Raw genomic sequence first — 68,452 nt, 5'->3', positions numbered from 1 at the left:
TCTGAACCGGAGCTGCGTTCTCTTGTTGGACCTCGTCATGGTTTGTCCGTGAACAGACACCATGTTTGACCCCAAATAGCCCTGCACAATATACCGCAAATTTATCGTTATCGCGACATTAAGCTGTGCAATATGCATACCGCAAAAGACGGCGAAAATCGCAATAAATGGTTACCTTAAATGTGCTAAAACAATCTCATGGCAGCTTGAAATATTGAACAAATGAAATAAATCCCTTTATGCATTTAACCAATCGGAAGGACCCGTTTACATTGTTGATCAATCAGATGAGCCCTTTTATGTTTGATGTTTGCCTCCTATGTCGACGAGGGTCATTTGGAGTATAATTTTTAAACTATTGCAGTGAAATGGACATGATGTTTTTGGTTGTTTTGCTATTTGTTTATATACCGCAATTTATATCGTTATCGCAATATTAATCACCAATATCGCATATCGCGAGTTTTCCTCATATCGTGCAGCCCTAACCCCAAAGGTGTTCAGGTCATTACAGGTGGCTCCAGGAGTCATGGTCTACTTTGGAACTGATGAAAGAGGAACCTCTGGATTTGTTATTGCACAACATAAAACAGTGAGGAGTCTGAGAAAGATTTTGTTTTACTGAGAAAAACAGAAACTGGTTTTAAAGAATGAACCTGATAACTTGACGGTTGTAAAGTGGCTTATGAAAAAACTCAAACTCCGCCCCATTGGCCTCCAACTGTCTCTTAATATGTGATGAAATGTTCTTGGCTGTCACGAGATGAAGGCGTTCCCTACAGACATGGAACAAAGTTCTATGTGAGCCCCGCCCACTTTTAGTCTGATTTAAGGATGAGACTCAGCCTCAACCAGCAGAACTTCAGCTTCAGCTGCTCTGGTGAGTTTTCTTGATGTCCTGCTTTCATTTATTTGATTTTTTGTCATCAAACGTTCTTCTAGAATGTCTCCATTTCTTTCAAATGATGCCGTGGTCTTTGTCCTGTTTTAGTTCTTTAGAAAGTTCTTGGTTTTTGTGTATTTTCTACAGACAAATGTTAGGATCTTGGTGTGTTTTAGGCTATGAGTTGGTTAAGATTGTTGGATTTTCTAATCTTTTTCAGTCTGGTCCTGCTCCAGACCGTCTTCAGAGGAAACAACTTCTCCCAGAAGTAGGGATGAGTACCGTGCCCCGGTATTGAAGCAGCCCCGGGGCCACGTTCTTCAAGACCGCAGTATCGTTAAGATCTGACCTGAACGGTTCTGCTATCAGTACTGGAGAAGTTACTTTTTCTTTTTTGTGTGTCCCACAAGCGTTATCTGCCATATTTAACTCACCAAGTCAGTCAACTTTCCGTTAATCAATAATGATATTAATTTCGGTATTCTCGTTGAAGCGGAGAGCTCTGTCTGTCTATTTGTGTGCACGGGAGGCGGGGCTGTTGTTCAGACAGCACGCGCCGCGCGCGCACACACACAAGACAAGGCAGCGCACACACCGTCAGTGGCGATCTCGTAGGGGACACGTGAGCGCCCTAGACTAAGAACACCCGTTTCTGTGTAAAATTAATGAAGTTTGCATCAAGCAGCCCCGACCATCCTGTCACCTTCCTGCTACGATGACCGCATGTTGCGCTGTTTGTGTAGAACACGCTGGGGCGGCGCGTTCTACACAAAACAAACAGGTAGAGAGGCGGGGCTTAAATTCACCACTTATGATTCCAGACCCGTGAGACACTATCAGCTAATTCCTAATACTAATGACTAATGATAGTTGTCATCCGTAAAATTAATATAATTTATTGGATTAACTGGATTTAAACAAAAATAAATAAATAGAAAGGAGTCTGCATCAAAGTGAATTTGTTTCCATCATCTCACTCAATCCTAACTCTGGTGTTTGACAGACAGAAAAGTCTATTCAAGGTTGTGGAAAATGGACAAAAGATCAAAGGAAACATCACACTCATAAATAATAAAAATAATTAGATTAAATAATTAAATAAATATCCTGTCTGGAACATTCTCATGTATAAAGTAAATTTTGTTTGTCAAAAAACAGTGTTGTTGCATAATGAGGAAATAAAACACTTTAGATTAGATTAGATTAGATTAGATTCAACTTTATTGTCACTGCACATGTAGGTACAAGGCAGCGAAATGCAGTTAGCATCTAACCAGAAGTGCAATAAGCAGTAAGTACAGAATAAAGTTCTATAGTATGTACAATAACTATACAGGTTAGTATTATGGACAGAATTTACAGATATTAATACTATAAGCACGATATACAGATAGGTGTACTATGAATATACTATACAGATGGGCTATGTAAAAGGGTATGAACACTATAGGCAGAACTATGAACATAATTTACAGTATTGCAATGGACAGTAAAGTGCATAGAAAATATTACAATGTGCAGATGGATTATACAGTGTTCCTGGATGAACAGACAGTAGTGCAAGTAATAACAAGTTACTGTTTTTGCTTGTTGTGAATAAATAAATGATTCAGAGTGTTGAAGAGGGGGGAGGAGTCTATGGTGGTGTGTGGGGGGGTGTTTTAGGGGTGTCAGAGGGAAGAGTTCAGCAAGGAGACAGCTTTAGGGAAAAAGCTGTTCCTGAATCTTGTGGTCCTTGTCCGGAGGCTCCTGAAACGCCTCCCGGAGGGGAGGAGGTTAAACAGTCCGTGGTCAGGGTGAGAGGAGCCCTTGAGAATGCTGCGAGCTCGACGTAGACAGCATTTCCTCTGGATGTCCTCAAGAGCAGGAAGTGGTGTCCCTGTGATGCGCTGCGCAGTTTTCACCACCCTCTGCAGTGCCTTGCGGTCAGCCACTGAGCAGTTCCCATACCAGACTGAGATGCAACTCGTTAGGATGCTCTCGATCGCACACCGGTAAAAGTTCACCAGAATGTATGAAGACAGCTGGTTCTTCTTCAGTGTCCCGAGGAAGAAAAGGCGCTGGTGAGCCTTCTTGACCAGGCTGGAGGTGTTTGTGGCCCAGGACAGTTCCTCCGAGATGGTGGTTCCCAGGAACTTGAAGCTGGAAACACGTTCAACAACCATCCCGTTAATGTGGATGGGGTCATGAGTGCTTCCATTCTTCTTCCTGAAGTCCACAATGAGCTCCTTGGTCTTGTTGGTGTTGAGGAGCAGGTTATTGTCAGCGCACCATGTGGCCAGGTGCTGTACCTCTTCCCTGTAGGCAGTCTCATCGTTGTCACTGATGAGGCCAATCACCGTGGTGTCATCTGCAAACTTAATGATGGAGTTGGATCCATGCACGGGCTTGCAGTCGTGGGTGTAAAGGGGGTAGAGGAATATGCTCAGCACACAGCCCTGTGGTACGCCAGTATTAAGTGTGATGGTGGTGGAGTGGGTGTGACCTGACCGAACATGCTGAGGCCTGTTGGTCAGAAAGTCCATAATCCAGTTGCAGAGGGAGGTGTTGATTTCCAGGTCTCAAAGTTTTGTGGTCAGCTTGGAGGGAATGACGGTGTTAAATGCTGAGCTGAAGTCAACAAACAACATCCTAACATATGTGTTGTTATTGTCCAGGTGTGTGAGTGCAGAGTGCAGCACTGTGCATACTGCATCCTCTGTGCTCCTATTTCTGCGGTAGGCAAATTGGTGTGGGTCCAGTGTGGGTGGGAGGCAGTCTTTGAGGTGTGCTAGGACCAGTCGCTCGAAGCACTTCATAATGATGGGTGTGAGTGCCACGGGGCGATAGTCATTCAGGCACGTTGGGGAGGAGTGTTTCGGTACTGGCACAATGGATGTGGACTTAAAACATGTTGGCACAGTTGCCTGGGAGAGGGACAGGTTGAAAATGTCTGTGAAGACCCCTGCAAGCTGCTCTGCACATGCCCTAAGCACATGTCCAGGAATGCCATACGGGCCAGCAGCCTTGCGTGCGTTGGTCCGGCTCAGTGCAGTTTGGACATTTGAGGGGGTGAGTTTAAGGGGTTGGTGGTCTGCTGAGGGTGAGATTTTGGTGGCCGTCCCCTTGCTGTCGCTGTTGAAGCGAGCATAAAAGTCATTTAGCTCGTTAAGGAAGGAGACGTCCATGACTGTTGGTGTGCAGTTGCTTGACTTGTAGTCACTGATGATCTGGATGCCCTGCCACATGCGTCGGGGGTCAGAGTTGGAAAAGTGTTCCTCTACCTTCAGCTTGTAGCAGTACTTGGCCTTTTTGATGCCCCTTTTCAGGTTAGCCCTGGGTTTACTGTAGGCCTGAGCGTCGTCTGACCTGAAGGCAGCGTTGCGGTCTTTCAGCAGGAGTCGAACCTCCTTGTTCATCCATGGCTTCTGATTAGGGTACGTTGTTATCTGTTTTTCTGTTGTTACACTGTCAATGGTGGAGTTGATGTAATCCAGTACAGAGGAGGTGTAGATATCAATGTCCGTGTGAGAGCCACAGGCAGCCTGTGAAGCAAACATGCTCCAGTCAGTGTGTTGAAACCTGTCTTGAAGTACAGTGTCTGCTCCAGTTGGCCACACTTTGATGGTCTTCTCTGATGGCTTCACACGGTTGATGAGGGGTGAATACTTAGGGGTGAGAAACAAAGAAAGGTGATCAGACTGTCCGAGGTGGGTGAGGGGGTTCGCGATGTAAGCTCCATTGATATTTGTATAAACATGATCCAAAGTTTTGTCTCCTCTGGTGTGGCAGGAAACATGCTGGTGAAATTTGGGGAGTACTCTTTTTAATTTGCAGTGATTAAAATCACCCGCAACAATAAAAGCAGCCTCTGGGTGAGCAGTCTGTTGTTTACTAATGGCTGCATGAAGTTCGTTCAAAGCAAGCTTGGCATTAGCATCCGGTGCAATATAGACTGCAGTTATTATGGTGGAAGTGAACTCCCGTGGCAGATAAAAAGGTCTACATTTAACCATGAGAAACTCTAGGTTAGCTGAGCAGTGTTTTCCAACAATGACAGTGTCTGTACACCAAGCTTTGTTGACATAAATGCACAATCCACCACCTCTTGTCTTGCCGGAGTCATCTGCTGTTCTATCTGCCCGGAGCATGTAGCGTCCTGCTAGCTCAATAGCATTGTTGGGTACGTCGTTGTGTAGCCATGTTTCTGTGAAAACCATGACATTGCAGTCCATAAGTCTCTTACTGTGGGTGATGCGGAGTCGTAACTCGTCCATTTTGTTCACCAGTGACCGCACATTAGCGAGGAAGATGCTGGGTAAAGAGAGCCGGAGCGGTGTTAGCTTTAGCTTGGCTCTTACGCCTCCGCGCTTCCCCCGCCTTTGTTTACGATCCCGACGCCGCCTGCGAGCACTTCCGTCCGGCCGGGTAGAGTGCGAAGACTCGGTTGTTCTAGCGATCTCAGGGATGAGTCGAAGATTGGTGATAAAGCTGCTGGTAAAGTCCTCACCGATATCCAAAAGCTCGTGTCGAGTGTATGATGTTAAAGCAAAGCTGTTCAGTACGAACAGACCCGAAATGAGCAGGAATAATACTGCAAAATTGCAAAAACTGGAGAGACGCTGAGCCTCGCGATGCGTTCGCGCCGCCATCTCGGTTCACATCTCGGTTTATGTTCTTAATTTGTTATTTATTTGCTTATTTTTCGTCCTCATAAAGTATCGATAAGAGTACCGTTAAAATACCGGATCGATAAGCAGTATCGATAAGAGTAGTAGTAACGTTAAAATCTTAACGATACCCATCCCTACCCAGAAGTCTAAGGGAAGAAACTTTTGCTCCTTCTGCAACAAGCTCAGGTTTGTCAAATGGATCAAGTTTGAAAAAGTCATTTGGTTCTGCTGTGTTTTTATGATGAACAAAGCAAAATATCTGCTTCTTTATCTTCATTAACTGTCATTCTAAAAAATACATTTTTTTCTTATTTTAGACGTTTAGCTTCAAGTCAACGACAACATGCCGTACGTAGCACCGGTTGAAGTTGTTGGTGGACAAGGAGGAGCCCCGTTCAGTTTTGACGGTGCACAAAATGGAGCTGTGCTTTAACGTCTGGATGTGTGGGCCGGACCAACCCAAGTGACATGTATAAAGGTCCAGATGTCTGACGGCAATGAAAGGATGTTTGGGAGAGCCGGTGATAATCGTTTCTCTTTCATGTTTGAGGATGGAGAAAAATTTTCCTCTCTGACTCTTTGGCCCAACAATGCTGGAAATCGTTTGGGTGGCATTAAATTCACAACATCCAAGAACCGAAGTTTTGAGGCTTTTATGACGAGTGGAAAGCCTTCAATACCGCCGACAAAAGTAGATGTTGGCTCTGGAATGTGTTTTGGAGTTCAGGGCAGGTCAGGATATGAAATTGATGCATTTGGGTTCATGTTCATCAAAGTTTCTTAGTGAACCGGTTCTGGAGGGCTAGATGGTGAAACAACAACCTGTGTGGGTTCAGCTTCTTGATGAGGATAGAAATCAATGTGTTTGACAGAAATGATTTCACCTTCTAGCCTCCAGACAAAGACAACAGCTAATGATATCTGCTGTCATGAAAAGGGTTTGGTTCTTTGAAACAATCAGATGACATCTTTGAACAGATGTGTTCATGCTGCATCTGTGGCTGATGGGGACAATCACCTCTTTGATGGTTTCTCTTTGATTTCTTCATCTGGTTTGTGTTTTTTTCTTGGACTTTTACTGCAGTTTTCTGAATGTTTCCATCAGATTTTTGAATTTGCTGTCATTTTTCCTGCTGTACTGAGAAACTCCTGATGATTTTCCTGTTATTGTCACTGGAATCCAATGTTTCTGTTGTCCTCATCATCTCTTCTGGAAATGGCATTCTATCAGTAAATCTTGTTGGTGTGGACGCTGGAAAAAGCCCTTCAGTTCATGTCAAATCACTGTTTGTGCTCATCTAGTCTGTATGATTTGGAAAATAAAAACCTCAACCAAATCAGGAGTGCTATGAATTCTTAGACTGAACACAAATACATGTTGAAACATTTCTACCAGTTTGTGAGCATCCCTAAAGATGTAGGGGGTTAAGCCCCTCCCACAAGGAAGGTGACGGCAACACCAATGTCACGTCTGGATGATGCAGATGCCGACCAATCACAAGAGACGGCAGCTCAACAGCTCCAGAACAATAAGGAGGTCAACAGAGATGTCTTTCAAGAAAAGACAACCACGCACACACACACACACACACACACACACACACACACACAAACAACAAACACACACACACACACACAAACAACAAACACACACGGGTTGGTTTTTCCACCATTCTGGAGTTGCTGAAGGTGCAAGGCAGCTGTCTGGTGGGGGCTTACTGTTCAGCCCCCGCTCAACCCCGTGGACTTTAATGCCCATGGGGGGAACAACAGTGGCGCCCAGAAGGACGTGATGTGAACGGCCTCCCTGCTCTGAACCGAAGCTGCGTTCTCTTGTCTGGTCCGTGAACAGACACCATGTTTGACCCCAAAGGTGTTCAGGTCATTACACGTGGCTCCAGGAGTCATGGTCTACTTTGGAACTGATGAAAGAGGAACCTCTGGATTTGTTATTGCACAACATAAGACAGTGAGGAGTCTGAGAAAGATTTAGATTTACTGGGAAAAACAGAAACTGGTTTTAAAGAACGGACCTGATATCTTGACGGTTGTAAAGAAACAAACAAAAAAAACTCAATCTCTGTAGGCGTTCTTCACACATGGAACAAAGTTCTCTGTGAGCCCCGCCCACTTTGAGTCTGATTTAAGGATGAGACTCAGCCTCAACCAGCAGAACTTCAGCTTCAGCTGCTCTGGTGAGTTTTCTTGATGTCCTGCTTTCATTCATTTGATTTTTTCATCAAACGTTCTTCTAGAATGTCTCCATTTCTTTCAAATGATGCTGTGGTCTTTGTCTTGCTTTAGTTCTTTAGAAAGTTCTTGGTTTTTGTGTATTTTCTACAGACAAATGTTAGGATCTTGGTGTGTTTTAGGCTAGGAGTTGGTTAAGATTGTTGGATTTTCAAATCTTCTTCAGTCTGGTCCTGCTCCAGACCGTCTTCAGAGGAAACAACTTCTCCCAGAAGTCTGAGGGAAGAAACTTTTCCTCCTTTTGCAACAAGCTCAGGTTTGTCAAATGGATCAAGTTTGAAAAAGTCATTTGGTTCTGCTGTGTTTTTATGATGAACAAAGCAAAATATCTGCTTCTTTATCTTCATTAACTGTCTTTCTAAGAAAGGCTTTTTTTTTCTATTTTAGACGTTTGGCTTCAAGTCAACAACAACATGTCATACCTAGCACCAGTTATCACTGTTGGTGGAGAAGGAGGACTCCCATTCAGTTTTATTGGTGCAGAAACTGGAGCTCTGCTTAAAAAGCTGGATGTGTGGGTCGGACCAAACCAAGTGAGATGTATAACGCTCCAGATGTCTGACGGTGCTCAAAAGACATATGGGACCGTAAAGAAAAGCGGGGATAAAATGGTGTCTTTCACTTTTGAGAATGGAGACTATTTTTCCTCTCTCACTCTTTGGCCCAACAATGCTGGAGATCACCTGGGTGCCATTAAATTTGAAACAACGAAAGGTCGAATTTCTAAGGCCTGTATGACAAGTGGAGAGCCTACAAGGTCACCAACACCAGTAGATGTTGGCTCTGGAATGTGTTTTGGAGTTCAGGGCAGGTCAGGATCTGAAATTGATGCACTTGGGTTCATGTTCATCAAAGTTTCTTAGTGAACCGGTTCTAGAGGGCTAGATGGTGAAACAACAACCTGTGTGGGTTCAGCTTCTTGATGAGAACAGAAATAAATGTGTTTGACAGAAATGATTTCACCTTCTAGCCTCCAGACAAAGACAACAGCTAATGATATCTGCTGTCATGAAAAGGGTTTGGTTCTTTGAAACAATCAGATGACATCTTTGAACAGATGTGTTCATGCTGCATCTGTGGCTGATGGGGACAATCACCTCTTTGATGGTTTCTCTTTGATTTCTTCATCTGGTTTGTGGTTTTTTCTTTGGACTTTTACTGCAGTTTTCTGAATGTTTCCATCAGATTTTTGGATTTGCTGTCATTTTTCCTGCTGTACTGAGAAACTCCTGATGGTTTTCCTGTTATTGTCACTGGAATCCAATGTTTCTGTTGTCCTCATCATCTCTTCTGGAAATGGCATTCTATCAGTAAATCTTGTTGGTGTGGACGCTGGAAAAAGCCCTTCAGTTCATGTCAAATCACTGTTTGTGCTCATCTAGTCTGTATGATTTGGAAAATAAAAACCTCAACCAAATCAGGAGTGCTATGAATTCTTAAACTGAACACTAATACATGTTGATACCAGTTTGGGAGCATCCCTAAAGATGTAGGGGGTTAAACCCCTCCCACAAGGAAGGTGACGGCAACACCAATGTCACGTCTGGATGATGCAGATGCCGACCAATCACAAGAGACGGCAGCTCAACAGCTCCAGAACAATAAGGAGGTCAACAGAGACGTCTTTCAAGAAATACAACCACACACACACACACACACACACACACACACAAGCACACACACACACACACTAGTACACACACACATGCTGATCTGGGGAACGACTGGGAATGAATGGCGCCTCTGGCTGACCTGTCTGTCAGGGAGGTCTCCCCCCCCCCACATTCAGGAGAACATTAAACAATCACCAAGGGAGGCTGGAGACATTAAGTCAGAGTCGACCATGGTCTCCATCTATATTGTCTCTGCTGCTGTTCAGAGCTGTGGTTGTGAGGTCTCTGGTTCCTGTTGCAGTGGCAATTCCCATAGCCGGTGGTGGACACTGGGCCTGATGGATGCCATCAAGCTGAAGGAGTCCAACCGAGTCTGGCTGGCTTGTAGGACTCCAGAGGGGAGCTGTCAGGTACCGGCCATCAAAAGGAAGCTTCAGCCAAGGTTGTGTGGAGGCCACTTCATCCTGAATACACCTGTTCTTTTTCAATTCCAGTTCTTTGCATCCTGAGGTTCAATTGCTGCATTATGATTTCCCCTTTACTTGCTGCAAAGCGGAGCCACCAGAAAACTAAAACTAAACTGATTGCAGGCCTCTCCCACACCGAAAGCTGAGCCAGGTTATGTACAAAACACAAATATTTAATGATAAATATACCATTGTTAAAAGACCCAGAAAGACACAAACCCTAACACCACAAATGATAGGTCATGCCAAAGCCAGAACACCATCCTCCTACAGTTCCAGTGTTTGCTCCCCAGATCAGCAACAAGTCCAATGGCCATGCCCATGGCATCCACCAACAGAAGCTGACGCCCTTCTGTTGTCCGGTGTGGGAAAACTTCAGGCTCTGTTTTATCTGAAAACAGATAAAATACTAAATAAATACTAAATAACTAATGTAACTTACACACACAGCTTCTGAGGCTGCAATCGACCAAATCTTCACTGTGCTGAGCAACTTTTGAGGCGGGACTCAGCTAAAACAGCCTGAGGCTGCGCTTAGCCGGTTCCACCCAAAAGCAGCAGGTCGATGCAGATTCTCAGACTGCCAGAGGGAAGTCACCTTTATAAACCCTCTGCAGGTGAGGAGCTGGTGGACACAGGAAGAACCAATTTACTAAATGGTACTCCACCTGCCACAGAAATCTTTGAATCCATCAAAGCTCTCCTCAGCTGTGGGGATGGAGGAAAGAATCAGGTTGGTCTGATGGTTCAGGGCAAAGCCAGTTCATACCCAGTCAGTCATTTTTAAACCGTATTTTCAATTTAAAAAACATGCAGTAGCATGATGTTTAATGTATTTAAAATTTGAAATAATTGTTTGTTGGTCATATGATTTAGAGCAGCGGTGTCAAACTCATTTTTGTTCGGGGGTCGCATTCAAGGCGTCTGATCGCAAGTGGGCTGGACCAGTAACATAAAGGCAAAAAACAGTTTTTCTTTTCTTTTTTACTCGGTTGGAGAAAATGCCTCAGCCAACATGGTAGCCTAATAACTTATTATTACACATTCATTCACAGAGGCTAATGGATGTAAAATAAAATGCATTTCATCCTGTGCAGAAACATATCTGCTGTCATTTAAGTGTGCAAGACACAATCAAATGTCCAAGAATCTTTTCCTGGTTTCTGCCTGAATTTTGTGGCAACACCTTTCTTCTTCCTGACCTTTTAATGGGGCGCCATCAGTGACCAGACTGACACCATGTGACCAGTTCACTCCAACATAGTCCAGCACAGTAACTAGAGAGCTGACTATGTCATCAGCTGTTGTGACCATCAACTCATGAACTCCGCTATGACGGTCTCTTCAGCACCTCTAAGAAATTTGCACAGTTGTGAAATATCTGTATCTGTGCTTTCATTAATAGTGACCGAAAATACAATCAATGACTGGATTCCTTAATATGGCGCCCAAGTCTCCTCAGAGATGTTGGATCTGCAATCATAATCCTTGACAGACTGCTTTTTAGGGAACAATACTTCTGAGGCCTTCAGCATTTTTCAATAGGTTCAGCATCTGAAAATGGTTTGGATGTTTGCTCCAACTCGTCTGCAATCAGGCGTCTGTCACTGCTCCATCACTGACGTCACGCTGCAGTAAATGCAGACATTTTTTTCCAGTCCAGCTTTGTGTTGGTTAATCTTCTCAATTCTTAACTGCTAATGGTAATGGAAAATGGTAAATGGCGTATACTTATATAGCGCTTTCTACCTTCTTTTGAAGGCCCATGCACACACACAGTCACACACTCGTTCACACACTGGAAAATGGTGAAAGTTTCCTCATTGTCTCATAGTGGTGCTGAACATTATATTCTTTGAGCACTGCCACCTGTTGATGACATAACAAACACGCAGGTTTTGCATTCAGCTCCGTAAAGAAATAAAACTTTGTCCATTTTTCATGGAAAGCTCAGCACTCCACTTCAACCCTTTTTTTCTTTTTGGCAACCTCTTGGTCATTAGGGTGTCACTACTGATCATTCTTACAACAATGTAACAGTAGGGGGGCTTGCGGGGAACCAAACTACATCTTATTCAGACACAAAGCCGTTGGGTTTCACTTTTGGCACGTGCAAAGATAAGCATTTTCAACTGTTTCTCTTAGCCTTTACTCCCCCCTAGTGGCGAAATTGCGCATTTCGGTTATTTCTTTAAAAAATCATAACTCGCCACAGGAATGGATTAGAAACGTGCTTGTTTTTTTAAACATTCTTATAATTTTTACTCTTCATGACTGGGCCAGATTGAACCATCTGGCGGGCCGGATACGGCCCGCGGGTCGTATATTTGACACCTCTGATTTAGAGGAGAAGAACACAGACAAGAGGTGAAGCAGACAGATGTGAGGTTGGTGATGCATTTAATAGAAAAGAGAGCAGAGATGAATTCAGGGAGGAATAATTTACATATTTAAATCACAAAAAACAAGATTTTCATTCTGGTTTAAACTTCTGCTCATCACCTGTTCACTGATTTTAGGAAAACAAGTGCAGACATGACAAGTCAGTCCCAACAGAGAAGAGAGAGATTCAGATGATGATGATGATGATGATGACTGAGAGAAAGAGAGACCATCAGCTGATGATGAAGAGGGAGAAGAACAGAGAGGTACAGAGGAGAGGGCTGGGGCCAGGCATTACTTCTCAAAGGCTTCCACCATGCAAATTTGGGGAATCAATGAGACAAAACATGGTAGAAAATAGATCACAAAAATGTTCTGCTGGGTCAAATCCAGTAGAAGTAATGAGATGTATACATTTAAACAATGAAGGTGTTGTGTGCGTATTATTATGTGCATTTATGTCTGTGTGTGTGTGTGGGGGGGTTAATGTGGCTGCATACTCCTATGAAATTAGGTAGTTGGGCCCCTGGTGGGAAGCCCCAAAGTCAGAGGTGGATCCCAGAATTAAGGGTAACAAAAGATGAAAGTGTGACTTCCTCCTCCTTCTTTTCACGTTCCACCATCCATTTTAGAAGAACATAAACACTCACCTGAGCACAGGTGTTAGCTCACCTTTGCACTAATAGTTTGCATGATTGAATGAATGAAAGATTTCACACTAGTTGGTTTGAAGGCATAAGTATGCGTGTGTGAACACTATCTGTGTTGTGTACATGTTGACATGTGGACATTTTTTTGAGCCAACAGGTGTGTTTATAACATTTGAGTGTGTGTGGACAGGCCCTGCCCCTATAGACTTAAATTACATCTGAACATCACTGTAAAGAGTACAACCATCCAGAAACCTGTTGCTTAATGCTGCTTCATGGTTTTACCCCCCCATATCCCTCTCTCTTCTTCCCTTCTTTCCTTTTCCGTCCGGTCCAACACAAAAGATTTTCAAATATGACAAAAAATATAGAAATAAATTTTTCCTCGATTCCAAAAGGGGTTTATTCAGACATACCTCTGGTTTGTCAGAAGATTCATAACCCCTCTTGTTAAAATAAAATATGTCCAACACAAGAGGCCCTCAGCTCTCATCTGTCTGCTCAGCTGTTGGACAGGACAAGTTAAAAAAACAATAAAAAGAGGGATACAAAAGAAGCAGTTCTAGCAAGCCTGGCTGGGTGCTAAAACTCCTGGCGGCTGATCACCGGCAGTCTTAGTGAGCTGCAGCTGAGGCTATTTTGCTAGCAAAGACTCAGTCCTGGAAGGAGTTCATTGAGGCCAAGGAGAAGGACCATCACCGGACCTCAGAGAGATGATGGCAAATCATCCAGGTCCAGGTAAACTACGCCTTTTTCTGCACAGGTGGAAAAGAGGAAGGGGAATGTTATAGAGTGAGGACAGCAGCAGACACTTTCAGTTCTTTAAGGGTTTTAAATAGATCCGTTCTTTCCATAGAGCTGTAAAGTTCTGGAGGTTCTTCAGGAACCTGTGGATATTTTAACATCCAGAAATTCCAGAAGTCATTAGCTTTTCTTTTTGTCTGGTTGAAAAAAAAACAAAAATCTCATTACAAACAAAAACACGAGTGCATTGATAAGAAAACTGGTTGATCAAAAAGTATAAACTAAAACTAAACTAGATTTGATCAGAGTCACTGCAAAATGGACAGATGAGTTAAAGCGATGCCTCAAAGATGGAAATTCTGCAGACGGATCTATTTCATTGGATACAAACATCTCAACAGTTCATCAACTTTTCAAAAGTATATCATGATGTTTTGGTTTATCAGGAAGTCAAAGTCTGAGGAACATTTCTGTCCTGAGTTAGAAGTCTCTCCATCTTTCTCTGTAGTTTCTGTTCCTGAAGGATTCCTCATGAAGTTAGTTTTAAAAGTCCTGCTTTGAGTTGAAGCCTAAAACTTTATCATCTGATTAAAAAAAGATTTTTTTACAGACTAATTTATCTTTTTATTACATTTCAGTTCCATTTCCAGGATCTGCTGTTGAAACTGCTCAGACCTGATCTCCATGTGAATGAGGCAGAGACCAACACTGACCTCTGCTGTTCGGTTTGTGTCATTACAGTTTGCAGCTCTGATTTTTCACGTGATTCTTCTCAAGAAATAACAAAAATGAAAATCTAAAGCTGCGTTTTCTACACTGTACATTAACAAAACACGTCTTAATCATGAACAAATATTCTCTAAATGAATATAGACTTTGCGTTTTTGAAACAAAGGATCGTTTTTCTGTTCTTGGTTGAACCAAACCTGAACTCCAAGTTGGTACATTTTAAATGTTCATGTCCAGAAAGGCTGGTGAGCGTATTCCAGGAAACTGTGAGTCCATCACATGTTTAAGGAGAGCAGAGAATCAGTCATTCAGCAGAAACGTCAGCTGAACATGAACCCTTTGAAACACCAAACACAGTAAAGTAGAAGCAACAACTGATGCATTTATTTCACCAAACTCCACAGTTTTAATACAAACACTGAAATAAAGGATTATTTCATCAATTAGGCAGCAACCTAACAGAAAAGAAGCAGAAACCAAAAGAAGACATAGTAGCTCAATCTTTCTGTGTGCATTATGGGTGTTTTTCAGTGATGAAGATGATGAAGACCACGTCTACAGGTACCTGAACTGCAGGCGGCCCCTCAAAGGGTTAAACGTCTCATTTAAATGAAACATTTTGATGATTAACCTCTGCTGGAAAAACAACATATAAGTCTATCCAATCAAATTGATGATGCCCCGCCCACTTTTTCTCTAAAGGAAAACATTTTGGGATGGCAGCGTGTGAAGAAGGTCACAACAGGAGAGACTGAAACCTTGTCTGCTTCTGCAAACGGAGGCCAGGAGAGTTTGCGCAGTCTGCAGCCAGTAGAAGAAGCATCATCAGGTGCTTCTTCAGACTTTGACGCCGTGTAAAAGTTCTGCCACAAACGTTGCAGCCGTACGAAGAGTTCTGATGTTCCTCTGGACCTGACCCGCTAACACAAACAGAACCCAAGTCTCCAGACTTTGGAGTCTCGCTGTCGTCGGCCTCGGGTCCAGAATCCTGCCGGTCTCCATCACTGACATCAGTCTCAGAGGAGAACGACTCTCTTCCAGCAGGTTGGGAACTACGGCTTGGATCTGGGTTCTGGTCGGGTTCTTCAGACGGTTTCATCTGTTGAGCTGAGCTGCTGCTTGGAGGACCTGCGTCTCTGCTGTCTTCAGTTTGATTGCAGCTGAGAACTTCTTCACTCTTCACTAGAACAACATCCACCTCCTCCTTTATGAGGACAGGGTTCTGGTCCTGTTGGCCCAAACTGGAGCTGCATTCATGAGGATCTTCTGCTTTGACTGGCAGGATCTGCTGGACGTCTGCAGGGAGAACAGAACCAGACATGAGAAGACGCATTTCTACAGGATCCTCCCTGATGTTCATCTTTAAACATCTCACTGCAGCTTTCAGACTTCGTGCATGCAGACAGACGCTGAAGTTCTTCTTGAAGAAACATCTGGACGTGAAGCAGACGTCCACGCTCCGATCAGCTGACCAACAGCTGGAATCTGCAGACCTTTTCTGCTCCGACGGCATCACAGAATTTAAGTCAGTTCTTTGAAGCATCGCCTTCTAAAAAGGGCAGAAACATGATCCATGTTCCTGTGGATGTCTGAGGAGAAACCCAGCAGACAGCTGAGGTCCAGAAACACACGGTTTCACTGGATCTGTTTCTCTTTTATTGATTAGTTTCATGCTGAGATCATAAATGACTAGAAAAGAAAGAAACCAAAAGGAGAATAAAGACGAAGAAAAGATCTGAGACACCCCTCTGTTCCTTTAATTCCATTTATCCTAAAGTAAAAATAAATGAGTAGTACACGCACACACTAACACACACACACCTCTAAACTTATAATCAGTTCATGTTTTTTATACTTTCCTAACTTTTAATCTACATTTTTCCAACATTTTCTCCAAAGTCCAAAGACTAATTTGTCTTTTTAGTAAATTTCAGTTCCATTTCTTGTATCTGCTGTTGAAGCTCAGACCTGATCTCTATCTGAATGACAACACTGACCTCTGGACCATTGAAAATTATTTCCATGAAACATCTTAGTGCCTCTTTAAGGTGGAATGATAAGGATCTTATCAAAATTGCCAACCACTTCTTGACTACCTTCCTGATGACCTTATCAATCGGCTATAAAGAGAGGCTCCTCCTTAGTCTTCTCAAGAAATCTGGGAGGAAATGGGAAGCAGTTTAGATTAGATAAAACACCTGCTGTTCAGTGATGTCCATGTGCACCACCTGTCTTTCTCATTCCTACAACTTGTCTACCTGATTGTGTTAAGGGTTCAGCACAGGATTAACCCCAAAACCTACGCACACACACATTAGTACAGTACAGTCAGGTCTCCTCCACCCACATCCTGGGCTCTTGAACTCAATCCCTCCAGATGTGATGGATTTTCCACCATTCTGGAGTTTCCAAAGGTGTGAGGCAGCTGTCTGTGTTGTCTCACTCTCCAGCCCCAGTTCAACCATGTGGACTTTAATGCTCACGTGGGGAACAACAGTGGCGCCCAGAAGGACGTGATGTGAACGGCCTCCCTGCTCTGAACCGGAGCTGCGTTCTCTTGTTGGACCTCGTCATGGTTTGTCCGTGAACAGACACCATGTTTGACCCCAAAGGTGTTCAGGTCATTACACGTGGCTCCAGGAGTCATGGTCTACTTTGGAACTGATGAAAGAGGAACCTCTGGATTTGTTATTGCACAACATAAAACAGTGAGGAGTCTGAGAAAGATTTAGTTTTACTGAGAAAAACAGAAACTGGTTTTAAAGAATGGACCTGATAACTTGTTGGTTGTAAAGTGGCTTATGAAAAACCTCAAACTCTGCTCCATTTGTCTCCAACTGTCTCTTAATATGTGATGAAATGTTCTTGGCTGTCATGAGAAGAAGGCGTTCCCTGCAGACATGGAACAAAGTTCTATGTGAGCCCCGCCCACTTTGAGTCTGATTTAAGGATGAGACTCAGCCTCAACCAGCAGAACTTCAGCTTCAGCTGCTCCGGTGAGTTTTCTTGATGTCCTGCTTTCATTCATTTGATTTTTTCATCAAACATTCTTCTAGAATGTCTCCATTTCTTTCAAATGATGCTGTGGTCTTTGTCCTGTTTTAGTTCTTTAGAAAGTTCTTGGTTTTTGTGTATTTTCTACAGACAAATGTCAGGATCTTGGTGTGTTTTAGGCTAGGAGTTGGTTAAGATTGTTGGATTTTCTAATATTTTTTAGTCTTGTCCTGCTCCAGACCGTCTTCAGAGGAAACAACTTCTCCCAGAAGTCTAAGGGAAGAAACTTTTGCTCCTTTTGCAACAAGCTCAGGTTTGTCAAATGGATCAAGTTTGAAAAAGTCATTTGGTTCTGCTGTGTTTTTATAATGAACAAAGCAAAATATCTGCTTCTTTATCTTCATTAACTGTCATTCTAAGAAATACATTTTTTTCCGTTTTAGACTTGGCTTCAAGTCAACGACAACATGCCGTACGTAGCACCACTCATCATTGTTGGTGGACAAGGAGGAGACCCGTTCAGTTTTGATTCTGCACATAATGGAGCTGTGCTTAAAAAGCTGGATGTGTGGGTCGGACCAGAACAAGTGAAACGTATAACGGTCCAGATGTCTGACGGTGCTCAAAAGACATTTGGGAGAGGTGGTGATAAATTGTTCTCTTTCACTTTTGAGGATGGAGAATTCTTTTCCTCTTTCACTCTTTGGCCCAACAAAGCCAAAAATCGTCTGGGTGCCATTAAATTCTAAACAACGAAGGGCCGAAGTTTTGAGGCTGTGATGCTGTCTGGAGGTCTGTCTGCCATAACGCCAACACCAGTAGATGTTGGCTCTGGAATGTGTTTTGGAGTTCAGGGCAGGTCAGGATGGGAAGTTGATGCATTTGGGTTCATGTTCATCAAAGTTTCTTAGTGAACCGGTTCTAGAGGGCTAGATGGTGAAACAACAACCTGTGTGGGTTCAGCTTCTTGATGAGAACAGAAATCAATGTGTTTGACAGAAATGATTTCACCTTCTAGCCTCCAGACAAAGACAACAGCTAATGATATCTGCTGTCATGAAAAGGGTTTGGTTCTTTGAAACAATCAGATGACATCTTTGAACAGATGTGTTCATGCTGCATCTGTGGCTGATGGGGACAATCACCTCTTTGATGGTTTCTCTTTGATTTCTTCATCTGGTTTGTGGTTTTTTCTTTGGACTTTTACTGCAGTTTTCTGAATGTTTGCATCAGATTTTTGGATTTGCTGTCATTTTTCCTGCTGTACTGAGAAACTCCTGATGGTTTTCCTGTTATTGTCACTGGAATCCAATGTTTCTGTTGTCCTCATCATCTCTTCTGGAAATGGCATTCTATCAGTAAATCTTGTTGGTGTGGACGCTGGAAAAAGCCCTTCAGTTCATGTCAAATCACTGTTTGTGCTCATCTAGTCTGTATGATTTGGAAAATAAAAACCTCAACCAAATCAGAGTGTGACCTCTCTAATTGCTGGTTGCAACTGATTCCACAGCTTAGGAGCCGACACAGCAAACGCACAATACCCCCGAAACTTAAGTTTTGTTCAGGGACCGTTAACGCAAGCTGCTCGGAGGAACGTAAGGACTTTAGGAGGGAATATCTTAAAAGCAGACTGAAAGGCTAAGAAGGTGCTGTTCCTTCCAGGGACCTAAAAGTAAGGACCAGAATTTGAATAAAAAACAAATATTACACTGGCAGCCAGTTCAAAGAGACCAAGATCGGTGTTATGTGGTCAAACTTCTTTGCCCCACAAATAAATCTGGCTGCTACATTTTGGACCAGCTGCAGTCTGGCTATGGATGCATTGGATAAGCCAGGATATAAAGTAAATGGCCGACAAAGTATGCATTATCACTTTTTAAGACACGGCGTGGAAGCCTGAACCGTCTGACGCGAAGCGTTAATGCTGACCATGGTCATTTCCAAAAGAAATAAACACAAACCAGTTTTAGTCCTTAATTCTGGTTCTTTTCCGATTTGGATTGCTTTTTTCACAAAAAGCGGAGTATTTCTTACGTGGTGCCAGGCTTTGTCACGCTACGTGACAAGGCGCCACACCACCGCTGCAGTCAAGATTCTGGGATATATCTATGCTGATCGTCCCGATGGGTTGAATAAAGCATCAGTTCAGAGAGAAAGTTCACCTCTTACCGCTTGTTTTTGTCCAGATGATGAAGATAAAGTTAGTTTTAAGGAAGCCAACGCAGTGATACAGAACATTTAAGCTAGGTGACCGGAACTTCTTTTTGGGGCGTGTGGTTATCACTGTGCGTTATCACTTTTTAATGCACTCCCAGCAGCCAATCAGAATATAGTATTCACCCGGACCATGGTATAACCTAGATTAAACTTTCAAACATTTGTGAACATAACAAGAATTTGGTGTTAATTTCCCTTTCTCTTTCCTGAAACTTCAACCGGCCATCAATATCAGGATTCAGATCCTGTGCAGCAACACATTTACTGTCATTCAAGTGTGTAAAACAATGAAATGTCCAAGAATCTTTTCCTGGTTGGCTTCCTGAATTGGCGCCATGAGTGACCAGACTGACATCACGGGACTAGTACACTTCAAGATTTTCCAGCGCAGTAACTAGAGAGCTGACTATGTCATCAGCTGTTGTGTCCATCAACTCTAGAAACTCTGCTGTGACGATCTCTTCACCACCTCTACCAAATATGCACAGCTGTATACATTTGTGATGTGGGTGCTTTCATCAATAGCGACCGAAAATGCAATAAATGACTGGATTCCTTCATTTGGCGCTTAAGTCTATTCAGTGATGTTGTATTTGATTTGATTTGATTTGATTTTTTTTTTGGACAAGTGAAAACAAGTGTAGACAAGACAAGACAAAATTATACAAAATGAATGAATGACCATATTTATCAATGATTATATTTCTGTATTTATATTTAAACTCCTTTATGTTTGGAAATTGTTTCAAGCGTTTACTGGTTCTGTTCCACAGCTTTACTCCACAAATTGAAAAACAAAATCTTTTTTTCTTTTTGTACGTGCTTTATGTATGAGAATTTATTTTTTTCCCCTGAAATTGTATTTTTCCTCTCTTTTATTATTATTATTAGTAGTAGTAGTAGTAGTAGTAGTAGTAGTAGTAGTAGTATTTAATATGTATTTATGTATTTATTTATTTATTATGAATCTCATTTGATAATGATTTCAATAATAATTGTAATTATAATACTTAGTAATTTAATATTCTTAATTAATTTAATATGAATGTCATTTTTTATGTCCTTTTTTGATGTAATATAGATTTTTTCTGAATGTCGTTTTTTGCTGCCACAGATATATGAAATATCCCCATTGTGGGATTAATAAAGTCATCATCTATCTTTATCTAATAAAGAACCTTTGGATATTCAAAAATAATATTAAAAAAAGAAAGAAAATATGTTTCGGTAAAATATCGGGATACGTATCGTACCACGGGACGCGTTATCGGGATACGTATCGTATTGCCAGACTCTTGCCAATACACACCCCTGGGGCTGGGCTTAGCCGGTTCCACCCAAAAGCAGCAGGTCGATGCTGATCCTCACACTCCCAGAGGGAAACCACCTTTATAAACCCTCTGCAGGTGAGGAGCTGGTGGACACAGGAAGAACCAATTTACTAAATGGCACTCCACCTGCCACAGAAATCTTTGAATACATCAAGGCTCTCTTCAATCCTGCTGACACAGGGTTGAAGCTTATGAGGAAGAAGAGGATGAGGAGTCGGCTATACCTGAGCTGAAACCATAAAGGCGGTAAAAGAGCTCCCTGATTTTCAAGACAGTGGGTTGGATAAGCTTTACCCCGAGTACCTCAAGTCTCTGGATGCTGTGGGAGTCTCCTGGCTGACACATCCCTTTTCTAGAAAGGGGGCCGGAGGGTGTGTTCCAACTACCGGGGAATCACACTCCTCAGCCTACCTGGGTAAGTCTATGCCAGGGTTCTGGAGAAGAGAATTCATTTGATAAAAAGATGTGAACCGGTCAGCCCACCTCTGGATGACAGTCAGCATAACCACACCTCCTACCGACCCAGAGAGTGAGCCAGAATTAGATGCTCGTCCTCCACAAACATTGGAGAACTTCTCTGAGGAGGTTCCAGCCCAAATGAACACTGAACCATCCAACAATGAGAATGAGGAAGTGGAAAGTTCCAGCCAATCAGAGCCCCCCCCAAAAGCCAAAGGTCTCCCTCTGGAGAAGGTTCAAAAAGGCTCTGAAACCAGCAAGATGGAGGAAGAACAAGAGTGAGACTCCTGTGGTCGTCCCGGATCAAAGCTGTCCAGAGATTTCAGAGGCAGCTGAAGATCTGCTTCAGAGTCCATCTGTGGACGATCAAGACAGAGACTCAGTGCTCGCCTCTCAGTCTGCTGAGTCTGGATTGGCTGAAGAGGAAATGTCTGAAGACGAAGAAAAGTCTGATGACGAAGAGGAGGAAACTTCAGCTGATGAAGAAGAAATGTCAGATGATGAATATGTCAAGTGTTCTGATCAATCTGAAGACAAGTGGACAGAAGATTTCCATGTGGAGAAGATTTAAAAAGGCGCTCACCCCAGGGAGAAAACGCCAGTGTAACCCTTGTGCTATCTTAGATGACCCCCCCCTTCCATTGACATGTTCTCCCTACCATGACAAAGGTGGATAAAGGTGGAAAGATTTCATGTAATCCATGGACACCAGTGAAGATCACAAATCATTGAAGAAAAAAGGTTCAGAGCACTGTCTAGTGGGTCTAGATGACCCAACTCCCAATGTTAAAGTGCCTAAGATAACACAAGGGATACAAGAAGATTAAAAAACTAAGACTTGAACTAAACCAAAGTCGGGTTTCCTAATGGAGCTCAGGTTCACCCTTAAAAAATACTGGTGGGTCAGAGAGTGGGAAGATAGAAAAAAGTAACGAAAGAGGATGGAATAAATGAATGGATGAATGAATAAAGGGGCGACTGTGGCGCAGCGGAGGGCGGTCAACCTCTGATTGGAATATTGCTGGTCCAATTCCCATATTTTAAACTGTCCTTGGTCAAGACTCTGAAGACACCTCGCCTCTGGTGGAAGGTTGGCGCCAGTGTTCAGCAGCGCCATCAGCGTGTGAATGAGTGAATGGGTCTGTGACTGTAACGCACTATTTAAGTTTACGCCATTTAAGCTCTAAAAAAAATGAATGAATGAGAGAATGAATGAGTAATGCAACCACAAGGGGGCACAACCCAGTGGTTAATTGTGCCGGTCCCAAGTCTGGATAAATGCAGAGGGTTGTGTGAGAGCAAAAACCAAAGAAACATGTGAATCAAAAACACAGATGACTTCATGTATGTCTCACAAACTTCTCTTTATGTACAGCGGGGAAAATAAGTATTGAACATGTCAACATTTCTCTCAAAAAACATATTTCTAATCGAGCTATTGACACGAGATTTTCACCAGATGTCGGCATCAACCCAAGTAACGCACACATAGAAAGAAATCCAAACATTTATGTCCATAAATGAAGTTATGTGTAATAAAGTGAAATGGCACAGGGAATAAGTATTGAACACGCTTACTGAAATGCATTTAATACTTAGTGCAAAAACCTTTGTTGGTGATTCCAGCCTCAAGACGCCTCCTGTATGGAGAAACCAGTGGAATACATTGCTCAGGTGTGATTTTGGCCCATTCATCCACACAAACTGCCTTCAAATCTTCAAGGTTCGGGGGTCTCTTCTGTGAACCCGGATCTTCAGTTCTTTCCAAAGATTTTCAATAGGATTCAAGTCTGGTGATTGACTGGGCCATTCTAGCAGCTTTCTTTTCTTTTTCTTCAACCAGTTGAGTGTTTCCTTGGCTGTGTGCTTGGGATGGTTGTCTTGCTGAAAGATCCACCCTCTCTTCATCTTCAGCAGCCTGGCAGATGACAGCAGATTCTGATCAAGAATGTCTCCATACTTTTCTCCAGTCATTATTCCTTCAATGATATGAAGTCTACCAGTACCACATGCTGAAAAACAGCCCCACGCCATGATGCTCCCACCTCCAAACTTGACTGTTGGTATGGTGTTTTGGGGGGGGATGTGCGGTGCCATTTTTCCTCCAAACATGTTGTGTCTCATGACACCCGAAGAGTTCAATTTTGGTCTCATCTGACCAGAGTATCTTCTCCCAGAATGTCATGGGTTTATCCAAATGTTGTGTCGCAAACTCCAAACGAGCTTCAACATGCTTCTTCTTCAAAAATGGAGTCTTGCGTGGTGTGCGTGCATGGAGGCCATGGCGGTTGAGTGCATTACTTATTGTTTTCTTTGAAACAACGGTACCTGCTGATTCCAGGTCCTTCTGAAGCTCTCCACGAGTGGTCCTGGGCTGTTGGAGAACCCTTCTGATGATTGTTCTGACTCCTCTGTCTAACACCTTGCTGGTGAGAAACCTTTTTAAGAGGCATCAATCAAGACTATACCAGCTGATATTACTTTGTACTATTAGGGGGCAGGTTAACCTTCTGAATACTGACAAACTCCAGCTGCTTTCTTGGCTTGCCAGACCTTTTTACCCCTCCTTTTCTTTATGTGTTCAATACTTATTCCCATTTCACTTTATTATTCATAACTTCATTTATGGACATAAATGTTTGGATTTCTTTCTATGTGTGCATTACTTGGGTTGATGCTGACATCTGGTGAAAATTTCGTGTCAATAGCTCGATTAGAAATGTGTTTTTTGAGAGAAATGTTGATGTGTTCAATACTTATTTTCCCCGCTGTATGTGTCATCAAGATTCTGTTACATGGCCCCCACTGCTGTCACTCTACTCCACGCACAGTCTGGACTCTGAAACACAGTCCTCAAGTGTTGGAGTCCACCCAGGTGGAGGAGAGAGTCATGTCACTTTGCCTTCAGGTGAAGCATAGGCCTCAGGCTATGGTTTTGGTCTGCAGGCCTAGACAGCAGTTATGGGTACCCAGGCTTCTTGATGTTGTCTTAGTCCTACTGGGAAGGGCCCCAACAGGGGACTGCCTTGTCCCCTTAAGGGTCTTTAACACCACTGAAGAAGATGAATGTCTGGTTTTCATGCTTGAACAGAAAACTTTTTTACACTAGTTTTGTTAAACCTTTTTCTAAACTGAAACGTAAGAAGTCCAAAAACCAAAACTTCTAAAATCAGATTTTGTATTAATTCTCTGGTTCTAACATTCATTCTTGCTTTGGATCAAGATTCTTAAACGTTTAAACTTAATCATAACACTTAAAAAAACACACAGTCCTTATTTTAATGAAGTTTATGAAACGATTTAAATCCTTTCATTCCTGCAGATTGATGATGCCTTCACTGACATCAGTAGGATTTTTGTCTTTTCATCATCAAAGTTGAGCAAAACTTTCTGTTTCTGGCAGGCTGTGACATCATAGGTCATGTGACTTTAATGCAGCGGCTGCACAGACAGGCTTCCAACTAGGAACATTTCCATCCCTGCTGAGGTCACTGATGTGGGCGGAGCTGTCTCCAAGGCAATGGATTGGTCGGTGGTGCGTTCAGGAGAAGCCGCACTTATGCAGCTTCAGGTTGCGCTGGTCGGCGTATCTTTTTCCGCAGCGGTCGCAGATGTACTGCTTCCCGCCCGAGTGCACGTGCCTCTGGTGCGTGCGCAGGTGGCTGCCCTGGCTGAAGCTCTTGTCGCAGAGGTCGCAGGCGTACGGCTTCTCGCCGGTGTGCACGCGCACGTGCAGCTTCAGGCTGTTGGCGTTGTTGAAGGTCTTGTTGCAGGAGCTGCAGGCGAACGGCCGCTCCGTGGAGTGCGTGCGGCCGTGCGAGATCAAGCTGCTCTGCTGGGTGAAGCTCTTCCCGCACTCGCGGCAGCTGAAGGGCCGCTCGCCGGTGTGGACGCGGCGGTGGATCTTCAGCTGCCCCGCCTGCCGGAAGCTCTTCCCACAAAGTTCGCAGGCAAAGGGCCGCTCGCCGCTGTGGATCCTCAGGTGGTTCCGCAGGTTGACGGCGTGCCGGAAAGTCTTGGGGCACTGCTCGCACTTCAGGGGCTTCTGGCCGGTGTGGATGAACTGGTGCGTTCTGAGCGTGACCGCCCGTGTGAAGCCTTTCCCGCACTCGCTGCAGATGAAGAGCTTCTCGCCGGTGTGCATGAGGGCGTGGCGGTGCAGGTTCTGCAGCAGGTTGAAGCGGCGGCCGCACACGTCGCAGCTGTGTGGCTTCTCGCCGGTGTGAGAGATGGCGTGCATCTTGAGTCGCCACTTCTTGTAGAAGCTTTTGCCGCAGTCGGAGCACTGGAAGGGCCGCTCGCCGCTGTGCGTGCACATGTGGCTCTGCATGCTGTGTCTCTGGCGGAAGGCGCGGCCGCAGACGCTGCAGGCGAACGGCTTTTCTCCGGTGTGGATCAGGAAGTGGGACTTCAGGTTGCTCTGAGTGGCAAAGCTTTTACCGCAGACAGAGCAGCTGAGCGTGCTCCAGGCCTCGTGCACGTTCGAGTCCTGCGGGTTGCTGGACTCGTGCGCTGGCGGCTGAGGTGAAGATGCAGCTCCTGCAAGACAACACTCTGGGTTAATTTAGAGAGCAGCTACTGTGTTGAGAGAAGGAAACGATCCGTGAAGCAGTAATGGTTCTACTTTGTGGATTCTTTCAGAACCTGGACCTCAGGTTCTGCAGCATTCTGGACCTCAGCTTAGAACCTTCTATCTTCATTTCTCTGATCAGATGTTTGAGATTCTCTATCAAAAATGATTGGATGGAAAAGAACAGCAGCAGGTGACGCCGCAGACACCTGCAGACTGGAAGGGGCGGGGCTCACTTTCTGCGATGGCTGCCAGGTCGATGGTCCCACGTTTGTCTTTGACGGTGACCGCCGGGACAAACGGCGCCTCCATTGCTCCCTCCTCCACGTCCGCCTGTGGGGCAGAGGCCAGAGTGAGGTAAGTGAATGCACCACTGACCAAAACGGTGGTGGCAGAGGGGGGAGGGGTCGTCCCACCTGGGAAGCTTTTCCCGCATTGTCGGTCTGATGGCGAACTCCGTACGAGTGTTCAAGCTCTGCAAGGAACAAAGAAAACAGTCATAGGACTGCAGGGGTTCCGTCAGTTAGAGCGCCGGCTGGGGGCGGGGCCTGTTCACGCACCCACATGCGTGTTGTTGAGGATGTTGAGCACGCTGATCTGTGGCTTCCTGCCGCTCTTCAGAGCCTGAAGAGGCTCCGCCTCCTGGACGATATTCAGGATCTTCCCCAGAGCCTCGTTCCCCAGAGTCTCCATGACCAAAGCAAACTGCACCTGAGAGACGGCGAGGGAGGGGTCAAACAAACAAACAAACATGGAACCCTGAAGGCAAAAACACTCTGTGTCCCTGTGCTTCAGCGGCCTGCCGGCTGTTTCTAGTGGAACCACCCCATGGTCATGGTCAGAGGCTTTTAAACAGTAACAGGGAGAGCACTGGCTGGACACTGATGCACAGGACCCTCATATTAATTGGTATTTTTAATTTCAGGGTAAACATCAGCATCTATGGGGCCCCCAGGGTCTCGGCAAAGTTTGCAAATAAAACTTTACTGAAAAAAAAAGATAACATATTCAGAAAAGTTGAAAAATAGTTTTACTGTTAAATCAGTCTTTAACTTTTTTCTCGAAGAACAGAACTTCTGTTTTTCCTCCTTATTTTGGTTTAAAAAGGGATAAAGTTCTGCCTCTGGTTCCGACCCGCTTCAGGGATCCACAAACCCTCACACCCGCTGGAGCCCCCCTCCCGCTCCTCACCACCTCCTCCCGGCTCTCCTCTCCCGGAGCTCGGCTGTCGTCCAGCAGCTTCTTCAGCTCCGCCACGGCGGCGTGGACCAGAGACTCCATGACGGCGGCCAGCCGGGTCTGCACGGCGGCGGCGGGGGTCATCCTGCGGGCGGAGCGGCCTCCGGGCCGGGCTGCAGGCTGGAGAGCACCGACTGAAGCTCGCGCTCTCCCCGCGGAGCATCAACGGGGCTCCGGTGGCTTTGATCCCGGCCGAAGTAAACCGAAAACCCGACAAGAACCGAGAGCGGTCCGCGACTGAAGCATCAACATCCGGTCGGGGACTCCGATTCTACTCCGGAGGGAAACAGGGACGAGGAAGCAAAGGTTCCGCTTCTGGGTCTTCACGTTTAGATTTTATTAGAATAACTTTCAGGATTTGTTGTTACAAACTCGCTTATATGGCTTTAAAGTCACGTTCTGTTGCTCAGAGTCAACAGTCCCGCCCACAAACCAGAATTGATATCATTTTCAGGATTTATTTTTTTTTGGAAACGCGTTTAAACAGTAATGACACACATTGAAAAGACAGTTATAAACAATTTCTACAATACAAAACGTAAGTTACAATTATTTAAATTGACTTATCAAGTTGGAACATTATTTGATTCTCAAAACTTCATTTTTTTTTTAAACAATATTAACCAAAAAGTCCTGGGCTGAAGCATTACATAAAAGGTCAATTTAAAATCAAAACATTTAACTAAATATATATATATATGAAAGCCTTTGCATACACAAATGCAAGATGTTCAGATTAACAAATTTCACTAGCATTGAACACATTTTTGACATTTTTACAGTAATATATAGTTTCACATTTCACAAACAAGACAAAAGTTTTGTTCCTAAAACAAAAGGACATCATTCACATATATGCACACATTTTGTACTAAATAAGGTCTTAGAATAATTAAAATTTGTCAAATATGTCCAATAGTAGAACTGCCACCCTGTATACACTTTAAAAAACATTTCATTTTCTTCTTTGGTTTTATTTTATATGACGTTAGGTCGTACGTTTTTTTTCCATTTTCAGGCATGAATGAAACATTTTGAGCTTAATGACTTGTTCAGGATGTAGTCCTTGTGCAAGTCCTTCAAGTTGATCCAAAAGATCATGTTGTCCTAAGTAAGATAGGAGGAATTTAGGAGAGAGCCAGTCTGAAAATGTCTCCAGAACGTTTTGGAGTAGGAAAAATGAATGAAAAGATGTTGGAGTTGTAGCCATAAATATTGATCATTAAGCAATTACTATTGCTCATCCTCACAACAAGACAAATAAAGTGACCATTTGTATCACAGTGTGCCAGACTTCCCCCTAAAATGATTCCTAATGCAACATACCCCTGCACAGAATTCTGTATCATGTGAAAAGTCATCCCCCTATTGAGCTTTCCAAAAAAATTCTATCCTTAGCAAAACCAAATCTGCCTACTACTCCAATCTAATCAATTCAAATAAAGAAAATTCAAAGATTCTTTTCTTCCTCATGTCTAACATCATCAAACATCCTGACTCCCTTCCATCGCATCTCTATTCAACTGATTTTTGCAACACCTTGGCTTCATTTTTTACCACAAAAATCCACCTTATCCATCAACAGCTCACCCCCTACTCTGCTCCATTTCTATTTTCCATTCCATCTTTTACGTCTGATGATTCGTTTTCTTCATTTACCCTACCCACAGTTAGTCAAATCTCTACATTAATTAAAAAATCCAAACCTTCCACATGCCAGCTTGACCCCCTGCCCACCATCCTTGTTAAAGCTACTGTTCCCTCTCTTTGTCCTCTCATCACCAACATAATCCATGCTTCCCTCTCCTCTGGAATCGTTCCTCCTGCACTGAAAACTGCTGCTGTCACTCCCATACTTCAAATCGGGTTCAGATCCCACAGACCTCAATAATTACCGTCCCATTTCCAACCTTCCATTCATTTCAAAATTCTTTAGAAAACGGTATCTGCTCAGCTTCATGCTCATCTGTCCTCCAATAATCTGTATGAACTTTACAATCTGCCTTCCGTCCCCTTCATAGTACTGAAACTGCTCTTCTAAAAATCCCTAATGACCTTCTCCTCTCTGCTGACTGTGGTTTATTATCCATCCTCCTTTTGTTTGATCTCAGTTCAGCTTTTGACACCATTTCTCATTCTATCCTCTTGAACAGACTCTCTTCCGTTGGCATCTCCGGCACCGTCCTCTCCTGGTTCCATTCCTACCTGTCTGACCGTACTCGGTTTATCCAACTGAAATCTTTCACTTCTCATTCTTTCCCCATCACAACTGGTGTCCCTCAGGGTTCTGTGCTCGGTCCACTCCTCTTTATTATCCACCTTCTCCCGCTTGGTCATATTTTCCAAAAACACCACATCCGTTGTCATTGCTATGCGGATGACACCCAGCTCTATATTTCCAGCCAACCCATCTCCACATTGCCTCCATTAGCGCTGGTTGACTGCATCAATGAAGTCAGATCATGGTTTACCTCAAACTTTTTAAAGGTCAATAGCAATAAAACTGAACTTCTTCTGATAGGCACCAAATCCACCCTGAACCAGACCAACCATTTCTCTCTTTCCATTGACGGCTCCACCATCTTTCCCTCCCCTCAGGTAAAGAGTTTGGGTGTCATCCTCGACAGTAGTCTCTCTTTCTCTTCTCACATAAACAGCGTCACCAGATCAGCCTACTTCCATCTACGCAACATCCAACGTCTCCGCCCCTCCCTCACTCCTCAGTCCACTGCTGTACTCGTACACAGTCTTGTTATTTCTGCCTGAACTACTGTAACTCTCTTCTATTTGGTCTCCCACAAAAAACCCTCCATAAACTTCAAATGGTTCAAAATTCAGCTGCTGGTATCATCACACGCACTCCCTCCATCAACCATATCACACCTATCCTTCAACAGCTTCACTGGCTACCCATTCCATAACACATTCAATACTAAATCTATCTCTACTCATTCAAAGCCGTTCACAGCCTTGCACCTCCATATCTCTCTGACCTCCTTCATGTCTCCATACCTGCTCGCTCCCTCCGCTCCTCTTCTTCTATCCAGTTTTCTGTCCCTTCCGCCCGTCTTGTCACCATGGGGAGCAGGGCGTTCAGTTGCTCTGCTCCCCAGCTTTGGAACTCACTCCCCCCTGACCTCCCCAACACTGACACACTCCCACATTTCAAATCAAAGCTAAAAACTCATCAAAATGTATTATTATTGTTATAAGTGAATATTAAGGCCTTAAGTTTTACGTTATTCCTTAACCCTCTGGCATTTAACGAGAAAAACAGACAATGACATACAAAAAAGGAGAAAAATAGAACCTTTTTAACTAATCTTTAGTCCAAAAAAATAAAAACACTTAGGTCAACAGCAAACGCAGTCGCACCTTCAGAGATCAAACTAGTGTGAAAAAATATTTGAGAACATTAAAACATGAACTAAACAGCCTCTTTGCATATGAAAATGTCGAGAAAATAACATGTCCATTGTGTTCCCACTTCAAACTGAACCATTAGTTGTAGTTCCGTTATTGATCACCATTGAGGATTCCCCTTCTCCTTGGATGAAGGCCCTGGCACCAGCATGGAGGCCACTTTTCCTGCAGCTCCAGCTTTCTGAACTTCAGCCTCCTCTCTGTCCCCTTTGGGAAAATCCTCCTTCAACTGCAGACCGTGATCCTTCATGTTAGGAGAATACTTCGCCGCCTTCCAGACTGCATCCCTGCCCAGCCGAGAGATGAACTGTAGAATAAGAACTCTGGGCCGTGTGTTGCTTGAAGGCTGCCTTGTTGCCAACTCCATGTACAGTGTCTACAACATCCACCAACTTTTACTTCATGGAAGGGAGGACCATCTGACAGATCTTTACCATGACAAGGCGGCTCTTTTCATTCGGTATCAGGAACTCCCACAATCTTCAGGTTCCATCTTCTTGTGTCAGATTCAAGCTCATCCATTCTTCTTTGTAGAAGTTCAACAGGCATCTCCAAGGAGTCTACCCGTTGTTCCAGAACAGCCATCTTAGTGCAAATAGCTTTAACATAATTAGCCACAGCTTCCACCTTGTTGTTCAGACCAGCTATTTCGTCCTCAATAGCATCCAACCTCATGAATTAGCTCTGCTATACGTCAAGTTTGGTGTAAATGTCATTTTTGACGATGATAAAGCCTTTTTCTTTGTTGCAGGTGGCTTAGTTTGAGTTAGCGGCAGCGACAAAAGTAATTTCCTAAAAACACGAAATGAGAAACCAGTAAGGGGAGGTACTATGGGACATTGCTGATTGGATGACGATATCCAGATGATTCATGACAAATAACTTTGTTAAAGTAATGGACAAACATCCAACCAGGGATGTCCCAATGTGCCTTTTCTGGTTTCCTGTGGCGTTTCATCTCTATTTTGATTTTCGTATATTACTTTCAGAAACGTTTAGGTACTTTGAGACATCGCTGGTTGGAGGATGTTTGTTCATGTCTGTCACGAATTGTTTCCAGGACCCAAAATAGAACAAACTCAGGAGTGCAAGAAACCACATTTATTTTGTTCCTTCACCTGAAGGAACCCAGGTCCTGGAGAAATTCGGCCAAAGTACGGATGTTAAGAAGATAGAAGAGGGTTAGTGATGGGAAATGATCTTGAGAAGTCTGAGCAAAAACAAGCTTACTGGTATGATGAGTGTGATCCACAGGTAGAGAGGGGCGGAGTCAAGTCCTCAATACAGCAAATGGATGGAGGTGTGGCTCCAGACACAGAAGTCAGAAAAAGAGGGGGACACTTGGGGCATGGTAGAACTCTGGAACCAGGGGCTCAGTCACAAGAATGGCGTGGCAGGGAAACAGGAGCAGACGATGGCTGAGCATGTTAGCAGGAAGTCAGACTGAACGGCGAGCAGAAAGGTAGTGGAGCTGGCAGAGAACAGCAGGTGAGTTGACTGAATGCTTGCAGTGCAACAATCCAGCAGAGAGTGACAGGAAGAGGCAGAGATTTATAGCAGCAGGCACAGGTGGAGGAAATCTGACAATTAGCAACAGCTGCCCTGCTGCTGCCATGACAACGCCCCACTGGGCACAGGCCCCAGCGAAGACCCAGGATACGCTGGAGAGACTACATCTCAGTTGACCCGGGAATGCCTCGGAGACCCCCCAGTGGAGCTGCATGAAGTGGCCAGGAAGAGGGAAGTCATGATAAACCAGTCGGGCACAAACTGTTAATTAATTTCTCCTTCATGATCACTTTTCAAATGGTCAGAACTTGTGTGAATTAAAAAAATTGATACAACGCATACCTGACAGCTGAATCCAAACCCCTGATTGGTCAAAAATCAAATTGTTTAACCATCAACAAACGTTCAATGGAGGTATTTTTTGTACATGAAGCCAGACAAACTGACCTCAAAACTTGCATAGGGATGTATGATAACAAGTTTTGAACACCGTTGAGGCTGAAACATAGCAGCTGCAAATGGGAGGAAGCGATGGCGGATTTAGGCTGAGCGACCTGCTGGGCTGAAAAAGACAAAACTGTAATTCGATTTTCACGGCGACAAACAAGCCGTGTCCATCAGCAGCTGGAGGCGCTCCTTTTCTTCTCCATCTCTTTCTTTTGAAATGTATTATTCAATGATTTGAGCTTTTGTTTAGACTTCACTTTTTTGCACATTTAAAAATATATAAATTCAGCCACTCTAGGTATGACAGAAACAGAACCATCTGGAAACAGGTATCCATGCTTCAGGTGGGATGACGGCTTTCCAAAGTCCTCATGTTGGACTGAACCTGCAATGATGAAACGTTTCTGCAGTTTAACGGCTTTCGATTCTGTGACTTTATCGAATGTATAGGATGTTGTGATTAAGTACAGTTCAGACGTTAAAAGATCAAATTTACACATCAGCTGCTGCCTCCTTTAGGGACCACAGCAGACATTGTTTTACATCGGATTCTCACCGACAACCGTCTGCATTTACCCGGACTTGGGACAGGCACATGGAAGCACTGGACGTTGCTCCTTGTGGTTGCATTACCCAACCAAACCTAATCTTTTTAAAATCTGAGGTTGATCTATTTTAGGGAAGCTAGCACACTCTGGGATAACTACATCACTCAGTAACATTTAGTAATTTAAGTTTAATTCAATGGAATATTTTTTTCATTTTACACCCTAAACTTTTACAATAAAAATCTTACTACATAGTTGGAATTAACTGTCATTTTTGTTGCCAAAGACAAAATAACATTTTTTCATATGTAAACTACAGTTGTTTTTTAACTTTACCTGATGAATGTGATATGAAATGGACAATAATTGGAAATTACAGTTTTTTTTCAAATAGTGAATTACTGATGAAAAACTAAACAATATAGTATGTATAAAAATGGTTATGGTAATTGAAATTAACATCCCCCATATTACTTATTATTAGAAATCATTTTACTTAATTCTTTTTTTTTTTTTTTAGGGAGGGGGGTGTTTTAACAGTAATCAATAACGGAAACTGTATTTTGTCAAAGGTTATTTTTCTCAAAACCAGAAGTAGCTTCCCACCGCGATGCTGCATTTCCGGTTAGCGCAGCTTTTGACCTAATGGGGCGAATTTCCGCCTCAAGTTCCTTTGCATCAACCGAATTTAACTTTTGTGGACGATTACAAACACTGACACCTCCATAAACAAGATGGACGGAGACTACAAAGTCTCACATTAATAATATATTTACATTGATGAAGGCAAGTAAAGACGATTTAAAGCTATCAACCATTAGCGGCCGACATCACATTTTTTTTATTTACAAGACAAGCTTGGCTTACAATCTTTGTGGCAGTTTTACAAGGTGTTTTTCAAATTACAATTAGAACGGGCATTAAAAACTGGAAACAACAAAAATAAAATTCAGTAAAGAAAACTCCTCTCCTCTAAAGGACTCCGACTCCCGCTATGACTCATGTCGGATTCTGCCGTCCCGTTCTTCTTTTGGCATTGACGTCATCACCCCCTAGTGGTGACCTAGCAACACTGCAGTGTCGGGTGTATTGGGAGTAATTACCCGTTTCATCCGGTAGATGTCGCCGCATCCCGCAAAAGAGGATTCTATCAGCTATCAATCATAACTTACTGCGGGCCACCAAACATGTCTTTGAGGACCCATGATGTAGAAATTCAAAACTTGATCATTTACATATTTTAATAAACAAAACTTAGACTTAATTTTATTAATGTTAAAAGCATCATTTTTTAGAAAATGATGCAGGTGGGTGTAAAAATGTTTTTTAATCCTGATGTTTTGTCTTTGTAGTTTTATGCAATCCCTTAATATTGTACATTTTAAAAGATTATTTGTCTCAAACATTTAAATGAACAAGAATTTAAGGTCTTTTCTATTTGACTTGGAGGTTAGGTGAAGTTGTTATTTTTCTTCAGAGTAAATGAGGAAGATGAACGTCTGGTTTTCATCCTTGAACAGAAAACTTTTTTACACTAGTTTTGTTAAACCTTTATTTAAACTGAAACATAAAAAAGTCCAAAAAACAAAAACTTCTATTTGAACATGGAGCCTAAAATCATTTTAATTCTCTGGTTCTAACGTTGATTCTTGCTTTGGGTCAAGATTCATTAATGTTTAAACTTAATCGTAACACGTACAAAACCACAGTCCTTATTTTAATAAAGTTTATGAAAGGATTTAAATCCTTTCATTCCTGCAGATTGATGATGCCTTCACTGACATCACTGGAATTTTGTCTTTTCATCATCAAAGTTGAGCAAACCTTCTGTTTCTGGCAGGCTGTGACATCATAGGTCATGTGACTTTAATGCAGCGGCTGCACAGACGGGCTTCCAACTAAGAACATTTCCATCGCTGCTGAGGTCACTGATGTGGGCGGAGCTGTCTCCAAGGCAATGGATTGGTTGCCGGTGCGTTCAGGGGAAGCCGCACTTATGCAGCTTCAGGTTGCACTGGTAGGTGTATGCTTTTCCGCAGCGGTCGCAGATGTACTGCTTCCCGCCTGCGTGCACATCCCTCTGGTGCGTGCGCAGCTGGGTGCCCCGGATAAAGCTCTTGTCGCAGAGGTCGCAGGCGTACGGCTTTTCTCCGGTGTGCACGCGCACGTGCAGCTTCAGGGTGTAGGCGTTGTTGAAGGTCTTGTTGCACATGCGGCAGCAGAAGGGCCGCTCCGTGGAGTGCGTGCGGCCGTGTGCGTTCAGGCTGCTCTGCTGGGTGAAGCTCTTCCCGCACTCGCGGCAGCTGTAGGGCCGCTCGCCGGTGTGGACGCGCTGATGGATCTTTAGGTTCAGCGCCTGCCGGAAGCTCTTCCCGCACTCGTGGCAGCTGTATGGCCGCTCGCCGGTGTGGACGCGCTGGTGGACCTTCAGGTTTACCGCCTTCCGGAAGCTCTTCCCGCAGAGGTCGCAGGTGAACGTCTTGGGAGTCTGCTCACGCTTCACGGGCTTCTGGCCGGTGTGGATGAACTGGTGCGTTCTGAGCGTGGCGGCCCGCGTGAAGCCTTTCCCGCACTCGCTGCAGGTGAAGCGCTTTTCGCCGGTGTGCATGAGGGCGTGGCGGCGCAGGTTCTGCAGCAGGTTGAAGCGCCGGCCGCACACGTCGCAGCTGTGTGGCTTTTCGCCGGCGTGCGTGGAGGCGTGCATCTTGAGTCGCCACTGCTTGTAGAAGCTTTTGCCGCAGTCGGAGCACTGGAAGGGCCGCTCGCCGCTGTGCGTGCACATGTGGCTCTGCATGCTGTGTCTCTGGCGGAAGGTGCGGCCGCAGACGCTGCAGGCGAACGGCTTTTCTCCGTTGTCGTTCGAGTCCGGCAGGTTGCTGGACTCGTGCGCTGGCGGCTGCTGGTCAGGCCGAGGTGAAGATGCAGCTCCTGCAAGACAACACACTGGGTTAATTTAGAGCTCAGCGTTCAGTGAAAAAAACTGACTCGTAAAGCAGTGATGGTTCTACTTTGTGGATTCTTTCAGAACCTGGACCTCAGGTTCTGCAGCGTTCTGGACCTCAGCTTAGAACCTTCTCACTTCATTTCTCTGCTCAGATGTTTGAGAGTTTCTATCCAGTGATGAAAGTCAGGCATGGAAAAAATCCCTGAACTTTTCTTTGAGCGATATGGCGGGCACAGAGCGAAATTTTGGAAAAATACGTGGTCTTAGATGCATTCTGGTGCATTCTGGCAGCTAGTTATTCACTTCTTTATCAAGAAACTAAGACTAATTGGAGCATCATGATTTGTCATTCAAACCCCTAGTTTGACTCTCCATTAAGGACTTGCTGGTCCTAAAAAAGAATTTGGAAAATTGCTCAAAGTAACACAATCCTACAATCTACGCTTTTCCTTAAAGCTGCAAAACATACAATTGCTAAAATATAGTAACATCAAAGCCCCAAATGGCAAAAAGAACACCAGTAACTATGATATTCTATGAAAATACCTCAGTTATTTATACATTATTTCTGCTTTAGAAATGACTGATGTACAACATCCACTTGCACTGTTTTCTCAAACTATAATTACATCAAAATATGGGATCTGCTTTAAACTATCATTCTATAACATAATACATCAATTCTTTAACACCAATACTAAGTAATCTGGGAAATATCAAAACAAACATACAAACTAAGCTAAACATTGTAAACATTATTTTTTAAGGGAGTGCGGGTTCAAACCATCAAATACTTATAATTAATGTCAACTATACTGAACTAAATCATGGTAATTAGGAAATACAAATAAATTAGATAGAGAAATGTATTCAAAATAAAAACTGAAACTCAAAACTAAAATTGAAATTATTTCAAAATGTGGTTTTGAGATTATTTTACACAAAAAAGTATTTGACCTACACTACCTTAAAAATCTTTTTTTTCCAGCCAAGACCACTTCAATTTGTTTTTTATCGTCTTCTCACAACTGAGGTCGTGACCACGCTCAATAATGACGATGCCTGCCATTATTTTAACACAAATTTGATCGCAAACTCTTCAGATGTGTTTGTGAAAGTTTAGCGTGGGTCCGCCAGTTTTGGTCTCTAGGGAAGCAAGTCACGCTGACCACGTGGTGCAGACAGAGCCAATCAGACCGTCGACGCATCCGAAAGCAACTAAAACGTCCCGTCATTGGTCAATTAGGCCGGGAAGACGAGAGATGGCCACGACCATAGAGGAAGCGATCTGCGGAGAAATATAGAAAATAAAGCTAAAATTAGCTGATTTCAGACCATTTTTTAATCCGGAAAGCGATTTGTCCGTAGAGATCAGGTCTTTATTTCCCGGAAAGTACGTTCGGTTTGCTCAAAAACCCGGATTTCCGGGAATTCCCGGAAGACTTTCATCACTGCTATCAAAAATGATTGAATGGAAAAGAACAGCAGCAGGTGACACCTGCAGTCTGGAAGGGGCGGGGCTCACTTTCTGCGATGGCTCCCAGGTCGTTGGTCTTATGTTCGTCTTTGACGGTGACCGCCAGCACAAACGGTGGGTCCACATCCTCCTCCTCCTCCTCCTCTTCCTCCTCTCCCTCTTCCAACTCCTCCTCCAGCTCCTCTTCCACCTCATCCCCGTCCACATCCACCTCCACCTCTACCTCCGCCTGTTGGGCAGAGCCCAGAGTTAGTCAGTGAACGCACCACTCACACAATAAATGTTGGGGAAGGTGGGGGTCGTCTTACCTGGGACGATTGCCCCAAATCGTCGGTCTGAGTCCAGACTCTGTTAGAGTCTTCAAGCTCTGTGAGGAACAAAGAAAACAGTCGTCAGACTGCAGAGATGCCGTCAGTTAGAGCGCCAGATGGGGGCGGGGCCTGTTCACGCACCAATAAATTTTGTGCTGTTGAGGATGTTGACCACGCTGATCTGTGGCTTCCTGCCGTTCTTCAGAGCCTTAAGAGGCTCCGCCTCCTGGACGATATTCAGGATCTTGCCCAGAGCCTCGTTCCCCAGAGTCTCCATGACCAAAGCAAACTGCACCTGAGAGACGGCGAGGGAGGGGTCAAACAAACACACAATTGTTCAGTCTAAGGGTGTGTTCAGACTCGAGTGGACAGGATCGAGTCCACTTAATCTGGCCTGGATCGAGTCCTGAACCTTGCCTTTGGTCTGCATCAAGCAGACCTTTCTGTTACGTGACTCAAGATCTCCTCAGTCATTGGCCAGGAAGTACGAGAGCTTTACGATCTTTATCCGGACAGTTCGCTTACTTAAACTTTATATTTCGGTTTTCAGTTTTCAACGTCGGGTTTCAACGTGTGCTTTAACTCAGAGATGCTAGCAACTGTTGGCTAATAAATAATAAAGATAATAATATCGTTCAGGGGGCCGGGTATTATTATCTTTATTATTTATGCTTTTATTTTTTTAGCCAGGCCACGCGATCGAGACTCGTGGAAGCATGGAAAACGGAATCCCTGGAATTGTTTCCTCATGTCAATAAAGCTTATTTAAATTGAAATGTGAGCCAAGCTAAAAATCTCACAACCTCACTTTGCCCCAGTCATAGAACCTGAACGTGACACCCCCCCCCCACATCAGAACACAAAAATGACAAAAAGGTTAGGTAAGGGAAACATTGATCCGGAATGCAGGTACTTAACCTAGGAATTTGATCGGAGAGATCAAACAGTGGCGTCTACTAGGCTAGACTCCTGAAAACCTCCAAAACTGATTATATGGAAAACTAAAACCTTAACCATTGTGCTATCCTATGGGGTCCAGATGACCCCACCCTTCCATTGACGTGTTCTCCCTACCATGACAAAGGTGGATAAAGGTGAAGAGAATTTCATGTAATCCATGGACACCAGTGAAGATCACGAATCATTGAAGAAAAAAGGTTCAGAGCTCTGTCTAGTGCAGGGGTCGGGAACCTATGGCTCGCGAGCCATATATGGCTCTTTTGATGGTCACATGTGGCTCGCAGACAAATCTTTAATTATACTTTTTTTTTCATTAGACCAGTCCTTCTCGGTCGCGATGCCAGAGGCGCGCAGTAGTAGCGGTGCTTGGAGAGAAAACTATCAGTTTACTATCATCTATTATTTCACAGAGTTTGTTCCACCCGGAAACCTGTGAATTGCCGTGCCTAAAACTGCACGCTCCCGTCTTTGAGGAAGAGCGCGCAGTTGCGGGGACGGGATGTGTGAGGAAGAAAGCCGGGGGGGGGGGGGGGGGGGGGGCAGCAGGTGAATCGCGCAGGGATTGTAAAAACGTAAACCCGCTGCCCGTCACTCACTGCGGCGTGTGAGTGTGTGTTTGGCTCCCCGTCTGCATGTGAGCAGTCTTTGTCACATCTACAGAACATTCAGACAGACGATCACGTTTAAAGTCTCAACGCCTGCAAGAAGCAGAAACTCACCACGTATCAACCAGACTAGACCATCAGCAAAACTACCACGAGAAATACTCATCATTTATTAGCAACAGCATAACGATGTTATTAAAAAGAATCCACAGACTTATTGTACTTTAAAAATGTTGAAATTACATCAAATGCACACATTCATTTGTATTTTTAGTTTTAAAAATATTGTCGCGGACTCAGTTTAACTTGGCTGTTGTGCCGCGTTAAAAGTTCTGGAGTTCATGGAACGCATCGATCAAGCAGTGATCTGATTGGCTCTTAGTTCTGTCGCTCAGCCTGTTGTTAGGGAGTTTGGACCAATGGGGTTCAGCTATGGGCCGAATAAGGGAAATGGGAGGACTGGAGCGGGAGGGGGGGGAATATAAAGTTGGGAGAAGCGCTCTCATCTCGCTGGAGAGATTCAGGAGTTGCTGAATTAATTGTACGGCGTTTGTTGCGGTCTGCAGTAACCAGAATAAAGAACCTTAAAAGAAGTTAAGTCTCCGTGCCTCAGTGTGGGAAAGGGACACTACATTATTGTATGTATGGCTCTTTCAAAATTACATTTAAAAATATGTGGCGTTTATGGCTCTCTTGGCCAAAAAGGTTCCCGACCCACTAGACTCTAGTGGGTCTAGATGACCCAACTCCCACAAGACACATGTTAACGTTTCTTTTTAAATGAACCTACATTCATCCGAACACATTCCACTGAGTTGCTGTGTCTCATTGTGGTGTTTTGGCATTGATCTGTCAGGTAGCTTTCAGTCAAGTCACGGCAGTGTGGGGCGCGTCCCGCGTCATGGAACACAGAAAAGGCAGCGTTTTCATTGGTGTTTAACGTTTTAATAAGTGAAATGTCCTGATAAATGGATGGTAGTTCCTGGCCAATGACTGAAGAGATATTTAGTCACACACCAAAGCTTGTACACAAAACCATGTAACAGAAAGCTCCGGTTGACGGAGGTCTGAATACCTAATGCAAAGTTGGTAAATGGCGTATACTTGTATAGCGCCTTTCTTCCTACAAGGACAAAGTGCTTTACAGTCACACACACATTCACACTGGTGAACTAATGCAAAGTTCTGGACTTGATCCGGACCAAAGTGAGCGGATTCGATGCAGAACAAAGGATTCTTCCAGTCTGAATACAGCTTTAATCTCAGGGTAAACATCAACGACTGTGGGGCCCCCAGGGGCCACAACAAGGGTCCTTCTCAGCAACCCCGGACACAAGTAAAATTTGCAGATAAAACCTTTACTGAATAAAAATGAAACATATAAAAATGTTTTTCTTTATGACAAAAGTTTTATTTTTAAAATCTTTTTTTTTTTTACTTTTCTCTAGAAAGAGCAGAATTTCCTTTTTTCCTCCTTATCTTGGTTAAAAACGGATAAAGTTCTGCCTCTGGTTCCGACCCGCTTCAGGGATCCACAAACCCTCACACCCGCTGGAGCCCCCCTCCCGCTCCTCACCACCTCCTCCCGGCTCTCCTCTCCCGGAGCTCGGCTGTCGTCCAGCAGCTTCTTCAGCTCCGCCACGGCGGCGTGGACCAGAGACTCCATGACGGCGGCCAGCCGGGTCTGCACGGCGGCGGCGGGGGTCATCCTGCGGGCGGAGCGGCCTCCGGGCCGGGCTGCAGGCTGGAGAGCACCGACTGAAGCTCGCGCTCTCCCCGCGGAGCATCAACGGGGCTCCGGTGGCTTTGATCCCGGCCGAAGTAAACCGAAAACCCGACAAGAACCGAGAGCGGTCCGCGACTGAAGCATCAACATCCGGTCGGGGACTCCGATTCTACTCCGGAGGGAAACAGGGACGAGGAAGCAAAGGTTCCGCTTCTGGGGGTCTCTTCACACATTCATCACAATTATTTTCAGGATTTATTGTTTCAAACTCGCTTAATCTAGCCACAGGGGTTGCAAGCCAGTTGCCTCTGTGCCGGTCCCAAGCCCGGATAAATAGAGAGGGTTGCGTCAGGAAGGGCATCCGGCGTAAAAATTGCCAAAATAACCATGCGAATCATCCACAACACTTTAGACATACCGGATCGGTCGAGGCCCGGGTTAACAACGACCGCCACCGATGCTGTTAACCTACAGGGTGTCGGTGGAAATTTGACTACTGTTGGTGGAAGAAAGAGGGGAGGCAGAAGGGTCCGTGGCCAGAGAGAGAAGGGAAAAGGCAGGAACATAGGTTTGAGAATAGGGACTCTTAACGTTGGCACAATGACAGGGAAAGGCAGAGAGCTGGCAGACATGATGGAGAGAAGGAAGGTAGATGTACTGTGTGTGCAGGAGACAAGGTGGAAGGGCAGCAAGGCACGTAGTATTGGAGGAGGATACAAACTGTTCTATCATGGTGTTGATAGGAAGAGAAACGGGGTAGGAGTGATTCTGAAGGGGGAGTTTGTAAACAGTGTTCTAGAGGTGAAAAGAGTCTCAGACAGGATGATGAGCCTAAAGTTAGAAATTGAAGGGGTGATGGTGAATGTAGTCAGTGGGTATGCGCCACAGGTTGGCTGTGAGTTAGAAGTGAAGGAGAGATTCTGGAGTGAGTTGGATGAGGTCATAGAGAGTATCCCCAGAGGAGAGAGAGTTGTTATTGGAGCAGACTTTAATGGGCATGTTGGTGAGGGCAACAGAGGTGATGAGGAGGTGATATGGAGTTAATTCAGTCTCAATAATCAGAAATGCATACAACCTGTTTTACAAATGCACACGCTCCGATTCACAAATGTCATTTGGTGATGGGCAGGTTTGGTGTGAAGGAAAGGAATCTGGAGGGACAGATGGTGGTGGACTTTGCGAAGAGGATGGAAATGGCTGTAGTCAACACTTACTTCCAGAAGAGAGAGGAACATAGAGTGACATACAGAAGTGGAGGTAGGAGTACTCAGGTGGACTACATCCTATGTAGACGAGGTCATTTGAGAGAGGTTATTGACTGCAAAGTGGTGGTAGGAGAGAGTATAGCCAGACAGCACCGCATGGTGGTGTGTAAGATGACTCTGGAGGTCAGGAAGAAGAAGAGAGGGAAAACAGAAAAGAAGACCAAGTGGTGGAAGCTACAGAATGAAGAAACTTGTGAGGAATTTAGGCAGAAGTTGAGGCAGGTCCTGGGTGGTCAGGATGAGCTTCCAGATGACTGGGAAACTACAGCAGAGATTATCAGGGAAACAGGTAGGAAAGTGCTAGGTGTGTCATCTGGAAAGAGGAAAGACGGTAAAGACACTTGGTGGTGGAATGAGGAAGTACAGGACTGCGTCCAGAGGAAGAGGTTGGCTAAAAGGAAGTGGGATGTAGAAAGGACTGAGGAAGGTAGACAGGAGTACAAGGAAGCGCAGCGTAGAGTGAAGAGAGAGGTGGCAAAGGCCAAACAGAAAGCTTACGATGAGCTATATGACAGGTTAGACACAAAGGAAGGAGAGAAGGACTTGTACAGGCTAGCCAGACAGAGAGACAGAGATGGGAAGGACGTGCAACAGATAAGGGTGATTAAGGACAGAGATGGAAAGGTGCTAACAACTCAGGAGAGTGTACAAAAAAGATGGAAGGAGTATTTTGAGGAGCTGATGAACGAGGAAAATGACAGGGAAAGAAGGGAGGAAGATGTGGTTGTTGTGGAGCAGGAAGTAGCAGAGATTGGAAAGGATGAGGTTAGGAAGGCTCTGAAAAGGATGAAGAGCGGAAAGGCCGTTGGTCCTGATGACGTACCTGTGGAGGTATGGAAGTGCTTAGGAGAGACAGCAGTGGAATTTCTAACGAGGTTGTTCGATAGGATTTTAGAGAGTGAGAAGATGCCTGAGGAATGGAGGAGAAGCGTTCTGGTCCCGATCTTTAAGAACAAGGGTGACACGCAGAACTGCAGCAACTATAGAGGAATAAAGTTGATGAGCCACACAATGAAGCTGTGGGAAAGAGTAGTGGAAGCCAGGCTTAGGAAGAAGGTGGAGATCTGTGAGCAGCAGTATGGTTTCATGCCCCGTAAGAGCACCACTGATGCCATTTTTGCTTTGAGAATGTTGATGGAAAAGTACAGAGAAGGTCAGAAGGAGCTGCATTGTGTGTTCGTAGATTTAGAGAAGGCGTATGACAGGGTGCCGAGGGAGGAGCTGTGGTACTGTATGAGGTCGTCTGGAGTGGCAGAGAAGTATGTCAGAGTAGTTCAGGACATGTATGAGAGAAGTATGACGGTGGTGAGATGTGCTGTAGGTCAGACAGAGGAGTTCAAGGTGGAGGTGGGACTACACCAAGGATCAGCTTTGAGTCCTTTTTTGTTTGCTATGCTGATGGACAGGCTGACAGACGAGGTAAGACAGGAATCTCCCTGGACAATGATGTTTGCGGATGACATTGTAATTTGCAGTGAGAGTAGAGAGCAGGTGGAGGAACAGCTAGAGAGGTGGAGGTTTGCTCTGGAAAGAAGAGGCATGAAGGTCAGTCGTAGTAAGACAGAATACATGTGTCTGAACGAGAGGGATCAAGGTAGAAGCGTTAGGTTACAGGGGGCTGAGGTGAAGAAGGTGCAGGAGTTTAAGTACTTGGGGTCAACAGTTCAGTGTGATGGGGATTGTGGAAAAGAGGTGAAGAGGCGAGTGCAGGCAGGTTGGAGCGGTTGGAGGAAAGTGTCAGGAGTGTTGTGTGACAGAAGAGTGCCAGCAAGACTCAAAGGAAAGGTGTACAAGACAGTGGTGAGACCAGCTCTGCTCTATGGGTTAGAGACGGTAGCAGTGAGACAGAGACAAGAGGCTGAGATGGAGGTAGCGGAGATGAAGATGTTGAGGTTCTCCTTAGGAGTGACCAGGTTAGACAGGATAAGGAACGAGTACATCAGAGGGACGGCTCATGTTGCCTGTGTTAGCGACAAAGTCAGAGAAGCCAGACTGAGATGGTTTGGACATGTTCAGAGGAGGGATAGTGGATATATTGGTAGAAGGATGTTGGAGATGGAGCTGCCTGGCCGGAGGGCAAGAGGACGGCCAAAGAGGAGATACATGGATGTCTTAACAGAGGACATGAAGTTGGCTAATGTTAGGGTAGATGATGTTCATGATAGAGTGAGGTGGAAAAGGATGATTCGCTGTGGCGACCCCTGATGGGAAAAGCCGAAAGAGAAAGAAGATTGTTTCAAACTCGCTTGTGTGGCTGTTTATTAGGGTCACAAAAAGGAAGAAAAACTACAAGATTTAAAGTTGCCCACAAACCAGAATTGTAGTTCTAAAGAGCCTAAATTGTCTAAGAAACGACTGAGGATTTTTTAATTAGGCTAAAAACGTCACAAATTTAATTGAAAGATACTGGGAACGACATTGTTTTTGCAGTGCTGTAAAAAAAAAGAAAAAAGGTTTATATGTTTGGTGAGCATGAATGGAATTGACCCGACTTGGAAGAAGACAGTTTGATTGGACGTCTGTTCTTTAGCGTCACACATAGAAAGGCTAAGAGGGGAGAGACAAAAACTTATTATTTACTGATCAATTTGCTCCCTGCTGTTACTCTTAAATCCATTTTTAGATGCGCATCTTTAAATCTCTACAAATGATCCAATCTAGTCTGATCTGGTTTTTTTATTTTTATTTTTTTTATTTGTAGGACTAAATATTTTCTGCTGGTTTTAGTTCATTTGAAGTTGTTCTTGTAAAAAAAAAAAAAGAAAAGACACTTTTTCTGTTTTATTCTGTTAAAAAAGATTGAAGCTTCTCTGAAAACAGGATCAACGATCAACAGATCAATATTTCCAAAAACACAGCAGACACAAACACACCATTCAGGGAGGACAGACAGGCGTCTGCTCCTATGACAGTCCCTCCACCTTCATCTCCTCTCTGCAGCCCCCCGTCTGCTCCTCATCCTCATTCCCGACTGCAGAACGAGGTTTCAGCCGCTCTTTAAGACGCTGCTAAGCTCCTCCCAGAGAGACCGTCCAGTGTTCACTCTGAGGCCTGCAGGTGGCGCTGGCGGTCACTCCACTCTGAAATGAGGTGGTGGGCGACTGCGTGTTTGGGGGGGAGCCAGACGTCAGGAGGACGGCCTCCTCTGGGCGGGACGCCGGCCTGCAGGGCGGAGCTGATCTCCTCCGGCGTGAACCAGCGCGCGTCCTCCAGCTCCGAGCGGTCCACGTCCAGCTGAGGGAGGGAGATCACACGCCGGGTTCTGGTTCTGGCTCACTACGTCTGAAACCGAGGACGGCTCACCTGGGTGTGGGCGGGGCTGACGGTGGCGTGGCAGCCCAGCATGAAGGAGCTGTGGGGGAAAGGCCAGTGCTGCGAGGAGCTGTAGGACACGTCCTGAACCTCCAGACCCACCTCCTCTGCCACCTCCCTGTGCAGCGTCTCCTCCAGAGTCTCACCTGGAAGCAGAGCGCAGTCAGACCGGAGCCCAGCAGAACACAAGAACCAGGTGTGAACGGGCGGCACCGACCCATGTCGCAGAAGCCGGCGAGGGCGCTGTACATCCCACGAGGGAAGGACGCCTGGCGGCCCAGCAGGCAGCGGCTCCCGTCCGACAGCAGCACGATGACCACGGGGGACATCTGTGAACCACAGGCAGGCGGGTCACGCTGGCCCCTCCCACCAGAACATGGGGCGTTTGGGACAAATGATTCTTTTAAATTTAACAACCTGATCTTCCAAAGCTCCGCCCCTTTAGGTTACAAAACTGATGATGATGTCATTCTGTACGAATGATGAACTCAGGTGACTTCACTGAGGCGTGTCTGTTCACACACCTGTTGCAGGAGTGACTGCGGCACGTGCACGCACATACGTGCACAATGTGGTCTGCACATGATCCAGTTTCAAACCAGACTGGAGGTTCTCCATCTTCAGGTTCTGTTTGGGACAGAACCTCCTCCTGCAGGAGAACACGCCCAGCAGCCCAGCAGACCGCAGCTTTCTGAGGAGCAGGCGGTGAAACTCCGCCCCCTGCTGGTCACCAGGAACTGCAAAGGATGTGCTCAGTTCTGGTGGATCAGAACCAGCGCAGGGAGGAAAGAAAAATCACCTTTGGATAGTAGATTATGGAGCTGCTGCTGCAGACCCTCTGGCTGCCGGCCCGGTTCCGGTGAGTGGGCTGGCCCGTGGCGCTGCAGAACCCGTTGGTCTGATGCCAGCGCAGCAGAGCTTGAGCCTGCAAGAGAGACCGACATCAGAACCAGGAAATGGACCAGAAACAACAGAGTTCGTGTTTTTTTAGCATCCTGGACTGGGAGAGGAACCAGAACCGCATGTTGGGTTCCAGCTGCTGACCTTGGCCACCAGCTGGGCCGCAGGTCCCGGTAGAAGAAAGAAGGATTTCCTCAGGTCTATGAAGGTCCCCGCACAGAATTCTGCTACTGCCGCCTGGTCCAGATGTCCTAAATGAAGACCAGAACCACAGAACCTGTATGTCATGGTTGAGGGAAGGAAACACTGGTGATTCTGTCAGGCGATCTTACCAACATCCAGGCAGAACTGAGCCTGGTTCTGTTCACTGCAGCCAATCAGAATAGAGTCTTCTAGCAGAGGTCCATCAGAACCAAAGTTCTGGAGGAGTGATTGAACTCCTGAAACAGGGACACAGCAGTCTTAGCTTTCAGTATTAGGTTCTCGTTCCTCCTGAGGTTCTGGTACCTGAGCAGGTGAGGGTGACGGGTCTGAAGGTTCCGGTGGGTCCGCGCTGCAGCAGAGGCTGAAGGCGGTGGAACAGAACCAGCTGACCGTCCTGCAGCGCCGCCGCACACGCCTCGTCCTCCTGCTTCAGCCGGTTCAGGAATCTGGACCCAGTTTGTACATCAATCACATCAATCGGGTCACTCGATCAATCAGTTTGGGTTCCTGACCTCATCCTGGACACAAAGCTGGAGCTGAAGCGGGTCAGACCCAGAACCTGAGGTCTGGCACTGAGGATCCCCCTCAGAGGGTTTAGGAGGAGCATCGTTCTGGGTCCACTAGTCAGAACTGGCCTGGTTCTGTTGCCTGCAGACAGGAAACAGGTCAAAGGTTCTGCTGGGGTCCGAACCTATTCTAACAGACCGGTTCCTATCCACATGGACTCCCGGTAGACTCGGGAAACAGATGTATGATATGATATTCCAAACATATAGCCGAACCGGAACAGACCTGACCCGTTCTGTGCTTTGGGGCAAAGTTCTAAAGTTTGACAACACCGAGTCACGTGTTTCACGCGATGTTCTTTTAAGTCAGCGGGAAGATTTCAACGGACCGGTAAAACCGAACCTTGGGATTCAGTATCAGAATAGAACCGTGGTTCGGCTCGGTTCGTGTCTTTTCGTACCTGCAGGTTGCTGAACGTCTTCCTCGGCGGTGCCTCACAGAGCGAGATTGACGCGCGCACCGCCCCCTGCTGGCGGGAAAGGGGAACGTTCCGCTCCGGACCGGAAACTGATCTGAGATCAGAGTTTTTATTATATATTTTATTTTTTATTGAAGACACAAACTTGAGGTTTACAATCTTTGTGGCAGTTGTCCAAGGTGTTTGTCAAATTATAATTAGATATAGCATAGAAAAATGTAAACAATTACAAAATTAGGTAAAAGAATATGGTTTGGTTTAAAGGAATCGACATTTGTGTATATAAAATGTACCCAGGATAGTTATAACATTTAAAACGATTTCTGTGTTTTTGTTTTCTAAAATAAACCCAAAAATGATTTATGGAAAAGTCTGATAGACATGGAATCTTGGGGAAAAGCCAATAACGTATATCATCGTATCAACGTATATCCTAAAAGGCTTTAGAGTAAAAACATTAAAAGAAAAGATGCTCAGTTGTTTTAATATCCTCATTACAAAAAGAACAATTTTCAGGAATTCCGTTTTCTGAGCAATTCTTTGTAAGGGTTTAGACCTGAAAAGGGTTTGAAAAGTGGACTTTAGGTTGAGATCAGAGCGACACGTGAAAAGAAGATAAATAAAAACATGTAAAACTGGGTGTGAATGCACAAAGTAGACCAGCAAAAACACACAAAAAAGGTTATTTCATGTGTTTATTTATAAGTTTCAAGGATTAAAGGGGTTATTGTCATTGTACAGTTAGGAAACAGGTTTTCCTGAGATGCTCACTTTGCTTTTCGCTCTGAATACCACAAGGTTAAAAGGTTAAACAAAAAGATAGTGTACGATATTTAAAACTCATCATTTGCGGAAAAAAGATGATAAAGGAGAACAATGACAATAATCAGTGAGAAACAAACCAGATAATACCTGAGCATTAACTGAATTAACAGTAGGGCTGCACGGCATAAGCAAAACTTGCGATATTGGTGATTAATATTGCGATAACGATTGAATTTACGGTATATAAACAAATAGCAAAACTACCAAAAAACATCATTTCCATTTTATTGCAACAGTTTAAGAATTAAACTCCCAATGACATCAAATCCTTAAAGTTTTACAATTTTAATAGATTCTTGGTAATTAAAATAAAACAACAGTTTTGACTGACAGCTTCATTCATGCAGATGGTGAAAATTGTTCATTCCAGTCAAAACTTCAAACCTCCTTAACTTAACATCCATCTGAAATTCAACGCTGACATCATGTATGACCCTGAAAGAGTCCAGACATCATCGTGGATTTCTGTAGCATATTTACACCAACATTCACAGTGCAGCAAACCTTCTGTTTGATTGATGGGGGACCATCCTGATGATAAATGATTCATCTGTTGATTTGACACTAAGACAAATATATTGATTACAAAGCAAAGGTTTCTGAGGCACAACTAGGACTCCTTAAAGGAATAAAAAAAAAAAAACATAACTTGAACTTATCCAGTGATGAAAGTCAGGCAAGGAAAAAATCCCTGAACTTTTCTTTGAGCGATATGGCGGGCACAGAGCGAAATTTTGGAAAAATACGTGGTCTTAGATGCATTCTGGTGCATTCTGGCAGCTAGTTATTCACTTCTTTATCAAAAAACTAAGACTAATTGGAGCATCATGATTTGTCATTCAAACCCCTAGTTTGACTCTCCATTAAGGACTTGCTGGTCCTAAAAAAGAATTTGGAAAATTGCTCAAAGTAACACAATCCTACAATCTACGCTTTTCCTTAAAGCTGCAAAACATACAATTGCTAAAATATAGTAACATCAAAGCCCCAAATGGCAAAAAGAACACCAGTAACTATGATATTCTATGAAAATACCTCAGTTATTTATACATTATTTCTGCTTTAGAAATGACTGATGTACAACATCCACTTGCACTGTTTTCTCAAACTATAATTACATCAAAATATGGGATCTGCTTTAAACTATAATTCTATAACATAATACATCAATTCTTTAACACCAATACTAAGTAATCTGGGAAATATCAAAACAAACATACAAACTAAACAAAACATTGTAAACATTATTTTTTAAGGGAGTGCGGGTCCAAACCATCAAATACTTATAATTAATGTCAACTATACTGAACTAAATCATGGTAATTAGGAAATACAAATAAATTAGATAAAGAAATGTATTCAAAATAAAAACTGAAACTCAAAACTAAAATTGAAATTATTTCAAAATGTGGTTTTGAGATTATTTTACACAAAAAAGTATTTGACCTACACTACCTTAAAAATCTTTTTTTTTTTTCCATCCAAGACCACTTCAATTTGTTTTTTATCGTCTTCTCACAACTGAGGTCGTGACCACGCTCAATAATGACGATGCCTGCCATTATTTTAACACAAATTTGATCGCAAACTCTACAGATGTGTTTGTGAAAGTTTAGCGTGGGTCCGCCAGTTTTGGTCTCTAGGGAAGCAAGTCACGCTGACCACGTGGTGCAGACAGAGCCAATCAGACCCGTCGACGCATCCGAAAGCAACTAAAACGTCCCGTCATTGGTCAATTAGGCCGGGAAGACGAGAGATGGCCACGACCATAGAGGAAACGATCTGCGGAGAAATATAGAAAATAAAGCTAAAATTAGCTGATTTCAGACCATTTTTTAATCCGGAAAGCGATTTGTCCGTAGAGATCAGGTCTTTATTTCCCGGAAAGTACGTTCGGTTTGCTCAAAAACCCGGATTTCCGGGAATTCCCGGAAGACTTTCATCACTGCTTATCAAACAGAAAAAGACTGGACACTAGTCCTGGATTTATCTCTCAGTAAAATAAATGGTTTCACGTCAACCAATTGCTGTGTAACCCCCCCCCCCCCCCCAAATAAATAAACAAATAAATAAATAAAAAAAGGAGCATGCATAAGACTGACATGCCAATAGATGTGTAAATAAAGATGAGATCAACAAAGAAACAAATTAACCAACTATAAATAAGTGGATAAAATAAAAATGAATGGGGATTTCAAAAACTGACATATTGTCAATAATTAATTTTTTCAAAGATAATTTTAGGTTAAGTAATTCAGAAATCCAGATGAAGAATAAAAAACTGGGCTGGTCTCCCACCATCGCGAGAACCCAGTGACGCCCCTGCGCAAACGAGACTTCAACTCCCATCGGCCTTTGGGGTTTCCGCACGTGCAGCGTCATGGCGGTTTTCATGGACCTAAATCTGATGTTTTCGGCGGACCGGACTCGAATCAGCAAACTGCTGGAGACGGCGGCTCACCGTAAGTTACCCCCCGAACTTCCCGGTTCTGTGGTTCGGCAGCTTCGCCTGTTTTAGCAGAAATACCCGGATGTTTTAAAGATAGCTGGCGATTCGAATCGTTTATTCCCCCGCGCGCTGCTTCCCATTAAACCTCCGCGTGAAAAGTCCTTATGGAGAAGAACCCGGTTCGGACGTGACCAGAACTTCCTCCTGTTCGACAACCTCTGCTGCTGACGTTCCTCGGGGTTCTGCTAGGACGCTCGTGTGGCTCACCTGTGCGCATGCGCTCTAAAGCCTTCTTCTTGTCTTTGCAGTGGGTTTCTCCACCGTCGCCATCAACTACATGTTCGAACCGACAGCCAAGCAGAAGCAGGTCAGTCCACCCGGAACCACAAACTCCCACCTTGACGTCATGGCTTTTACTTTGAAAGTCTCAGCTTCCTCTGCAGGAAATTCCTGTCCCTAAACCAATCAATGAGCTGATTGATCAGCTGCCCGTCGTGCAGGGGCGCTCCCGCCCCATCAGAGTATTGAACAGGCTGACCGTGGTGGTGTCCGACCCCAGTCACTATGTAAGAGTCTGTGCTGAAGTATTGATCGGAATCAATCAGCTGATCGATCCAAACCTTCTGTGTGTGTGTGTGTGTGAACGTGTTCAGAGGCCCAACGCTCCAGAGTATCGCCGCTTTGACCTCCTGGCGGTGCAGCCCACCTCGGAGAAGCTGTTCCATGTGAGCTTCACTGATGTGTTCAGTGTCTTCAGGAGATTCTAGTTGTGGTTTGTGTTAGACATCAGTCATTTGTTTGTGTGTGTGTGTGTGTGTGTGTGTGTGTGTGCGTGCAGGCGGCCTGCATGCTGTACGACATCGACATCATCTGCATCTCCGTCACCGAGAAGCTTCCTTTTTTCTTCAAGAGAGCGCCGATCAATGGGGTGACCTCTCCGCCGCCAGGCCTTCTCGTTGTCGCCGTTGTGCGACTGCATGTGTGCGTTTTTCTGCATGTGTGCGTTTTTCTGCATGTGTGCGCGTTGCTGTGTCCAGGCCATCGACCGCGGAGTCATGTTCGAGGTGTCGTACTCTGCGGCCATCAGAGACTCCACCATGAGGCGCTACACCATCGCCAACGCCGCCAGTCTGACGGACAGCTGTAAAGGGAAGGTGGGTTCTTTGCCCCGCCCACTCTGAGGTGACATCATCACTCACCTGACACATCTGTTGGTCTTTCAGAACGTGATCCTGTCCAGCGCGGCAGAGAAGGTCAGTGTTCTGAACTTGCCCACACCATCACACTGCCACCCCCGTGTTTCACAGTGAAAGCTGTTTTTACTCCACCTGTTGAACCTCAATGGCAGACCTGAGTTTTGGTCCTCTCAGGCTCCCGTAGTTTTTAAAAATCCTTTGTGTTTTCAGGCTTTGGAGCTGCGAGGACCGTATGACATCACCAACCTGTATCCTTTGATCATCACGAGTGGGTGGGGCCCCGTCACAGCAGCCGCCCCCCCACAACAGCAGTGTCTGTTTGTTGTGTTCCTGATGTGCGTCTTCAGAGGTTTGCTGTTCGGTTTGTCAGATGGAGACGCAAAAGAGGCCGTCTCCTCCACCTGCAGGGCGGCGCTGCTGCACGCAGGTGAGGACGGACGCCATCCCAGGCTCTTCCTCTTCCTCCTGTTTAGGGACAGAGGAAGCAGAGACTTTCAGTCCACGACTTGTGGACGGATCCTGGATGTTAATTCCAACCCGTGTGTGTTTGTGGTCAGAAACTCGGAAGACGGCCAGCGGGATCGTGTACACGGCGAGGAGCCAGCAGGAGGCGCCGTCGGATCCTCCGGAGGGTCAGTTCTGGTGCAGAAGTGAGCTCAGCATCCGAGTATCTGATAAGAATGTAACGTCTACCTGTGCAGGTGACACTCCTGCCGCCAAGAGGGTCAAGACCACCTGATTGACAGCTAGGGAGGCGGGGCCAGCTCCGATTTCTGTGACTTCATTATCATGAGTTTTTCTTTTTTAAATCAAGTATTTAAAAAAAATTTTTTTGGACAACTTTTGTATTTTTTTGGAAAAATAAAATTGATTTAAGAACCTCCCCCCCCCCCCCTTAAAAAAAGGAGTCTTATTTCAAAATCAAAGCGTATCAAAGCTTTTATTCTGAAATCTACATTACAAACGCTGTTAGTCTTGGAGCTTGACGATAATGAAATAAAGTTTAGGAGGTCGTTCCTTCACATTCAGATTGGACATACAAATATAGATATCTTTATAAAAATAGAAATGTACGAACAGGAAGACTAGTGAACATTTCTGGATTCATATTTCATTAATCGTACAAAGATGTAATTAAATTAAACATTTTTTAAAGTTAATTCAAGTCACTAAACAGAATTTTTCCCTTAAACACCACAGAGGGAGGAGTTATCCTGAGACCAGACTGAGGGGAGAAACACCCTCCCTGGTGAAATAGCCCTTTACTGTTAGAGGTCAAAGGTCATAGCAGTTTCTTTGGACTGGATGGATTAAACCAATCAGACGAGGAGGGCGTGGCTTAAACTTACTGAAGCAAAAAACCTCTAATAGCCTCAAACATCAGAGTGTTGCAGAACAAAATCAAAAGTAAACACAAGTGGGGTGGACGTCCCGACCCGCTGGAGTTACTGCGAGTCGATGGAGGAAGACGATGATGGCCTGAAGCTCTGGCAGCAGCTGCTGAAGAAAAACCCTCAGGTGGAGTTTAAGAGTAGTTTGATGGTTGAAGGTTCAGACGAGTCCTCCAGAGACTGCAGGAAGTTCTCCTCCTCACTTCAGAGACCCATGATGTGGTTGATATGACCCTAAAAGCACAAGAACCAAGCAGTTGACTCCATCTCCCAGAATTCATTTCACTAATAAAAAAGCCAAACTTAGAGGTGCTAAAGCTGATGAAGAAATTACCGGCTCTCCTCCGAGACATCGGGCGCAGCAGATGGTAGGAGGTCTGAGATGAACGGCACGAACCTGCGCACACGTCAAGGGACCTCGTTTCTATGGCAACAGCAGCATCACATGAAGCTGAGGCTTCTGATCTGAACGTGGAACCTCAGGGAGGTTCTGATGGGAGTCAACGGGCTTTTTTTGTTTTGTTTACGTCCATCTGGCCAGAATGTTGACTTTAATGAACAACATCTGCAGCTTCAAGCACTGACCTGCTCCTGCTGACTGGTCACCGTGGCAACGCAGGACGTCTCCATGGGACACTCCGCCAGCTGCAGAGCCGCCTCCATGCACAGTCGCTTCTGGATGCAAACATCATCAGTGTGTTCAAACTTCTGCTTCATTTATAGAAACATCTGCAGGAACTGACCCAGACCCGAGTGAAGCGGTTTTGAAGCTAAGTTAGAATCACAGACAAACTCCGTGACAGCCAGCTGATTGATCACCTGATCATAATAACGACCCCACCCCCTCTACTTTCCAAATGACAACCACCAACGTGAACTTCTGGAGCCGTGAGATCTTCAAACTGAAGATTTACTTTTCCTTTATCTGGAACCTCAGAAGCATCAGAACATCCGGGCCCAGAGTGGACTTGGATGGGTTCTTAGAACCGTATAAATCTGGTCCAAACATCGTTCTGACAACAGAAGCAGGAGATAAAGGTAAATAAACGGTTGGGCACTTCAGCGGGCAGCCCAGTCAGGGTCTTCAGTCCCACTATGGAACCAGGAAGTGGATGTTAAACAAATCAGCTAGCTAACTAAGGTTTAATCAGCGGAAGGACAACTGACTGATTATTATTACCTGATCAATCAGGACTGAAGTCCACAAACGTATTTTTCTCTCACCTGCACTGGTTTACAACTCCAAAGCTCCGCCCCCTCCTCCAGGAACCGCCTCTTCAGCAGGTTAGCGCCTTCCATGCTAACATGTAGCTTACTGGCAGGAAAACTTTCGCGTTCGCGCAGTGACCGGAAGCTGGCTGTGTTTACTGCCGGTATACAAACAAATCCCCGTGAAACCGGGCGGGTCACCGGTTAGCCACTCGCCAGGCGACTGTGGGCTCCCTGCAGCTCTGGGTCACGGAACCCTCCGTCCTTCCGTCGACCTGCAGACTTTAGTTTACAGCGGGACACATCCGGTCCAAACACGTTCTGGCCCTTCACAATAAAAGCACAGATGAAACGGTCACATTGTCAAAGTCGGTTTAGTCTTTGAAATTATTGTTCAAAAAACAATGAAATAAATTTCATAAGATCCCACAAATGTATCTATCCATATATTGACCTCTCGTTCTACCGTTCAATCGTGTTCAGTTCATGTTTAATGAAAAAAAACTGAAAACAATATTAATTAATACATTATAATTTCTGGAGAGACCGACCAACAAAACATAGAGTTTAAGTTTTGCTTTTTTGTTGGAAAATTTTTTAATATCTCTAAACAGCCACATTTAGGTGTAAATTTTTGCTTTTAATTTGAATATTTTAATCTGGACCGGAAGTCATACTTCCCCCTAACTTCTTTATTTTGACCTTTTCCGCCATTCCCTTTTTCCACTCTTTTTCAAATACAGTGACGTAACAGCAGAAAAAAACCAATCAGAGGAAGGTCAAACTTTTAACGTCACCGTTAATAAGGGATCAGAGTTTTAATGTTCAATTTTTTAAAAAAAGATGTAAAAAAATTAACACATTTTAAGATATAATATCAATGATATTTGTGAAGTTTACCAACATAACAAAGAAACACTTTTCCACCTTTTTTTCCTCCTTGTGTTAAAACCAAACAGCTCTGGTCAGACATGGAAACATTTGTAAATTCTCTTAATATATATATTTTTGTATGTATTGAGTTATAAAGTTTATTTGAGACCATCATAAAAAACAATCAATGCTTAATAATTAGCAGAATATGTAAATCAAAGGGTTTTTGCTGCTGCATTCTGAGCCACCAGGGGGCAGCAGAGCACAGGAGCTGATCCTCAGAAAATCACAATATTTATGGACAACAGATCAATGATAACAAAAAGACTTATTAAACACTTTGAACTGATCATGATTTTTAGGTTTGAAAAAAAAAGAGAATTTCAAAACACAGAAAATTATAATTTAAACATTATATTTTTGTAATATTGTACCCCTGGACTATGAAATACACATTTCAAAAGCCAAAAGACAAGAAAGGTTTTCCTTCTTTTGTTCTTTTGTAAATCTAAATAAATGTGAACATACAATAAATAAATTTGATCAGATAGTGATGCAAAGGAGAATTTATTTATTTATATTTTTGTCAACAGGCCAAAGCCCATTAATAAGCAAAATCACACAAAAGTTATTCCTTCCAATTTCTTCCTCCAATTAACTAAAAAAGATGATTAACAACTAAACCAGATTGAAGCTTTAATTTCCACATTTAAGTTTCTTTTTTTAACAGTTAATTATCTAAATATGAATATTATGTGACCCCCTACTAAGGGTAAATGTCGTTATAGTTAGATGTTCTTTTATTTTGGGAAAAAGTCCACTTTAGATTTCAGTATTTTACTGTTTTTGTCCTTCTTGTGACAGAAACTTCCTTTTTCACATAAATAGTTTTTACATCAATGTTTCATTCCAAATCAGAAATTTATTGACAAATCAAATGAAGCGTTAATTGTCTGATCTGAAGATCAGACTCATTTCTGCTCAGCAGAGATCTCTTCACAGGCTTCACTTAAGGTGGAACTGACTCAAAGCGCGACTTAAGGTGGCCTGAGGACGGCTGAGCGGGCGGATTGAGATGGAATCCGGACGGACGGGTTCTGGGTCTCTCCTGAGGATCTGTTAAACGAGTGGAAGCTGTTTGAGCAAACGGAGCGAAAGAACAGGAGGGGATGCAGGAGTGTGAGGAGGAGGAGAAGGAGGATGAAGGTCAGCAGAGTGCTAAACGCTGTTTCAGATTCGGTTCTGGTCCCTCAGGCCCCCCACAGCTCCACCCCCTCCGTCCTCAGTGGCGAAGTTTGACTTGTTTCTCATCATTTTCATGTCGAAGGATTTTGAGCGTAAAATCTTCCTCCCCGAGGCCCTGCAGAGCAGCTCCTCCTCCTCCTCTTCCTCTCTTTAAGGAACAACATTCTCTCAGCAGGAGCCAGCAAATCTGCAGATCATCAGAAGTTCCATCCATCCATCTAGAAACAGGTTCTGCTGAGTTTGGACCTGGCATCCGGACCCCTTCAGGTTCTGCTGGGGGGGAGGAGCCCTGCTCCTTCTTCACCCGTGTTCTGAAAGTCTGAGATGATGCTGAGGGTCTGGACTTCCATGGCGTTCTGAGGTCTGGTTGGAGGAACAGTTCTGGTTCTGCTGCTCCTCCGTTCATTTCAGAAACAAAAACCAGAAAGAACGTGTCATTACAGCCTGATCCCTGGGGGGGGGGGGGGGGTCCAGGCTCAAAGCTGATGGTTCCGGTCACATTCAGGATCCAGAACTTCAGGAACAGAATCTGAGGAGAATCTGCAGAAGTGATGATTGATCTGTCAGTTTGCAGCTTAGAGAAGAAAGACCAAGATCCAAATGTAAAAAAACTCCCAGAAGAATGTGTGTGTGTGTCTGTGTGTGTTTGTATGTCAGTGTGTGTTTGTGTTACAATAACAATAACAACATTAACCCTCCTCATCATGGATCTGGATCTAACGACCAGGTACTGCCCCGTCTTCTCAGGTGTCCTGCTGTTCCCCCGTCGGCCTGTAGGTGGAGCTGTGGCTCCATTAATACCAAAATCAGGAGCGGGGGGGGGGGGGGGGGGGTTCTGCCCCTCAGATCTTCAACTGGGCTCTCTCCCAAAAATGCAGAGCAAGAAAACTGATTCCAAGAGAGGAGAAGAGATTTGATTTTGTTCTTCAGTTTGATGAACTGCAGAACCGGCGCCATCTCCCGGGTCACATGACCCTGACCAAGGACGTCCCCTCATGGGTGCCAGACCTGCGCTGATGGAGACACTTATGGAACAGATATCACACTACAACTGCTTCCAAAGTCCCGGTCTGGCTCCAGTACCCGGTGCTGGTCCAGGTCCTGGTCTGGATCCAGGTCCTGGTTTCTGGCCATGCCTCACCTTGAAGAGACATCAGAGGTGTCCCTGAAAATCCTGGAGAAACCTGGAAGAGCGAAGAGCCGAGGGAACCCGGATCAGTGAGGGTCCAGAGGAGAACAAAGAGGAGGGACGCAAGAGAGCCTGGTGCCGGTCCAGAGTCCGGCTATCAGAGTCTGCAAACTGGAGCCTGGGGACCCCCCCCCCCCCCCCACACACACACACACCCACGCACACGGACACACACACACACACCCACCCCCACACACACCCACCCACACACACACACACACACACACACGCACACACACACACACACGCACACACAGATGAAGTGGTGCAGAAACACCACAGTATGAAAACAGTTGATTGATTTTCAATTATCAGCAATTTATTATCATTATTCTGACGCTACTTCAGGAACAATAAAGATAAAAATGAAGACACAACATAATTGGGTCTGCAGGGACACGGTGGGGGGGGGGCTTTTTTCTATCCTTAGATAATAAAAAACCGAACTCTTTGAAAAGTAAATTTAGACACAATTTAGATTCTAACAACAAGTTTTTTGTTTTTTTGAATGAAACTCGTGACGTTTTTCACTGAAAAGACTTAAAAAAACCCAGAACCACCAGAATCCCAGCCAGAGCTAACTCTGGTGAACAGGTGAGCCACCCACCCGCAGTGCAGAGGTCAGAGGTCGCTCCTTCACGCACTCCCTTCTCCCCCCTCCTCCTCTCTGCGATCGGGCCGTGACACCAACTAGGAGGCAGCGTGGGTAATTTACACAGAAGATCTCCACGGATCGATGCGAGCCGCCCAACGTCAGGTGTGCTCCTCCTGCGGGTCACATCCGCACTCGGAGAGGTCGCACACCTCCGGCTAATGAGCGCGGATGCAGAGGAGGTGATTAATCACAGCCGCCGACGGCAGATCGCCGCCCTGGAAGCAGGTCACATGACCAGCGAGCAGACGTTTGGACACCAGCAGAAGTTTCTCCTGACAGTTTAATAAAGTCAGATCCTAAGAAACCCGTTTGCTTCGATGCACCTCACAGTGGAGCCCGGTTGGTTCTGTTCTGCTTGGTTCTGACTCGGTTTTGCTTTGATTCCTGAGGATCAATCCCTCGGCCTTCATCGTCAGACAGAACTCTCCGTTAACGATGTAGCATGTTGCTAACATAAAGTCCTAACGAGTCCTCTGAGCCCCCCCCCCGTCAGATCACACAGGATGCCCCCCCCAGGTGGGGAACTGTAAATCAGTTAGCGTGATTGAAGAGGCCGATGAAGAGGAGGAGGTAGAGATTTAGATGTTAGATGTCTCTAACGAGCTCAGACCTCGTTAAGGAGTCACGACCAGAACCAGAACCGGCGAGGAGCAGGACAGAACTGCTCGTGCCTGCAGTGAGGGGACACAGTCTGGTGTCCATGGTAACCGTGGTAACCGTGCCTGATCACAAGAGGTCCTGGAGCGATGAGGAGGTGGAAAGAGTTCCTCCTCATTAGCGCACCTCCACTCCTCCTTTCATCTGTTCATCTTTGATGGTCGGTTCTGGTGTTGCAGACAAAAACAGGAAACGTCACTTCTGATTCCACAAAAGTCTGTTTGACCTTTGACCCTCCATGTTCTGTGATGCACCGTAACTTTTCAGCCGTTAACACGATCATCCATCCGATTCTGTGCCGCTTTCCTCTTCGTCAGAATCTGCTGGAATGACGTGTTTACGGTTCAATCGTGACGCTAAAGAGTGTGTGTTATTTTGCCGTCACCGGCGACGTCTCAGGTGTTAAAAGGTAAAGGACGTTATGTCGTGAAAACTTTATTAAAGTTTCACATTCACGCAAAAGGTTTGAGAACGTCCTGAAGTACCAGGAGGAGCCCACTCCACCAAAGGCCTGTTTGGACCCAGGTCCGGTTGGTTCTGCAGAGGGTTCTTTTGGACGACAGAACTCCTTCACGCTCAGCTGGGGGGGGGGGCTCTGTGAGGTCCAGGGGTGCACGCACATATGTGCACGTGCACACACAAACGCAGCGAGCAGTCTCTGTTTTATTGGTGAAGCGCCGTCCGTCTGTCAGCCTTAACGAGGTCTCATCAGCTCGTTAATGCAGGAGGACTTATTAACGAGACAAACTGACCGGCCTCTGGACCCCCCACCCCCACCACACACACAGCTGTGGGATGACCACCCCCCATTAAAAGTCTAATTTGTCCTTTTATGGAGTCATTAATGTTGTTGCAGAGCCAGGTAATGACACAGGCTGTGACTCACACAGGTGGAATGTGGGTTTTATGCCCGTCGTTAGTTTTTACTCAGTGGCTCTGCCGCCGTCGACCTTTAGACAAGCTGACATCTTTCAACTCTGATGAGTTCACGGAGAAGCCTCAAACGCCATGAGAGGTGAAGTCAAGGCGGCGAAACGGCGACGCTGCGAGTTTGTTCAACAAATCTGCAGTTTGGAGGTACAGTTTGAGCTCAGAACCACAGAACTGAAAGCAGACAGGTCATCTGCAGACGGGTCATCTGCAGATGGATCATCTGCAGACGATCAAACCCAAACTGAAGATGAAGGAAGGATGGATTCATCTGTGCTGATCAGTGAGCGGCTGAACGTTTAATAAACAGACGCACTGCAAGAAATGATTCCTAAGAATGGCGTATACTTGTATAGCGCCTTTCTTCCTACAAGGACAAAGCGCTTTACAGTCACAGACCCATTCACCCAGTCACTCACACATTCACACACTGGTGGCGGCTCCGCTGCCAAACACAGACGCCCGCCTACCACCAGAGGCAAGAAAGTTAAACGACTCTTGTTTCAAGTACGCTTTTAAATCTCAAAATAATCTCAGTTTAAGGAAACATGTCATGTGACCATGTTTTTCTTAAAATAAGAGTTCTGGGTAAGACTTTTATTCTTATCCTATTGGCAGATTTGTTTGCCTATTAGGGGACATTGTTTGGCTCTTTTCCATTGGGGTTTGCTTTTGCATTGTGATCAGGAAGTAAGATTTACACGTGCACCCGTGCACGTACGTGCACACGCAGAAAATGGAGAATTTCTTGTCTCATTGGATCAAAACCAGGACCGGTTCAGGTCTGTCAGAGTTCACATTTGGAGCGCCACATGAGTTTCTCTCAATAAAGACCCACTCTGATGTAAATCCCGTTTTCGGTGTTTTTAACATGTTCTTGTAACATTTTTCTGATGGAGGACATTAGTAAAGTAAATGCACCTGAAAACAGCATCTCTGAGTGTTTCTTCATTCAAATAATTGTGAATCAGGTGCAGATGGGAAATGATCGTGCTTGTGGAATCTGGATCTAAACTGTCCGGCTGGATAGCTTCAATGTTGCACCGCTAATGTTAGGTCGGGGGTGTGAGGGGCTGTAAGCTAGCAGGAAAGAGTGCAAACAGATGACAGGAAGTGGATTCGGCTGCAAGTCCAGGATCAGACTGAACCGATTTAAGTCACGGACTTGTTTTTGGAATCCTACTGCTTATCCACAAATCTACATGAGATGCATCAACTTTGTCTTTTTCTTCTGCAGGACTGCAGGTTTGTTTCTAGCTGACAATGAAGAGGGGGGGGGGTGACCTTGTTGGAAACTAAATTTTTGAGGAGGAGCATCAATTCTGGGCCCCTGATCAGGTTTACAGTGAGTGGAGATGAAGGCGAAGGTCAGGGTTTAGTTAGACGGCAGATATGAGTGAGGGTCAGTGGAAATGTCCCAATAAGGAAGGCTGTGTGTGTTTGTGGGTGTGTGTGTGTGTGTGTGTGTGTGTGTGTGTGTGTGTGTGTGTGTGTGTTCCCCTGTGATAGGAGCTAATCTTCTCTGATGACCGCTGGGAAAAACATGATCGTCACATCATCTAAAAGACAAGAACACACACACACACACACACACACACACACACACACACACACCCCCACACACACACACACACCACACACACACACACACACTCGCCTCAGTAATTAGTAGTCCTGTGTTCTTGCTGCCAAGCTGTTACTGTGGGCTCTTAGCTGCCAATCACAACGATCCCCTCTGAGATTCAGCAGCCAATCAGAGGCGGCGCTGAAGGCCCTGCAGCTAAAAACAGACTGAGAGCAGAGAGGGATGAAGAGAGAGGAAGAAGAGAGAGGAGGGAGTCAATTAAAGGGATGAAGATGCTGCAGAAGAACCCCCCACAGACGCAGGTCTCAGCATCTGGACACCCTTCTTCCTCCTCCTCTTCTTCGTCAGACCTGAGACGTCAGATCATCCTCCTCATCCTCCTAGGAAGACAGACCTGCAGGTGCCAGCTGGAAGCAGACTTCCCAAGAAAGTTCACGGGAATACGAGTGAGAGCCACAAGGATCTGTGAAAAGAAAAACTCTACATCCATGAAGCACCGGTCGTCCTTCAAATACGATGCCTTTAAAAACGTGGGAAATTCCAAATCTAGTTGGGTGGGGGTTACGGGAGGAAACTCCACCAAATGAGTTTACAATTTAAAAAAACAATCAGACAATTAGAGCAAAACTGCAGGTTAATGTAAACACTCAGGAGCTCGTTATGACTCTCAGCTAACGAGCCCCGCCCCCCTGAAAAAGAGTAATTAAGTCGTGGTGGTTTCCTTCAGCCGGCTGCTCTCAAGGCCGCGGCGAAGGAGAGGAGCTCCCTGCAAACTCATTACAGACCCACTCCCAGGAAAACTTTATGAAATACTATTTTTCTGATGGAGGACATTTATGAAGAAAAGTAAGCTAGCATTAGCGTTAGCATTTCTGAGGATTTCTTCATTCAAATCGTTGGGAATCAGGAGCAGACGGAAAAATGCTGTTTGATGAAGATCAAAAATACGCTGGGCGGGGCCACAAGTTCGCCTCTCAGCAACAGTGAAGGAAAGGGGGGCGGAGGTGAATTTCTAATGAACTCCTGCCGCTCTGCAGAAACTAGGTCCTACAAAACGACACGGATGCTGAGAACAGCATCATCATAGTGAAGAGACCACTTTGAAAGTAGATAAAGAGGGTGGGACAGGATGTGGTTGTCTCATAGGGGGCGCCGCTGAGCTCACTTCAGCTGCATCAGCGCCGTCCTCCACTGACTGGTGTCTCATGTTTAACAAACGTGACAGTTTTAGTCCAAATTCCCACCAGTTTTCAGGCTAAAATGATGAAAACAGAAGTTCTGAGCACAGATTTGTGTGAAGTTTTATATCGTTGAAGGGGGTGGAGCTTATGACTACAACTAACCAGGAGGGGGCAGTCCATGCAGCTCAGGTAATTCCACCTGAATCAATCATCCTTTGACGAGACGACGCCTGGTCGCTATGGAAACACAAACAATCAATCATCTTCACCGTGACTGTTATTACAGGCAGTGAAATGCTGAGTCGGAGCTTTTCTCATACTTAAATGTGTGTACGCCCTGGTAATTAGCCCTGTCAATCATCCTGAGCTTTAAACAGCTGCTCCGCCTCCAATTCCTATGGCCAGCCTGTGATTGGTCGGTGTGCTGCTGTCAATTAAAAATACCCAAGCTTTTTCCTCACTGAGAAGGAAGTAAAGTGCAGAGACGTCCAGTTTAGTTCAGTTGGGAACTGATTTGATGTTTTGTCCAATCAGTGAAGGTCGTTGAGACACCTGGGTTGTGATATTGGGCTGTGTAAATAAAACTGAACTGAATTGAAATACTTTGTCCTATAGACGACTTTGATGTGGCTGCAGTGAGGATCAGGTTCTGGGTCTGATCCCTGTGGACCAGCGGCTCGCCTCCACCGTCTTCCAGCTGCATCTGAAAGGTTTGGATTCTGGCAGAAACACGAGCTCGGATCCAGAGACACAACAGCATCCACAGCTTCCTGTCCAGCCGGGGCTTTGTCTCCGATTCCACACAGGAACTCTCCTCTCCTCTGCGGGTAGGAAGCTGAGTCGCAGCAGGTGAACTATTGAACAACTGTGTGGTTGTGACGGCGGCACCGTCCGATGAGAAAAGATCTAAAAGTTGAGGCTGAGCAGCACATCATCAAGCCTAAAACATTGTGGGTACGAGAAGAACTTGGAAAGAAGACTGTAATACTTTTGAGATGTGAAGCTCTGCCAGGTTCCACTGAGTCATCCAAATCCAGACCCTGCTACCAGCAGCATCCATGCTGTGGTTCTGGCTTCCAGGATCTGGTTGTTGTTTTTTTTTGCCTGGAGGTGACGCCTCCTCCACAGCCTGCCCCTTGCAGCCATGTTTAATTCAGCCTCCATTAAGCTGCGTTAGTTATTAAAACACCCTAAAAACAGCGGCGCTTTGCCTGAAAACACTCAGTGGGTTAAAAATTCAGCAGGTTGATGCTGGAACACGGCCTCCTTAAGTGTTCTGAACTGAGCCGAGCCGTGTAAAGCTGCAGGATTTCACGCAGACTTCAGCCCATTAGGCAGATGACGGAGGAAAAGTCTGAAAAATTCAAATATTAAGCAGGAAATGAGTCAAATAATCGTCTGAATAACTGAGCAGAAAGGCAGCCGCTCAGGTCAGGATGTTAAACAGGCTGCAGTGCTCGTTCCTGAACGTTCCTGGATGTTCCTGCACGCTCCTGCACCGTTCTGTACGCGCCGCTGTTCACTGAAGACCAATAATCCAACTTTTACTGAAAAAGAAGTGCAGATGTCTGAACAACACCGATCACAAATGCTAAAACTTTGTTTTGGAAACTTCCACATGAAAGCTATTTTTATTACCATTACAAAACATTTTATTAAAACACTATTAATGATTTATTTATTTTTTCACATGCAAACTTTTTATTTTAAAGATCAGAAACATTTATTTCAAGTAATAGAAATACAGTGGTGGAGAATATAGTTGGTACCCCTCAGTTAAATAAAGAAAGTCCACAATGCTCACTGAAATGAATTGAAACATTCAAAAGTAACAATAAATTTCTTGAAAATTAAATAATCAAAATCAAACCATTACTTTTGAGATGTTGATTAACAGAATTATATATAAAAAAAAAAATGAAATAGGGCTGGACAAAAATGATGGTACCTCCATAAAAGACCTTATTGCCCAGGGGGTCACGATGAACTCAGGTATGTCCTTTGATTGACATCACAGCTTTTTTCAAACCCAGAATCAGTCAGTCTGCCTATTTAAAGGGAGAAAAATAGTCACGTTGCTGTTTGGTGAAAAGGTGTCAATCACACTGAACATGGACAACAGAAAGCCAAGGAGAGAATCGTTCCAGGACAGTAGAAACAAAGTTATAGACAAACATGGTAAAGGTAAAGCCCTATTTCATTAGTTTGTTTTTTTAAATAATTCTGTTAATCAACATCTCAAAAGTAATGGTTTGATTTTGATTATTTAATTTTCAATAATTTATTGTTACTTTTGAACGTCAAGTCATTTCAGTGAACATTGCTGACTTTCTTTTTCTAATTGAGGTTTTTTTGTCCACCACTGTCTAAAACAAACAAAAAGGCAAATGAAAACACATTGATAAAAAAAAAAACACAATTTTCCCCTGGAATCCCTGAATAAATGAATTAAAGTCACATGTTGGAAGAACTCCAGTAAAACTTGACCTGAGCTTCTCATTTGTAGGTTAAACTGAACAAACGCTTCAGCAGAACCTGTTAGCTTCTCACATTTGGTTCCTGTCAATCAGTTACTTTCAGCCTTTTTAACGACTTCATGAAAGGATTGTTTTAAGAGAACTGCAGAGAAAAGCTGTTTAATGGACAAACCAAAAGACTTTTAAACATTTTAAATGTACAGGAGTGAAACCTGACGCAGTCAGAGGTTGTGACCTGGAACCCAAATGCAGAACCAACAGGAGAGTGGGGACGTGATCTAAGGGAAAAACTCCAACAAGACGAGGAAGGTGTTTGAACAAAGTGGAGGAAAATTCTGCGACGTTTGTGGAAACGTTCTAGCTTCAGGAGAAACGAAGGAGAGTTTGTGAGGAACCTGGGAATGGTGAGAGTCTGGTTCCAATCGTGAGTCGGACTTTCTCACCGACTCAAACCCACGCAGGTCGATGTCAATTGAAACATTTGATTGTTTTTCTGCACATTTTGAAGCTGAAACTCGTCTCTGTGATAGAATCCCCCCTCAGAGGTGTGTTAGCCAACCAGAGCGGCACAGTGGGGTAGTGGTTAGCACTGGGGTCCTGGTTCAAATCCCAGCTGGGCTTCTCTCTGTGTGGAGTTTGCATGTTCTCCTCATGCATGCAGCACTGCGGTTTCCTTTCTCGGTGCAAAAACAGGATTCTCTGGTTAAAGGATGAATATAAAACTTCTTATAGGTGTGTGGGGACCTGTGACAGACTGGGAGGGACCTGGCTGTGGACGTTATAGCGGAAATAACACGGTAGGACATAACTTATGTCCAATGTGTATTTTATTTCTTTATTATTTTTGTTTAGTTTGCTCATTTAGAACACGGCAAGAAAACCATAAAAAGCCAATCGGTGCAGGGAGAGTCAGAAAACCCCAAAAGACTTTTTAACATGAGAGAAAAAAACCAATGATAAGTCACAAGTATTCTTCTTCTTTCTCTTTCGGCTTTTCCCATCAGGGGTCGCCACAGCGAATCATCCTTTTCCACCTCACTCTATCATGGACATCTTCTACCCTAACATTAGCCAACTTCATGTCCTCTGTTAAGACATCCATGTATCTCCTCTTTGGCCGTCCTCTTGCCCTCCTGCCAGGCAGCTCCATCTCCAACATCGTTCTACCAATATATCCACAATCCCTCCTCTGAACATGTCCAAACCATCTCAGTCTGGCTTCTCTGACTTTGTCGCTAACACAGGCAACATGAGCCGTCCCTCTGATGTACTCGTTCCTTATCCTGTCTAACCTGGTCACTCCTAAGGAGAACCTCAACATCTTCATCTCCGCTACCTCCATCTCAGCCTCTTGTCTCTGTCTCACTGCTACCGTCTCTAACCCATAGAGCAGAGCTGGTCTCACCACTGTCTTGTACACCTTTCCTTTGAGTCTTGCTGACACTCTTCTGTCACACAACACTCCTGACACTTTCCTCCACCCGCTCCAACCTGCCTGCACTCGCCTCTTCACCTCTTTTCCACAATCCCCATCACACTGAACTGTTGACCCCAAGTACTTAAACTCCTGCACCTTCTTCACCTCAGTCCCCTGTAACCTAACGCTTCTACCTTGATCCCTCTCGTTCAGACACATGTATTCTGTCTTACTACGACTGACCTTCATACCTCTTCTTTCCAGAGCAAACCTCCACCTCTCTAGCTGTTCCTCCACCTGCTCTCTACTCTCACTGCAAATTACAATGTCATCCGCAAACATCATTGTCCAGGGAGATTCCTGTCTTACCTCGTCTGTCAGCCTGTCCATCAGCATAGCAAACAAAAAAGGACTCAAAGCTGATCCTTGGTGTAGTCCCACCTCCACCTTGAACTCCTCTGTCTGACCTACAGCACATCTCACCACCGTCATACTTCTCTCATACATGTCCTGAACTACTCTGACATACTTCTCTGCCACTCCAGACCACCTCATACAGTACCACAGCTCCTCCCTCGGCACCCTGTCATACGCCTTCTCTAAATCTACGAACACACAATGCAGCTCCTTCTGACCATCTCTGTACTTTTCCATCAACATTCTCAAAGCAAAAATGGCATCAGTGGTGCTCTTACGGGGCATGAAACCATACTGCTGCTCACAAATCTCCACCTTCTTCCTAAGCCTGGCTTCCACTACTCTTTCCCACAGCTTCATTGTGTGGCTCATCAACTTTATTCCTCTATAGTTGCTGCAGTTCTGCGTGTCACCCTTGTTCTTAAAGATCGGGACCAGAACGCTTCTCCTCCATTCCTCAGGCATCTTCTCACTCTCTAAAATCCTATTGAACAACCTTGTTAGAAATTCCACTGCTGTCTCTCCTAAGCACTTCCATACCTCCACAGGTACGTCATCAGGACCAACGGCCTTTCCGCTCTTCATCCTTTTCAGAGCCTTCCTAACCTCATCCTTTCCAATCTCTGCTACTTCCTGCTCCACAACAACCACATCTTCCTCCCTTCTTTCCCTGTCATTTTCCTCGTTCATCAGCTCCTCAAAATACTCCTTCCATCTTTTCTGTACACTCTCCTGGGTTGTTAGCACCTTTCCATCTCTGTCCTTAATCACCCTTATCTGTTGCACGTCCTTCCCATCTCTGTCTCTCTGTCTGGCTAGCCTGTACAAGTCCTTCTCTCCTTCCTTTTTGTCTAACCTGTCATATAGCTCATCGTAAGCTTTCTGTTTGGCCTTTGCCACCTCTCTCTTCACTCTACGCTGCGCTTCCTTGTACTCCAGTCTACCTTCCTCAGTCCTTTC

General features: G+C 44.8%; 5 protein-coding genes, 2 long non-coding RNA genes and 1 pseudogene across 17 annotated transcripts; 5 read left to right on the top strand and 3 right to left on the bottom strand.

The window, feature by feature from the left end:
• The first annotated feature begins 748 nt into the window (after positions 1–748).
• Positions 749–6,872, top strand: LOC111946396 (uncharacterized). Its single transcript, XR_002872096.2, has 3 exons — positions 749–880; positions 1,104–1,251; positions 5,853–6,872. It is a non-coding gene; the product is annotated as an uncharacterized LOC111946396 (long non-coding RNA).
• Positions 6,873–7,652: 780 nt separating this feature from the next.
• On the top strand, positions 7,653–8,284 carry LOC105353794 (uncharacterized). Its single transcript, XR_002872098.2, has 3 exons — positions 7,653–7,730; positions 7,952–8,041; positions 8,173–8,284. It is a non-coding gene; the product is annotated as an uncharacterized LOC105353794 (long non-coding RNA).
• Positions 8,285–17,586: 9,302 nt separating this feature from the next.
• Positions 17,587–18,823, top strand: LOC111946395 (aerolysin-like protein; annotated as a pseudogene). The gene is made up of 2 exons (XR_013651437.1): positions 17,587–17,677; positions 17,808–18,823. The product of XR_013651437.1 is annotated as an aerolysin-like protein (transcript).
• Positions 18,824–24,532: 5,709 nt separating this feature from the next.
• LOC101166460 (uncharacterized) lies at positions 24,533–41,289 on the bottom strand. Of its 5 annotated transcripts, XM_078937135.1 has the most exons (7): positions 40,981–41,289; positions 37,981–38,134; positions 37,837–37,895; positions 37,577–37,757; positions 35,365–36,035; positions 35,217–35,280; positions 24,645–25,799 (listed from the first exon to the last, which is right to left on the bottom strand). In XM_078937135.1, the coding sequence occupies exons 1-7, from the start codon at positions 41,110–41,112 to the stop codon at positions 24,913–24,915; spliced, it is 2,148 nt and encodes a 715-aa protein (XP_078793261.1). In that variant the 5' UTR covers positions 41,113–41,289; the 3' UTR covers positions 24,645–24,912. The 5 variants fall into 5 exon arrangements, with proteins under 5 accessions (XP_023805550.2, XP_078793260.1, XP_078793258.1 ...); XM_023949782.2 differs by lacking the exons at positions 35,217–35,280; positions 35,365–36,035; positions 37,577–37,757; ... (1 more) ...; positions 37,981–38,134; positions 40,981–41,289 and adding exons at positions 26,178–26,274; positions 26,358–26,416; positions 26,502–26,652; positions 27,133–27,464 and having other exon boundaries at positions 24,533–25,910; XM_078937134.1 differs by lacking the exons at positions 35,217–35,280; positions 35,365–36,035; positions 37,577–37,757; ... (1 more) ...; positions 37,981–38,134; positions 40,981–41,289 and adding exons at positions 26,178–26,274; positions 26,358–26,416; positions 26,506–26,652; positions 27,133–27,452 and having other exon boundaries at positions 24,533–25,910.
• An 819-nt stretch (positions 41,290–42,108) lies between these two features.
• On the top strand, positions 42,109–67,195 carry LOC144987764 (uncharacterized). The gene is made up of 2 exons (XM_078937128.1): positions 42,109–44,180; positions 66,966–67,195. The coding sequence occupies exons 1-2, from the start codon at positions 42,195–42,197 to the stop codon at positions 67,044–67,046; spliced, it is 2,067 nt and encodes a 688-aa protein (XP_078793254.1). The 5' UTR covers positions 42,109–42,194; the 3' UTR covers positions 67,047–67,195.
• nudt13 (nudix (nucleoside diphosphate linked moiety X)-type motif 13) lies at positions 45,162–51,477 on the bottom strand. 4 transcript variants are annotated; one of them, XR_013651435.1, is made up of 10 exons: positions 51,338–51,470; positions 47,324–47,459; positions 47,115–47,257; positions 46,940–47,047; positions 46,752–46,858; positions 46,507–46,632; positions 46,232–46,427; positions 45,925–46,036; positions 45,699–45,853; positions 45,162–45,629 (listed from the first exon to the last, which is right to left on the bottom strand). XR_013651435.1 is itself a non-coding variant. In XM_004086810.5 (10 exons), the coding sequence occupies exons 3-10, from the start codon at positions 47,416–47,418 to the stop codon at positions 45,435–45,437; spliced, it is 1,041 nt and encodes a 346-aa protein (XP_004086858.1). In that variant the 5' UTR covers positions 47,419–47,459; positions 47,779–47,890; positions 51,338–51,477; the 3' UTR covers positions 45,162–45,434. The 4 variants fall into 4 exon arrangements, 3 of the variants coding, with proteins under 3 accessions (XP_004086858.1, XP_011471794.1, XP_078793262.1); XM_004086810.5 differs by lacking the exon at positions 46,232–46,427 and adding an exon at positions 47,779–47,890 and having other exon boundaries at positions 51,338–51,477; XM_011473492.4 differs by lacking the exon at positions 46,232–46,427 and having other exon boundaries at positions 51,338–51,464.
• Positions 50,888–53,149, top strand: rpp30 (ribonuclease P/MRP 30 subunit). Of its 2 annotated transcripts, none has more exons than XM_011473497.4 (11): positions 50,888–51,083; positions 51,379–51,437; positions 51,502–51,636; positions 51,724–51,795; positions 51,909–51,998; positions 52,108–52,224; positions 52,294–52,323; positions 52,477–52,514; positions 52,614–52,693; positions 52,824–52,898; positions 52,968–53,149. In XM_011473497.4, exons 1-11 carry the CDS (start codon positions 51,002–51,004, stop codon positions 53,003–53,005), a joined length of 816 nt encoding a protein of 271 aa, XP_011471799.1. In that variant the 5' UTR covers positions 50,888–51,001; the 3' UTR covers positions 53,006–53,149. The 2 variants fall into 2 exon arrangements, with proteins under 2 accessions (XP_011471799.1, XP_004086857.1); XM_004086809.5 differs by having other exon boundaries at positions 50,897–51,083; positions 51,514–51,636.
• On the bottom strand, positions 53,188–55,178 carry LOC101162274 (uncharacterized). Of its 2 annotated transcripts, none has more exons than XM_078937142.1 (4): positions 54,882–55,178; positions 54,243–54,332; positions 53,992–54,081; positions 53,188–53,891 (listed from the first exon to the last, which is right to left on the bottom strand). In XM_078937142.1, the coding sequence occupies exons 1-4, from the start codon at positions 54,954–54,956 to the stop codon at positions 53,862–53,864; spliced, it is 285 nt and encodes a 94-aa protein (XP_078793268.1). In that variant the 5' UTR covers positions 54,957–55,178; the 3' UTR covers positions 53,188–53,861. The 2 variants fall into 2 exon arrangements, with proteins under 2 accessions (XP_078793268.1, XP_078793269.1); XM_078937143.1 differs by having other exon boundaries at positions 53,992–54,054.
• Positions 67,196–68,452: the final 1,257 nt, after the last annotated feature.

Source organism: Oryzias latipes, chromosome 19 (genome assembly GCF_053564925.1).
Source record: "Oryzias latipes strain Hd-rR chromosome 19, Olatipes_Hd-rR_3.1".
NCBI classification, from domain to species: domain Eukaryota; kingdom Metazoa; phylum Chordata; class Actinopteri; order Beloniformes; family Adrianichthyidae; genus Oryzias; species Oryzias latipes.
This window is presented reverse-complemented; position numbering and strand designations above follow the sequence as displayed.

What these genes read in the sequence shown, in the direction of transcription:
- LOC101166460 (XM_078937135.1), bottom strand. Translation starts at nt 41,112, where the DNA reads ATGACCCCCGCCGCCGCCGTGCAGACCCGGCTGGCCGCCGTCATGGAG. An exon ending in AGGAGAGCCGGGAGGAGGTG is followed by an intron (nt 38,135 to 40,980) that starts GTGAGGAGCGGG and finishes GCCGTCTCTCAG; the next exon opens with GTGCAGTTTGCTTTGGTCAT. An exon ending in CCCAGCAGAGCAGCCTGAAC is followed by an intron (nt 35,281 to 35,364) that starts GCACACGGCCGC and finishes TACACCCTGAAG; the next exon opens with CTGCACGTGCGCGTGCACAC.
- LOC144987764 (XM_078937128.1), top strand. Translation starts at nt 42,195, where the DNA reads ATGCATACAACCTGTTTTACAAATGCACACGCTCCGATTCACAAATGT. An exon ending in CAGCAAGACTCAAAGGAAAG is followed by an intron (nt 44,181 to 66,965) that starts GTGTACAAGACA and finishes GTCACTCCTAAG; the next exon opens with GAGAACCTCAACATCTTCAT.
- rpp30 (XM_011473497.4), top strand. Translation starts at nt 51,002, where the DNA reads ATGGCGGTTTTCATGGACCTAAATCTGATGTTTTCGGCGGACCGGACT. An exon ending in TGTCCGACCCCAGTCACTAT is followed by an intron (nt 51,637 to 51,723) that starts GTAAGAGTCTGT and finishes GAACGTGTTCAG; the next exon opens with AGGCCCAACGCTCCAGAGTA. An exon ending in CCGTATGACATCACCAACCT is followed by an intron (nt 52,515 to 52,613) that starts GTATCCTTTGAT and finishes GTGCGTCTTCAG; the next exon opens with AGGTTTGCTGTTCGGTTTGT.
- nudt13 (XM_011473492.4), bottom strand. An exon ending in CGCCGGCTTCTGCGACATGG is followed by an intron (nt 45,854 to 45,924) that starts GTCGGTGCCGCC and finishes CTCTGCTTCCAG; the next exon opens with GTGAGACTCTGGAGGAGACG. An exon ending in TCAGCCCCGCCCACACCCAG is followed by an intron (nt 45,630 to 45,698) that starts GTGAGCCGTCCT and finishes TCCCTCCCTCAG; the next exon opens with CTGGACGTGGACCGCTCGGA.
- LOC101162274 (XM_078937142.1), bottom strand. Translation starts at nt 54,956, where the DNA reads ATGGAAGGCGCTAACCTGCTGAAGAGGCGGTTCCTGGAGGAGGGGGCG. An exon ending in GGAGTTGTAAACCAGTGCAG is followed by an intron (nt 54,333 to 54,881) that starts GTGAGAGAAAAA and finishes GTTTGCATCCAG; the next exon opens with AAGCGACTGTGCATGGAGGC. An exon ending in TGACCAGTCAGCAGGAGCAG is followed by an intron (nt 54,082 to 54,242) that starts GTCAGTGCTTGA and finishes CTGTTGCCATAG; the next exon opens with AAACGAGGTCCCTTGACGTG.